Below are 72,089 nucleotides of genomic sequence, written 5' to 3' on the forward strand. Positions count from 1 at the left end.
CCCAATCAACTCTACCAGGAAGAGCACCTGTGATTCCTCCAGAGTCATCAATACTGTAATGCTTCCTTATCATCTTCTCAATCACAACAACTTCATGCCCTAATAAGAAGGAGATGATAGCAGTTGGAGTAACTGTTGCATGAGTCCAGAAATCCATCACCAAGAGGGGATAAACTGGTCCAACCAATCTTTCAAAGTAGTTTGACCACCCTTGTACTAGCATTGCAGCGTTGGTTTTGAAATCATGTTCCAACAGATTGTCAAAATCCACCATAGTTTCGCAAAGAACTTCCAGTTCCTCATTTGGAATAGAACAGGTCTTCAGGGGATGATAACCATATTTGTGTTGAACAAGATGTGCTGAAGACATTTTTTGTTGAGTACTTGAGGATGAAAGCATGAATTCACTCTGAGATTCGGTTTAGAAACTAGGGTTTATGCAACAATGAGAAGGAGAGATGAACGAAAGAGACAATGAATGAAGAAAGAGAATGTAAAGAGATGAATTGTTATGGAGATGAGTTTATATAGAGACGGATTTGAAATGAAATGCAATACGCGCTTGAATGAATATCATTACAGAAAAACATAGATTCAAATGCATTTAATGAGAAATGACGTTAGGAGAGATAACGTAATATTTGAAATGATTTGCACAGTTACCTAGGGCGGCGTCTCCTCAACTGTACGTGTGCTTGTCCCAATAGAGTGAACACATGTTCAACATCTGGAAAGCTGGTGACAGCTGTTTTGCTTTAAAAGAGATTCTCAATCAACTTAGATAATGAAACATTAGAAATAACAGAATCAGAACTTCTAATTGATCAACATCAGAACTTCTTATAAGAAGATAAAACAAAATCATTTCAGAACTAATCCATACGTCAGAACTTCTCATCTTCTCATTCTGGGCATAAGTCCATACTGATATTCTTCAGAATGAACTTAAACCTATCTTCAGCAAGGGGTTTTGTAAAGATATCAGCCCATTGATGGTCTGTATCAACAAAGTTCAAAGATAGAACACCCTTCTGAACATAGTCCCTAATGAAATGATGTTTGATCTCAATATGTTTAGCTTTGGAATGTAAGATAGGATTCTTAGATAAACATATAGTAGAAGTATTATCACAGAAGATAGGAATGTTACTCTCATAAATCTGATAATCTTCTAGCTGACTCTTCATCCAGAGCATCTGTGTGCCACAACCAGCAGCAGCAACATATTATGCTTCTGTTGTTGAGAGGGCAATGGTAGCTTGCTTTTTGCTGTACCAAGAGATCAGATGACTTCCAAGAAATTGACAACTTCCAGAAGTACTCTTTCTTTCAATTCTATCTCCAGCGTTGTCAGCATCACAGTATCCTCCTAAATTGTACTCTTTAGATCTTCTGTAGACTAAACCAACATTAGTAGTACCTTTCAGATACCTCAGAATTCTCTTAACAGTTGTTAAGTGAGATTCTCTAGGATCTGATTAGAATCTTGCACACAGACAAACACTGAATAAAATATCACGTCTAGAAGCAGTAAGATATAAAAGAGATCCAATCATACCTCTGTAGAGCTTCTGATCTACCTTCTTACATACCTCATCCTTACCTAGGACACACATTGGATGCATAGGAGTTTTGGCTTCTTTGCTTTCAGAAAGATTAAACTTCTTCAGAAGTTCTTTCACATACTTCGTTTGATGAACATATGTTCCATCAGAAGTTTGATTGATTTGAATCCCAAGAAAGTACTTGAGTTCTCCCATCATGCTCGTCTCGAACTCAGCCTGCATAGACTTAGCAAACTCCTTTCCAAGTGTAGCATTAGAGGTTCCAAAGATAATATCATCAACATAAATTTGACAAATTAAAATATCTTTCTTAAAGGTTTTACAGAAGAGAGTAGTATCCACTTGTCCTCTAGTGAAACCATTGTTTAGAAGGAAAGAACTTAATCTTTCATACCAAGCTCTAGGAGCTTGCTTCAATCCATACAATGATTTCTTTAATTTGAAAACATGTTCTGGAGACTTAGAGTCTTCAAAACCAGGAGGTTGGTGGACATATACTTCTTCTTCTATATATCCATTTAAGAAGGCACTCTTAACATCCATCTGATATAGAGTGATGTTATGTTGAGTGGCAAAAGAAATCAATAAGCGAATAGATTCTAACCTGGCCACTGGTGCAAAGGTTTCTGTATAGTCAATCCTTTCTTGCTGACTATAGTCCTGAGCAACCAGTCTGGCTTTGTTTCTTACAACTTCTCCTTTTTCGCTTAACTTGTTTCTGAAGACCCACTTGGTTCCAATGATGTTGAATCTTTTGGTCAAGGAACAAGATCCCATACACCATTCCTTGTAAACTTCTTGCATGGCAATTATCCAGTTTGCATCTTCTAGAGCTTAATCAACAGAAGTTGGCTCGATCAGAGAAACAAGACCTAATTGACCTTCTGCATTGTTCTTAAGGAATGCTCTTGTTCTGATAGGATCTTCTTTCTTTCCAAGAATGACATCTTCTGAGTGAGCAGAGGTGAGTCTGGAAGATCTTCTGATAGTTGGTTCTTCAGAAATTCAGAGATTCTCTAAAGAGGAAGCAACTTGATCTTCTGACGCCTTGCCTCAGGGTTCTCCAGCTTCTGAGTCACAGACTTCAATATCTGCAAAATTCTCAAACTGCTTTGGCTTTTCAAGACCAAGCTTATCATCAAATCTGATATTGATTGATTCTTCAACAATCAATGTTTCAGTATTGTATACTCTGTAGCCTTTAGAGCGTTCAGAATATCCAAGAAGGAAACACTTTTGTGCCTTAGAATCAAACTTACTCAGATGATCCTTAGTGTTCAGAATATAACAAATACATCCAAAAGGATGAAAATATGAAATGTTGGGCTTTCTGTTCTTCCACAATTCATAAGGAGTCTTATTAAGAATAGGTCTTATAGAGATTCTATTCTGAATGTAACATGCAATATTTATTGCTTCTTCCCAGAAGTGCTTAGCCATATTGGTCTCGTTGATCATGGTTCTGGCCATTTCTTGTAGAGTCATATTCTTTCGCTCTACAGCTCCGTTTTGCTGTGGAGTTCTAGGGCAAAAGAAATCATGGGCAATACCATTTTCTTTGAAATAAATCTCAAAGAATCTGTTCTCAAATTCGCCACCATGATCACTTCTGACCTTTATGATTTTACACTCTTTCTCAGATTGAATCTGAGTGCAGAAGTCAAAGAACACGGAATGAGACTCATCCTTGTGTTTCGAGAACTTTACCCATGTCCAGCGACTATAATCATCTACGATGACTAATCCATATTTCTTCCCTCTGACATAAGTTGTTTTGACTGGGCCAAACATATCAATATGCAGAAGTTCTAGCGGCCTAGAGGAAGAAACAACTTTCTTAGACTTGAATGCAGGTTTGGAGAACTTTCCCTTCTGACATGCTTCGCAAAGAGCATCTGATTTATATTTCAGATTTGGGAGACCTCTGACCAGATTTAGTTTGTTAATCTGAGAAATCTTTCTCAAACTAGCATGGCCTAATCTTCTGTGCCAGACCCATTGCTCTTCGCTAACAGACATAAGACAAGTTACCTTCTGATTCTTAAGATCTTGAAGATCAATCTTGTAAATGTTGTTCTTTCTCTTGCCTGTAAATAGGATTGAGCCATCCTTCTGACTTACAACCTTGCAAGACTTTTGATTGAAGATTATGTCATAACCATTGTCACTTAATTGACTTATGGACAATAAGTTATGAGCTAATCCTTCTACAAGAAGTACATTAGATATGGAAGGAGAGTTACCAGTACTTATGGTTCCAGAGTCGATAATCTTGCCCTTCTGATCTCCTCCAAACTTTACTTCTCCAGCGGACTTAAGCACCAGGTCTTGGAACATAGACCTTCTTCCCGTCATGGGCCGCGAGCACCCAGAGTGCAGGTACCATGACATGCTTTGCTTTTTCTTCTTTGCTGCCAAGGATATCTGCAACAGAAATTATCTTCTCCTTAGGTACCACAACTTCTTGGGTCCTTTCTTGTTAGTTCTCCTCAAGTTCTGATTGAACTTGGGTTTCACATGATAAACAACAGGAGGTACAGCATGATAATCCTTAGGTTTAGCAACATGATATTTTCTAGGTTGTGTCACATGCTTCTTAGTGTGTGTAACATGAAAGCTTTTGGCATGTGAGGTAAGCCTGATATCATGGGAGTGGCCATACTTGAACTGATCATACAATGGCTTGTATGTGATTTTCATATCATGTACAAGTTCAAGTTTGTATGGGGTATCGCCCTCATAACCAATGCCAACTCTCTTGTTTCCAGAAACAGCATATATCATAAAAGCAAGATGACTTTTACCAATACTTCTAGATAAGAATTTCCTGAAACTCAAGTCATATTGTTTAAGAATATTGTTCAAGCTTGGAATAGATTCTTCTGAACCAGAAGATGACTCGGCATCTTTGGATAGTTTTAAAACTTTTTCTTTAAGTTCAGAATTTTCTAATACAAGCTTCTCAGTTTCAGATACAAAGAGCTTTCTCAGCTTCTTGTATTTGATACTAAGTTTAACCTTGATTTCAAGAATTTCTGCTAAACTGGAATCTAGCTCTTCTCTAGATAGATTAGAAAATACCTCTTCAGAGTCAGATTCTGATTCTGATGTAGATTCTGCTTCATCATCCATAGTAGCCATCAGCGCAATGTTAGCCTGCTCGCCTTCATAGTCTGATTCTGATGAATCTGAATCATCCCAAGTTGCAATAAGACCTTTCTTCTTATGAAACTTCTTCTTGGGCTTCTCCTTCTGAAGCTTTGGACACTCACTCTTGTAGTGACCTGGCTCATTGCACTCGAAGCAAGTGACATTCTTCTTGTCAGATCTTCTGCTTCCAGAAGATTCTCCTCTTTCAGGCTTCTTAGAAATTCTGAAGTTCTTGAACTTCCTTTGTTTGCTCTTCCAGAGTTGGTTTATCCTTCTGGAGATCATGGACAGCTCATCTTCTTCTTCTTCTGATTCGGATTCTTTAGAATCTTCTTCTTCTTCTGATTCTGATTCTTCAGAATCTTCTTCTTCAGCCTGAAATGCGTTAGTACATTTTTATAATTAGATTTTAACACAATAGACTTACCTTTCTTTTGAGGTTCATTAGCATCTAGCTCAATTTCATGACTCCTCAGAGCACTGATCAACTCTTCAAGAGAGACATCATTCAGGTTCTTGGCAATTTTGAATGCAGTCACCATAGGACCCCATCTTTTTGGCAAGCTTCTGATGATCTTCTTGACGTGATCAGCCTTTGTGTATCCCTTGTCAAGAACTCTTAATCCAGCAGTTAGAGTTTGAAATCTTGAGAACATTGTTTCAATGTTTTCATCATCCTCCATCTTGAAGGCTTCATATTTCTGGATTAAAGCAAGAGCCTTGGTCTCCTTGACTTGGGCATTTCCTTCATGAGTCATTTTCAATGATTCATATATGTCATAGGCAGATTCTCTGTTTGATATCTTCTCATATTCAGCATGAGAAATAGCATTCAGCAGAATAGTCCTACACTTGTGATGATTTTTGAATTCTTTCTTTTGATCATCACTCATTTCTTGTCTTGTCAGCTTTACTCCTCTAGCTTTCACTAGATGTTTGTAACCATCCACCAGAAGATCCCATTAGTCACCATCTAAACCAAGAAAGTAACTTTCGAGTCTATCTTTCCAATATTCAAAGTTTTCACCATCGAATACTGGTGGTCTAGTGTAGCCATTGTTTCCATTTCCATTATGTTGCTCAGTAGATCCAGATGTAGTAGGAGTAGGAGTACCATCAGCCATATTGACTTAGCGTTTTTCTCTTCCTGAATCTTTTCTAAACACGGTTAAGTGCTTGCACCTTAGAACCGGCGCTCTGATGCCAATTGAAGGATTGAAAAACACTTAGAAAGGGGGGGTTTGAATAAGTGTAGCTTTAAAACTCTTAAGATAAAAACAATTGCACAATGATTTTTATCCTTGTTCGTTGTTAACGAAACTACTCCAGTCCACCCCCTTAGAGTGATTTACCTAACCTGAGGATTTAATCCACTAATCAACCTTGATTACAATGGTTTTCCACTTAGATACCTTCTAAGTCTTCTAGAGTATTCTGATCACAACTTAATCACTCTAGGAAATCAATGCTTATATACATTCTAAGACTTCTAGAGAATCCGATCACAACTTGATCTTCTCTAGTTCCTTTACAAATGAATGTAAACAAATTCTTACAAGAGTTTTACAATGCTTCTTAATAAGCTATAATCACAACTGTGATATTTCTCTTAAGTTCTAAGCTTAAATCTCAATAAGATATTACAACAGTAATGAAGTGAGGTTGAAAATGAAGTTTGAGAGCTTTTGAATTTGAAAGCGTTTCTGTATTTTGCGTGAAAGTGTTGTATTCAGCTTCTCATCAGAACTTCTATTTATAGGCGTTTTGAGAAGATGACTGTTGGGAGCATTTAATGCGTTGCGTGATCCGTACAGCATTGCATTTAATGTTTCACTCTTTTGTCAACTACCTCGAGCCTTGCTTTTCCTGCTTTAACTGACTTTGCCTTTAATAGCTTCTAGCGTTCCTTTTGTCAGTCAGCGTAGCCTGCCATCTTGTACTTGCTTCTGATATGATCTTTGTAGATACAACGTTTGAATTAATCAGAGTCAAATAGCTTGGTGTAGAGCATCTTCTTGTCTTCGGACTTTGAAGTGCTTCTAGCGTGATACCATAAGAACTTCAGTGTTTCTGCTTCTGATCTCAAGTTCTTCTGATGCTTCAATAGACCATGTTCTGATTCTGCTTGACCATCTTCTGATGTCTTGCGAGAGCATGTTCTGATGTTGCATACTGAACCTTCTGAGTCAGTGCTTCTTAGCGCTGAATTGTGCATACTCATCATATATTTCTTGAAATGGAAAATGCATAGGATTAGAGTACCACATTGTCTTATACAAAATTCATATACATTGTTATCATCAAAACTAAGAATATTGATCAGAACAATTCTTGTTCTAACACTATTCTTGGTTGAGTTGGCCTAGGAGTTACCAGCGAATTCTGAACCAACACAGGATACAACTCAGTATAAGTCATAGGAATAGGATCAAAGTGGCGAGGCCTCTTTTGTTTCTTCCTTAGTGTTTTGTTCAGATTCTTGCTTTGCCACTGATTTCCTTGATTTTGTCGAGGGATAGACAAAGGTTGTTGATCAGGAAGTTTTGAGAAGGATGGTTGAGATAGATCCTTGGGAGACGGGCCATAGGCTTCCACTTGAGCAACCACTGGATGATACGGCCTTTGGGCTATAGGAGCATGCACTTCTGGTGCAATGATTGGTGGAGAGATTTTTTCGTTTCTCAGTAAGGCTTCAAGAATTCCCATAATCCGACTCATTTGCTCCCTTAACTGGCTAACTTCCACTCTCAACAACTTTTGGTCTTGTTGAAGTTCTTCCACTGTCTTCGGATACATGTTTCTATTTCAATGTGTCAAGGAATCAGCTTGACGAATGATTGCGATTGAAGGAAAGAGACAGGTGGAATGAGGTACTTTGACAGCATGGATGTATGCATGGTGCAAATGATATGCAATGTTGGATGCAAAACATGGTAACATGACAACCTATCGAAGAAGGCTCCTTAAGTTAGGACAGTTCTAAGTTCTTTACCCAAGAATCCCCTCACAAGGTTAGCTCTAAAGTTTTTGGATATAATGGTTCCTAGAGGCGTCCGAGCATGATAAGAATTTCATCATGCGAGAGGTGAACCATCTTATGACAAATTTCATGAATACGCAACCTCTAGGCGAGGTTATCGTACCAATCATACAAGGCGTGCACCTTGGGGATCGATACATAACTTCCATAGATGGAACGGGTTCTAAAGGTCCTTGGAGTTAACGATAAAATCAGATTTCTGTTATGCGATGGGTTAACCATCTTATGACAAATCTCATGAATAAGTCTCCTCCAAGTGGGGTTTTCGTATTAGCCATTCAAGGTGTTCACCTTGGGGACTAACACTACACAACCACCTCCTAACTTATGTTTTTTCTCTTGTTTTTCAAAAGCTCGGGTTGAGAGCTTCACTCAAATATCATTCCCATACCCACAATTGAGTATATACAGAAATAAAATAAAAGCGATAAAGCAAGAGTAAAGAAACATAAACAACACAATAGTAAACATACAGAATATAAGAATAAGCATAAAATAAAAAAACAAAAGCAAACAATCAAACATAAAACAAACTAAACTAGGGTTGACTCTCTTAGGATAGTCCCCAGCAGAGTCGCCACTTTCTGTAGCGGTAAAAAAATACTCGACGTGCTCACGCGCTCAAAATACAACAGAGTCGCCACCAAATTTTATTTATTCCAAAAGGAAAGGGAAAATATCGATAAAACCCACAAATAAAAAGAAAATGGATAAGATGGTTATCGCAACCAAATTAGGGTTCGGGAGTCGGTTAAGCAAGGGGAAGGTATTAGCACCCCTCACCTCCATCGTACTCGATGGGACCCATTTAGTTAGTTTCGTATTTGAGTGTTAGTGTGATGTTTGCGTTCTTTAGCTTATTAATCGAAAAAAGATAAAAGAAAAGGTTTTTATTATTGTGAAGAAAATGATTTTTTATCAGTATGCTCGCCAAGACGTTTGTATCTTGTGCCTACGTATTCCCTTGTGCAATGGGAAAGTCAGAGCAATCGTAGTTCGGGCAAAGAACCACGAAAGTTTGTTGGTTGATTTTAGCGAGAGGTACTCGATCGCTTTCAAATGGAGACAATACTATGCGCACATGGATATGGGATCACTACAAGAATGGATGACTAAATCAAGAGTAAGACGAGATTTTGGCCATCATCGCATTCAAGTGGAAGATATTTGATCTTCATATGTGGAAGTACGTTAGCATTAGTTTATGAAAAGAGGTTTAACAAAAAAGGGCCATAAGGAAAAGTTTGAATGAAATTGAGATTGTTGTTTTTTTTAAGGGATGTTTAGTGAACCCTTTGAGCATAGGTGTGCACCTAGCGCGTTGTTCACCCAAGGTATCCAAGTTGGTAAGGAGATATTTGTGGACGTTTAGCAAAGGATTGAGCATAGGTGTTCACCTAGCGCGTCTTTACCCAAGGTATTCAACAGGAGCGAGCCCCATTGTCACTTGTTGTCCTTGTTAATAAAAGAGGATGTTTGCGGACGTTTAGCAAAGGATTGAGCATAGGTGTTCACCTAACGCGTCTTTACCCAAGGTATTCAACAGGAACGAGCCCCATTGTCACTTGTTGTCCTTGTTAATTAATTTGTTTTGATTCAAAGGATCAAGGTTGTCATACCCCAAAATTTGCCCATACTATTTCTCCTATTCAAATTCAAAGTCAAAGCACATGGCTCTAAGACAGCCCTCCTAAACAAGGATCAAGGAACTAGAGTTTTGATGTTCTGAGGAAAAATCAATGGATCAAAAGCTCCAAGGCATCTCATATGGTCTATGATATTCTAAACTACTTCCATGACCAAGTTCAGGGCTCAATTCAAAAGATTGATCACTCAATTGCTCAGAAAGTCAACAGTCGATTGATTTGACCTAAAAGTCAACTGTGGTCAAAGTACAGTCAAAACTCCCGATTTTTTGTCAACATCCTTATTATAATGTATCATTCACCATTTGATCAAGAGTTGATCATGGTTCATCAAGGAAAGATCAAAAATCAACAATTCCAAAAGTTTCTAAATTAGGGTTTTCATAGGAGAAAGTCAACTAAACTTTGACCAGCCATAACTCCTACATGGAACATCAGAAATTTTCCATCCAAAGCTCATTTTGAAGGAAATTGAATTCTTCACAAATTTGTCTCTCACATGCCAAGTCTAAAAATGCTTCATTTGGGAGATATGTCCCAAAACATTATAGGTCCTTTTCAAAACTCAATAAAAAGTCATTTTTTTCAAAAGGACACACAAGGAGCATGGAAAATTATTTTGACATGAGACCTAAAACATTGGTTAGAGGACTCTTCAAGGTTTCTAAAAAGTACTAGAACTCCTCCATAACTCAAAAATTGAGGGAGATATGCCTTGTCAAAGTTGGACAAATTTGAGAGGGAAAATGTGAAGTAAAAGGCCTCAAATTGATTTCTTTTGCAAAAGGAGCCCAAGTTTTATGGCCCAATCTTGTTCCCCATGTCATCAAGGACCTTCAATCTTAAAGCCACGAAAATATGATTAAAATTTGATTTTTATTGAATTTTATTTCATTAAAAAAATCATATATTTAATCAATATTTGAAAGAGAGTGAAAAGATTTGATTTTGTCTCAATTTCAATCACCTTTAATCATCATTTAACACATATATTTGATTCAATTTCGTGGAATAAGGATTGGCAAGAGATTGGATCAATTTGGATATATTTAGAAACTTTAAAAAATCATATTCAATCAAATTTCCAACTAATTGATTGAATGAGATTTTTCTATTTTGATTCACCCTAATACAACCTCTATAAGTACACAAACAAATCCTAAAGCAGATGTTCACGAAAATTTGGCTGCAAAGAACCCTAACCAAGTCCAAGAAAACTCAAAGAATTCTGAAAATTGTTTTGGGGGTAGCAGCTTAATTCAAAGAATTCTGAAGGTTCAAACCCGCTCCTAAGGATCCTCTGAAGTTGTGCCAATCATTACCAGGTCCCTAACCACGAGAATATACGTTCAAAAGGCCGAGGTTTGTTCAAATCTAAACTTGAATCGATTACGTTAATTCATTCATCCATATTCAAAACTAGTTGCTTATTTATGTTTGTGATGGTGTGTTGATCATTCCTGGAACTTTAATCGCGTTTCTATGCGTATCTGAGGAAACTACCATTGTTAGGGTTTTTGTTTCCGTTTTAGGGCTTTCTGCTGTAGGTATTTGTTGGCCAAATTAAGGCCATAGGGGACGCGCGAGAGTCATACGAACTCAATGGCACCATCGCGCCAAATTTCTATAGCCATTTGCACGTATTCGTTATTCGCAGTTGTAATAGCTCCGATCTTTTTATAGCACACTGGTGATATGCGCTGTAAAAAGTCCCACTTCATATTTCCCACGAAGAAGATGATGAGGTGTCGCAGCGCTATTGGCCAGTTTTCAAAAGAAAAGCGCGCGCTCTGCTTTTGTCTCAGATGGATTCGGTACATCATGATTCACGTGGATATGGTAAGCCTCCGTCCATCCAGCCATACGATCTCCTCCTCTCTCAATCCAACGCACGCGAACACGCAAGTGCATCCTGCACCCTCCTCGCCTGTCACAAAGGATCAAAAGTTAAGTTTTTTAATTTCTAATTTTATTATTTTAATCTCTTATTTATTTAATTTATTATTAATATATATATATATATATATATATATATATATATATATATATATTATATGAAAAAATTTCCTTTTTCTATAAAATTGTCAAAACCTTTTTTTTTTATCTTAAACTTTATTTTATTTTTATTTTCGATTATCGATTATACGACTTAATTTTTATTTGTTTTAAAAGAGTTTAAAAATTGTTTAAATTGTTTTAAATTAATAAATTAATTTTGAATAATCAATTAAAGTTATATTTTGACATTCTAAAATCTATATTTTATTTTTTTTCATCGATTTAATTAATTAGGTTGAAAAACCAATAATTAATTAAATCGATCATTTATTTTTATTTTTAATTTACGCCCGAATCAGGGTTTGCGAGAATTTGCCATACACTGAAAAAACATTTCTTTGTGTATTTTCTTTTCAGGGTTATTATTCGACGACTCCCGATCACACGCCACGCCTTTTACGAAGCTAAGTCCCGACTCTATTTTCTTTTATTTTATTATTTATTCCTTATTTGCATTATAAAATTGTTATTAGGGCTAAAACCTCGAAAGTCAATGGACTCTTTTGCACTCACGTATTTTGCCTATTTTTGTCCATTTTCCAGGGTTAACCTCGAGGCTACCTCCGACTACCAACCATATCAGATCAAAGCTAAGTCTTTTTCATACTTATTTTAATTTCCTTTTTCCTTTTTTTATTAAATTAGGGTTAACGTCATTTGGCAAACGAACTGTTCATACACTCACCCCTTTATTTTTGTTTTCTCTTTTTCCCACTTTTTCAGGGTTAGCCAACCGCCAAAGCTCAATAGTCGGTAACCCTAAATCTTAACCTCATTTATTTTCTGTCTTAATTATTATTTATGTCAAACCTATTGCACTGCTGGTCCGCTGGTTTCTTTTTCCCCTTCCCCATATTATTGTGTGGTTAGTAATCCTAGGGAGTGGTAACCTTGAATTGAACTTAGAATAACTAATTATAAGATAATTGTTGAATTAATCACGTGATTGTTGCACCCACACACCTTTTATGGTACCCCTCTTGTTGCCTGTTGCCTGTTTCCTTGTGTTTTTTTGCAGAATAGCCTTGTCCCTCGAATACGAGGATACCTCAACAATGTTGCCCTCAATTCATTCTCAAGGTCATAAGTCCCTAATGATGCTGCCTTCGATTCGCCAAATATGACCTCGCCCCTCGAAGTTGCCTACGAAGTGCTGAGGTATCCTCTGGTTGCCTAACGAAGAAGGATATTCTGATCCTTCCCTTAGACTACCTGCCCCTCTATGGCATGGACAGTCTTATGGCGAACGATAACTCGATGACCCGTTAACATCCAAACGAAAGGCTTCCCGCCCTCTTATGGTGTGGATAGACTCTTTCACCCTGAAAGGCTAAAGAACATTTTTCATCTAACCAGGTAATTGCTCCTAATTGCCTTGCTCTAAAAAATCTTTTTCTACACTTTTTTTCATAAACCTTCAATATGGCTACGCTCACTTACGAGCTAAAGTCCGTATTCTCTTCTTCTACATTTCTTTCAAAGAGCAAAGCAATTAAGAGCCCATGGATAACCATGGATGCAAAGGGTGCCTTACACCTTCCCTTTGCATAAATTACCCCCGAACTCAGTTTTATTTAAAAGATTTTTCCTGTACTTTTAGCCTTTCTGATAATTTGGATAAAATAAAAGTCGGTGGCGACTCTTGCTTACCGCGACATTTCGATAAAAAGTCAGTTCACCGTATTACAAAGGTATTCAAGAGGTGTTCACTTCTTGTCACTTGATCACTTTGATTTGATTAATATACTTTAATTCAAAAGATCAAGGTATTCAAGAGGTGTTCACTTCTTGTCACTTGATCACTTTGATTTAATTAATGTATTTTAATTCAAAAGATCAAGGTATTCAAGAGGTTTTCACTTCTTGTCACCTGATCACTTTGATTTGATTAATGTATTTTAATTCAAAAAATCAAGGTATTCAAGAGGTGTTCACTTCTTGTCACTTGATCGCTTTGATTTGATTAAGAAAAAAAAAAGGTGTTAATCCAAAAGAATCGAGGTATTCAAGAGGTGTACACTTGTTGTCACTCGATCTTTCGGTATGGTTTAAAGAGATTTTTGTGAAGAAGAGACTCGACGTTGAATCGAGAAATTTATTGTGACGACTTGGCGTTGGACCAAGGTTTATTGATTTTTGGATTGAGATTAATCTAATATTTTTGGTGTTTTTAATAATAAAAGAGATAATAAGAGTCTATTTAAAACATTTTTTGGGGGGTTTTATATTTTATTTCATAAAGACACAAGAAGAAATTTTAATATTAAAACTTAATTATTTTTAATTTCAAAAACAAACTAAACTTTATGAGAAAACAAGAAAATAAGTAAAACAAACATGGGCCTGGGGGTGTTAAAACCGGAGGGGTGTAGAGGCCCAAGATAGTTGGTTAAAAAAAATAAATGATGGACCTGGGCCGGGTCAGGTTGACCCAGGATCCATCCTCCTTCTAAACATTAAGCGGGTTAAAAGAACCCTAAAGAGCCAAAATGGCTCTCTCTTCTGAGAAAAAGGAAACGCGCGCCCTTCCTCTCAATTCTCCTTCTATCTCGCGATGGTTCTCACTCATCTCTCTTAATCTCTCAGATTCTAGCATCTACTCTCTTTGTTCTCTCAGTTTCTAATCCGAACATGAATACCAGCAAGTAATCAAGTGAAATAGATTGATACCACAAAGCCAACAAATCAACAATAAATTACAAGGCTACTGATTAAAAATGGAGAAAATAAAGAGTACCGACTCCGAGTGTTCTCGGAGATGACGAGTCCCGAGTTGAAATCGATTCCTCTTCTGCTTCTTCGCCTGGGTGTGAGTTGATGCGTGTGGTTGTTGTGTTGGTTTTGAGTGATGTGAGGGTAGAATGTTGATGGTGAATGCTACGGTTTAGAGGTAGACGTGAGGACTGATTTGGTTGGAGTGTGTTGCTTGAAGGGGAGATTTACAGTGAGGTTTTGGATCTGCTGCGTGAGAGCTGAGCTATAGGAATTGGTATGTGAGTGTAAAAGGTGAGGAGGGGAATGATGAATGTTGTTTAGGTTTGTTTTCTGAGTGTGGTCGTATGAGTGAATCTGTTTGAAGATTTGTGAGGTCGAGTTTCTGCAGGTTATTGCGATGAAGATGAGGTTTTAGTGGTTTAATGAAGGTTTCAAGTTGGATGTGTGTTTAAGGTTTCTGGGCCGAGTCTTTTTTTGTTCGTGGCTCCCCCATTGACGAAGAAGTTAGGTCCTTTTATAAGTGAACTGGTGAGGAATTGGGGGGGAAATTTTGAATTAAACCCTTGCTTGCTAAGTCTCTTTGTACCAATTTGATGAACTGTTTTTTATACCTTCATGGATGCAGGTTGTGTTATGAACACTTTGGTGTAAGATTTGGATGTATTGTCACAGCAACTTTGGACTGTTATGCACAGGTTGGGCAGCAGAGGTGCAGCAACTTTGGACCATTTGCTTGAAAAAAGAAAACGTGAACATGGCAATGTGGGACCACCAAAAATGGATTCTCAAACAAAAAATATCTTGGGCTTAATAAAGATAAATGGGCCTCACACAAAAAAAAATAATAAACTCTATTTCTATTCTATTTGTATAAAAATTATAATTAAAATAATTAAAAAAAAGAAAGAAGATAATAATAAAACTAATGAATGAACCAGCAATTAAACTAAATTATTAAAACCTAATTTTTTTGATACTTTTTAAAATGATAATAATAAAAAAAAAATAAACAAATGGTAACTTGAATAAAAAAAATGTGTAAAGATGGGAAATGCAAGTTAATGTTTGAACGATGAATGCACGTAGAAAAATAAAATTCTACAAGTCAAAAAATGAATGAAATGTGTGGGGCAAAAATTGGGGTGCGACAGCGACCAAATCAAGGTGGAATACGAGGGAGACAGCAACAGGTTATGATGTTGGGTCGACAACAGGATGCTGATCAATTTGTTGAGCAATATCAGCATGAAGAGGTGGCCATGGAGAATAACCTTACTACAATGATCGAAAGGATTATGGCTAGAAACAGAATGAACACTCCACTACAAAGGCCGACATATTCTTCCCCGTTAGTTGAATACATTGTACAGACAGAGAATCCTAGGGGCTGGAAAATACCTAAGTACACCAAGTTCGGAGGAGAAACTTGAGAATCGACAGTCGAGCATATTGCCAGATATTTGACTGAATCAGGAGACATGGCGAATAACGAAAGTCTCAGAGTTAAGCATTTCCCATCATCTCTTACAAAGGCAGCGTTAACCTGGTTCACCATATTACCCCCAAACTCGGTCGACTCATGGCCAAAATTGGAAAAACTTTTTCATGAGCAGTTTTATGAGGGCCATTCGAAAATCAGTCTGGTCGAATTGTCGAGCATCAAAAGGAGGTTCGTAGAGACCATCGACGACTATCTAAATAGGTTTATGTCACTTAAAGCAAAATGTTTCACGCAGGTACCCAAACATGAACTGGTTCAGATGGCTGCAGGAGGTTTAGATTATTCTATTAGGAAGAAAATAGACCCAACTTTTGTCAAAAGTATGTCACAGTTAGCTGATAGGGTTCGACACCTTGAACGTTTACGACTAGAAAAAGTCAGGCATACCAAGGCAAAAGCTAAGAAGGAAAAAGTAGCCTACGTTGATTACGATGATACAAACCCTATATACAAAGCTGACTACATCTCACCGACGGAGGCGAAGATTGATCTGGCCGAAATGAAACCAGAGCCAGCATACGAATGTAAATCGTTGTTTCCGTCGAAAGGAAAAATGTCTCTATTGATAATAATTCGAAATTCCCTGCTAAAACTTACACTTTTGATATTAGTAAATGCGAGGAAATTTTCGATGTATTAGTTAAAGATGGTCAGATTTTAGTACACCCGGATGCTAAATTACCACGATTAGAGCAGCGACAAAAAAGAGGTTTTTGAAAGTATCATAATTATCTTAGGCATTCAACTTCTCAATGTTTTCTTTTCAGGGATCTGGTCCAGAAGTCACTTCAAGAAGGTCGACTAAAATTTGCTGCCAGGAGGATGAAAATCGACGCTGACCCACTCAAACAAGAAGAGGCTTTGTTTGCTGACGCTGTCGATATCAACATGGTGGAACTGACTGAGATACCTAATGACATGCTGGAAGAAAGTACCGGTGCAACTCCCCAAGTTCGACTTGCTGATGTGTACCCCAGGCTAGACGAGGATTTGCATGATTTCTTGTTTCGATGCAAGAATCAGGATTCCCAAGTGGGATTGTGCCCCAGGTGCAGTGCTTTGACTGACAGAGTTGCTGCAGAAAATTTCCAAAAGCTGCAGTTGGAACGAGGCAGAGCCCAATGGGAAAGGAGGGACCCTAGGAAAGCGTCTCAAAATAGACCAAGAAGTTATGTGCCTCCAACTGCTGCACTCGGGGGTTTATTGGCCCTCGATGTTAAAAGATTGCATAGAGTTTGCGAAAGGATGTCAAGATGGACATAAAATGAAGTGGACTCTAATGTGCTCGGGGGTTTATTGGCCCTCGATGTCAAAAGATTGCATCGAGTTTGCGAAAGGATGTCAAGAGTGCCAGATGCATGGGGGCATCCAGCACGTCCCTGCAAGTGAATTGCATGCCATTGTGAAACCTTGGCCATTCAGAGGATGGGCTTTAGACGTAATTGGGGAAATAAAACCAGCATCGTCGAAACAGCAGAGGTATATTTTGGTCGGTATCAATTATTTTACAAAGTGGGTCGAAGCGGTAGCTTTGAGAAACGTCGATCAAGAAACTGTGATAGATTTCATACAAGATCACATTATATGTCGATTTGGAATACCGGAGACTATCACAATCGACCAAGGAACAGTGTTCACTGGGAAGAAAATGCAGGAGTTCGCCCAGGAGGTTGGCATAAAATTGTTAACGTCGACACCATACTATGCCCAAGCAAACGGTTAACTCGAAGCTGCCAACAAGGTAATAATCAGCCTGATAAAAAAGCATGTAGGAAAAAAGCCAAAAACATGGCATCAATCTTTTAGTCAAGCCCTGTGGGCATGTCGAACATCTCCCAAAGAGGCGACTGGCACTACACCATTTAGATTGACATATGGACACGACGCCGTGTTACCAGTCAAAGTATACGTTCAATCAGTAAGGATACAAAAACAACATGAGATACCATCCGAAGACTATTGGAGCATGATGATAGATGAGCTCGTCGGTTTAGATGAAGAAAGAATGTTGGATTTAGATTCGTTCAGAAGACGAAAAGAAAAAGTAGCCAGAGCTTACAACAAGAAAGTAAGAAATAAGGTGTTCGCTATTAACTATTTGGTTTGGAAAGTAATATTGCCTATGGACAGAAACGATAGGTTCCAAGGGAAATGGTCACCAAACTGGGAAGGACCGTTTAAGGTAATCCAAGTCTTTACCAACAACGCTTACGAGTTAGAAGAGTTAGCTCCAAATCGACGGATCATCAGGGTAAATGGCAAATACTTAAAGGAACACAAACCTACTCTTCAGGAGCTCACTATTTCTACAACGTAGGATAAAAATTAGAAATAGAGCTGGTTGAATAAATTAAAGACCAGTAAGTAAAATGAAAATATGGCATTAAAAGGTTGGTCCGGAGACCAATTGTCGAAGAGTTACAAAAGAAATAATAAAAAAATATTACATCAAAACTAAGCCATACGCAGATGGTCTCGACAAGATTACAAACGGCCATAAAAATTTTGAAATTTGCACAATGAGATTTGAAGGTCTGAGGCCCGGTTCTCCAGGGTGTCGGATTCCTCCTTAAGTATCTTAATCTCTGTTTCAATCTGTTCCGTTGCTTTGCTGACGGCAACAGCATCAACAGTCATCCTCAACATATGCTCTTGCTTAGGGGCAATCTCCTTAGAGAACTCCTCTTCCTCTTTGTTGATGAGGTCTAATTCCTTGTTTAAATCAGACATCTCCTTCGATAGCTCTTCAAGCCTTTGGCGAATTGCTACGGACCTCTCAGCCTTGGGAAGATGCTCTTGACGCTTTTGGCTAAGCTGATTCTTTATTTATTCAATCACCTGCTTCGCCTTGATCATAGTGTCGACATTGGTCTTCACAGTTGCTTGCTTAGCGTCAATTAGATCTTCACAGTTGCTTGCTTAGCGTCAATTAGATCTCTAACCCCTGCTGTTGAGTACAAGTTTCCTGAAGCTCTTGACCGAGGCTAGGGTCATCACGCAGTGAGTCGACCAATTCGTGACTAAAGGCATGAAGTTTGAGCTTTTCAGTCAAGGCTTTGACCTTGGTAGCTTCAGGCCCCACCTTGTCAGTGTACTCCCTAGACTGATCCGAATCAGAAAGAAAAGAGTATTGGCTTACAAAGCTGTTCAGCCTCGCTAATGCAGAGTCGACATCAATATCCATGGGGGAAAGCGAAGCGTTGTCTTCTACAGACTCCGTTGAAGCCAAGTTTTTCTTTGTTGACTGGTCAACATTACCATAAATAGTCGGTGGAGGCGAAGGAGCCTTCTCGGTAGTTGGCAAGACAACCGTAGGTTTATCGGCATGAGGAGTTTTAGCAGATGTCAAAAGAGTAGACTCGGCAGCCGGAAGATTGATCGCGACTTTACGTGTCTATTAATCTGATGACTGCAAGTGCACAGTCGTGTCGTGTAGTTTTAAAAGATATCGAATCCACAGGGACTATGAATCGATCTACCGTTATCTAAGGTTACTATGTAAAGCTAAGGCTATTGATATTTTGATTGTTCCTAAGGGAAAGTGATTGTGAATATTAAGAAATATAATAATAGACGGATATCAGTATGTATTTCGTTTAACTTAAGGTGATCCGAAAGTCCATTGGCTAATGCATAATTCGATTAAAAATCTTTATTAATTCAATTGATTAAAAATCCTCCTCTCAAACTTTCGCTCTGTTGATTTAGATTACTATCCTAACTCGTAATGTACGCTTTCGCCATCCCATTAGATATTAGAAAAGCTTTTTGGAAACAACGTAATCAATAAAATGCTTGTTTTATGAAGTCGTTATCTATTTAAATCCCCTGATCTCAAACTTTCGCTCTGTTGACTCGGAACACGCTAATATCCCTAACGTACGCTTTCGCCATCCCACTCGGGTGTAAAAACATTTTTTGAAAATAAATAAGTTCTAATTAGTTTTAATACGCTTTCACCATCCTTAAAACTAATGTCCTATGTCTACTATCCAGTTAAATATCTCAAACTTTCGCTCTATTGATTTTAGCCTTTGACCGTCTTAACCCCTCAAACTTTTGCTCTATTGGTTTTAAGACTTACTAATTAAATTAGACATACAAACCAAAAACAAGTGATATTTAATAAAATATAATTAAGCCAATTTATTTCGGATCCCACAGTTAACTTACTTTACATACCGATATCTTAGTTAATTAGCCAGACATATTAATACGGTTAAGCATGCATAAATTAATTTGGCTTATAATAAAAGGCATGTTAAATGGCATATAATATATCATGCAATAATAGTATAAATAAAGGCGGTAAATAATAAACCTGAATAAAATAAACTGCAATTGAATCTTGAAGTATCGAACTTCCACCACAGGTTGGCTGGATCGTTCTTCGGAATTAAACGGAAAGAAATTAAAAACAAGGAATTAAAACGATAAATCTAACGTAAGGCTAGATTTATAAAAGGTTCACAACAATTTCCGGTGTAGAAATTGTTATGAGAAAATAAGACTGTTTAAATGAAAGCAGGAAGAAAATAGCAAATGCGGTACAATTTCGGCAGCACTTCGTTAGCAGGAAATCGGACAGTTTGAAGTGAAGTGGCTGCCTCTATTTATAGGCGAGCCTTTGCAGTTGGAATGCGTGAAAGTAGGGACTTCTCAGACTGGGACTTGGAGACGTGCGTCTCCACTTCTTTAGGGAGACTCAGCACACGACTTGAGACGTGCGTCTCAAGTGGAGAGAATCTAGGAGTGGTTGGAGACGGGCGTCTCCTCTTGGTGACGTGGCAGAAGAACGTTGGAGAAGTGCGTCTCCACTTGCTTGTGTGATTTGGGCCACGCACAATTGATCCTTCGTGGGCTGGGTCATTTGCTTTGCACATTTTGGGTCTTATTTGCACCTCCTTTTCACTTCAGCACCCATTTTTCATCTTTTAGGCACAAATAGTGGTCATTTTAGCTCCATTTCCTCTCCTTTTCATAAATTGTCTCAATAAGATGGTAAAAACCTGAAACAAAGCAAATACTCGCATAATATCATAATAAAACAATAAAATAAACGGAAAATGCTATAAATATCTACGGATTTCAAGCTAAATATACGATATAAAATCGTGTTATCAAATTCTCCCAGACTTGAACCTTTGCTTGTCCTCAAGCAAAATAATAAGATAAAGATAGGAGGAAAGCGAAATGAAATACGCTTCCACCACATCGTTCGGTCATACTCAGCTACATAGTGTTCTTGTTTTGAAAATAATGTTGCAGATCCTAGCAATAAACTTATAGTAGCGACACTAGACAATTCCCAGCGTGCATACCAATCTGAATCATGCCATTATAGCTCGACCTTGACTCGTCATCATGTTTTACCCTTTTCATTCGCGCGCAATCACATTAAGCCCATTATCTTGACACGCACATAGCAGAGTAGTCGGTTAGTGACTATGATCCTTCTCATGGAGTTCTGGCACATTTATGTGGTATACTCCTTAGCGCTCATTTGTAGATTGTGGGGAATCGGACAATAGTCCTTCCTACCAAGTTCAGTACCAGATAACTTCTGAACCAATCAACAATGAGTTTTTAAATCCTTTGTATTTGAGATTTGTGACCGTTAGGTTAAATGATCTTGTGAGGATCACCTTACTTAGTAGGCACATTTCTATTGGCGGTTAAGCATATAATTATTATTGTAAGGATCATACACTTATATTCATCGACTCTCTGCGTAGTTGGTATCTAAGACGGTGCCGACTGCTAGAATAAACTACTAAGGGTTACTTCAAAAATTAAAGTCGATGGTTTTGGTATAAAGGGTATTCAAATCGGTTACGCAGACTTGGGGATTTTAGAGTGTCGGGACAATAAGGGTATTGTCTTGAATCTTTATTGTGATTTCTATGCGTTAAGTATTTGAGTAGCTTCGTATTTCTCGAACGTGTGGGGTTATGCGTTTATCGTTTTGGAGTAAAAATTTTGTTATGGCTCAAGAAAATGGAAGAAATTGTAATAGCCACGGAATTATACATATAAGACTTGAAATTCCATAAATATGCTTTATTGAATTTGAAAAGGAACATTACAAGGAAGGGAAATACAAGGAAAGGAAATAAACTAAAAGGAAATAATAAAGCGAGTAATACGACTCCCCCAGACTTAAATGATGCAGTGTCCTCAATGCATGTGAACTACTCCTCATTGTTGCGGTTGCGGGAACTGCTTGCCCCTCTTGTACGAACACAGCGACGTCTATCAGTAGGAGAGCCAGTTACACGAATGTTAAGATCATGCAATTGTGTAGAAATTTCGGTGTATTGACCTTCGTTCCTAATAGCGTAGTCACGGTGCTCTTGTTGCATCTCTCGAATGAGCCTTAGTGTTTCGTTTTGATTTGTCTACATAGCTTGAAAGAGTTGGTCTTGGCGTTGAATAGAAGCATACATGGCATCAAGAGTAATAGGCGGAGGGTTGTTTGGAGGAGGTTGGTTGACATCAGCTTGTGCTTGGTTGAATTCTTCTTCCATTGCATCCTCGGGCTCATTATGATGTTCAGGTTGGTTATCTTGAGGATTATCATTAATAAGCCTCCAACGCTGAACATAACGGATGTTGATTTGCTCTGGGCATGGCAGGTTGACATAAGGAATTAGAACTTTGTTGATGACTAAAGTGTAGTGGCCATCATGGCGGGGTGAAACCAAGTGAGAGTCACAGCAGTAAGTGAGATCGAGGGATTGAGCAGGCATCATAAGATGAGAGAGGGAGATGAGGTCATCACCGAGACCTAAGGCACAGGCCAAGGAGGTAATAATACCGCCAAACAGGAAGGGGTTTGTAGCGGGGGCGTTGATGCAGCCTTGGATGTGTTGGAGCATAAAAGGTGCGGCATTGAAACGGATATTGTTAAGTGCACAGTATAAGAAAAATAATTCATTTTGGTTTACCTTGTGGTTGTTGGATCTTGCAAAAATAGTGTGCCCCAAAACACGTTGAAAATAACGTATAGCGGGGTTTTGAATATGAGAAGCATGTAGAGATCTCCAACCGGTAGGAATTTCGCCAGTGAGATTGAACCAAAATTCGAAAGCGAGTTCCTCCCAAGATCGACCATTGAGTTCTTGAAAGATTGTGCGGTGAACATTAGGAGCATCATTAAAATGCAAATATGTAGCGACCGTTTCTTGGTCCAGAGTAAATTCACGGTTAAACATCCGAAATTGGATGCTACTGTCATACCCCAATTTTTGACCTAAGATACCACCTCATATCATTGCATATGCATCATTTGCATCTCTAACAAATTGCATAGCTTGTGTTTGCTACTTGTGACTCAGCAGGATTTAATCAGGAAATCACTCATCAGTACAAGTAACAATCAATTAGGGTTTTGTTCTCCCTTCATCTCAAATGAATCATCTTCATCAATAATCAACATTTGGTCCTCAGAGATTCATTTCAACAAGCTCAACAGCTCTGAATCAATCAGATTAGGGTTTTGACTGAAGATAGCATACTCCTGACTTTTGTTCAGAGATTGACCTAATGACTTGGGACATGACCTCAAGACCCCAAGTACATAATTCTGACCTAATCCATTGGCTCATAACATCTCCTACACAAAGATTGATCAGACAAATCATCAGATCAGATTTTTGAACTATCAGGGACTGAAATCAGGGATCACATTTGGGAAACCCTAAAAACCCCCAGGAAGTCAATCAAAGGTTTCAATCATCCTCAAATAATCCCTATGACAACATCCAATGGAAATTACATCTCAATTCAAGACCTACAGTTATCAATTTCATCTGGTCGACAATTAGGGTTTTTGACCTAATTCACTGAACAACTGACCTTTTAATCAGGAAATGATGCTACAACTCAAACCATGGCTCAATATCCTCTAATGCCTCAATATGATCCATTCATACCATTCATATGGTGAGGATAGCCTGTTTCCTTTGAAATCTCCAGAAATGCGATTCGTCTGAAAAAGTCAACTGTACAAGATCACCATTGACTTTTGGGGAATTTTGGTCAAACATGACTTTTGAAGTTTTAAATCATCAATATATGATATGAGAAGTCATTTGATCAAGAAAAATCAAGAAAATCAATCAAGAATCAAAAAGTCAAAAGTTTGACTTTTCATACTTAGAAAAATTTCTAAGTGTTTTTCATGGTTTTTTCCAAACTTTGAAAGGGAATTTCTCAAAATTTCACCTACAAACTGAAAAAAACTTCCAACATGAAAGTTGTAGATTTTGATCCAATAAACAACTTTGACACAAATAATTTTTTTCCATAAGATCAACCATTTAAGAGATATGGAGCTTCAAAGTTGGTACTTTTTGAAAACTTCACTTAAAACTTCATTTTTCTCAAAGTTCATGGATCTTTTTCACCCATTTCCTTAAAGGTCTTGAAGAAACATTCAACTAGGGTTTTGAAGTATGCAACATGAGCTTTCCAAAATGTCCAAGAGCATGAAAAAATATGGAGTGTAGCTATGGTTTTGAATTATGCATTTAGTGATCATTTTCACTTGAATTTTCACCATTTTTCACTAAGTTTCAAGACTACATGACCTATAATCCAAGCAATGATGCAAAGAGGCAATAATTGAAGATATTTTCTCTGATTTGAGATCAGAATGGAAGAGGATAAGAGGCTTGAGTTTAACCATGGTTTGGTCACTTTAACCATTTTGCATTAAATGTAAAAGATTCCTTTTTATCTCTTAAGCCAAATCATCAAACTTTGATCAAGTTGCAAAGCTCTGAGTTCAGAAACTTTGGCCTATAAATAGAGGTTCAAATCACTCTTCAATTCACACCAAAACCTCACAATTATAGGTTTTCTCTCTTCTTTCTTGAATTGCAAGTTTCTTAAGTTTCAAAGAGGTAAAATGCTCAACCTCTAAACCTTTGAAGTTCTGAGCAAAATGATGCTTCCCACAACTCATAAACATCATTTGAAACTTGTTTGAACCACTCATACACCCCAAAAACACCTCAAGCTCAAAATCACTACCTCACTTCTCAAATATGCATAACCATGGCCTTATCATGCCAAAATCCATTCAAGATCATTTCTGTCCAAACTAACACTTCCAACACCTCATATATATCACATATGAACTATCCAAACACTCACATATGATCTGAAACATCTCCATCTTCAAATTCGATTCATACTTGAAGCAACTGCAGATCGGGTGCCATGGCCATGCTCAGATGAATTCAACTTGTTCCAGACATCCAGACACCTTCCATAATCATCATAGAAGCTATTCAGATTGATACAAAGCATCTGTAACACCTCCAGATCAAAATCCAATTCTCAGTTTGGCCGTTTTTGAGGTAAGTGCACTTGAACTTCAAACTCTACTCTCCACGCATCATAAATGAAATATGAACATACCATCTCATTTCTGCACACATGAGGATCATTAACCCTCAATCAATTGCATCATAACTTGCACATACACAATTTCAGATTGAATCATAGAATTAGGGTTCTTCGTATTCATCAGAAAATTGATAGCCTTAGAGTGAAAATAAATGCAATTAAAGACCACCATCATGATCCTTATGAAAAAACGAGTGAGTTAGACCCTTCACTTGATCAATTTGGTTCAGTTTTCAGAAAATTCAAATTCAAATTGGGATTGTGTTCTTGGCGCGTTTTTTGGTTCATAAGTTTTGAAATTCAGTTGAGTAATATATTCTACCAAGCGCGTATTACTAACAAGCCACAAGCGTGGCTCAGCTGGTTATTGTTTTGGTTGGTGACCTTAGGGTCACGAGTTCAAGTCCTCTAGGGACCAAACCATTTTTTTTAACACTTGTTTTTCTTCATTTTTTTTACAACTTTAATTAATTAATTAACACATCAAATTAATTCATTTTTCATTCATTTTTTGTACACTCTTTATTTAATACATATATTTTATGAATACCAAAAAAAATCACCAAAAAATATTTATTTAATACATTTTTAAATAGGTTTAAAATGACATGTTTTTAAGTGTTTTTTAATACTTTAAATTTTGTTTTTCATTTGATTTTTCAAACCTAATCACTTGTAAATATTTTTGTGATCAAACCCTAATTTTTTAGGTCTTAATTAAGCATTAAAATTTGATTTTTACTTAATTAAGTTGACTTTTGTCAAATTCAAATTGTTTTAAAACAAACGATCATTCTTTTCAAAACAATAAACCATTTCTTTTTGAAACTATTGATTAAATCTTTTTAATTGATCAATTGATTTTCAAAACGATGTGGGGCCTCTCGAATATTAGAGAGTATAAGACCCACTCTTCTTTCTTTTACAGTTTTTCTTTGTACAGAAAACTTTTTCAAAACAATACTTTTTCAAACTGTTTTTTAAAACAATAAATCTCACATCTTTTTTTTCAAAACCATCCACCCTGTTTTATGAAAATAAAACAGGGGCCTCTCGAATATTAGAGAGTATAAGTCCCTTTTCTTTTTCTTTGTACAGTTTTTTTTAAACAGAAAACTCTTTCAAAACAAACTTTCAAACAGTTTTTTCAAACGACGCGTCTGTAAATAAACAATCAACGATGTTTTGTAAATACCATGGGCCTCCATGTAGGTATAAGTCCCAAGCCCCTTTTGTACATACCCATTCCAGTACATGAAATTAGGTATTTCATTGTACGCCTTTTGTACATATCTTCAATCTGTTTTTTAACTTTGAAATACAAACCAAAAATGAAGGTTTCTTTAAATCTTCCCAATAATACCATGGGCCTCCATGTAGGTATAAGTCCCAAGCCCCTTTGTAAATACCTGTTTACATAGCTTTGAATAAATTCAAGTGGGCCTCTCCCCGAGTAAGAGTCCCGAGCCCTGTGTATACAAATGGATCATGCTTACAGGTATATTTCCTTCATAAACTCCATTATATACACACACTTTGTCATATATAACTGTTCATATAACTGTTCATATTTGTTCATGTACTTATGCATATTTGTTTGTACTTGTTCATACTTGTGATTGTGTTATATATGCTTGTTCAACTTAGTACAACACTAGGTTCCCCATAGCCTCCTATTGGGCTTCGTGCAAAGAATCTCCACTAGTTTAGGTTAGGACATAGAGTATGGTTTCCCGGTCAAATCGCTCTAAGAGCTCAGACCAACTATACCATGCCTCCCCTTGGGCTTTGTACAAACGAGTGACCCTCCCATAGCCTCCTCTTGGGCTTACAATGCAAGGACCCTGGATTGTCCCTCCCATAGCCTCCTCTTGGGCTTACAATGCAAGGACCCTCGGATAGCCTCCTCTTGGGCTTCGTACAAGGACCCACGGGCTTCTTATAAGCATCCCCAATATCCAAAACAAATACCCTAGGAGATTAGACATTTTTCATCTCTATGCTAGGAGTATCTCTTTTATATCATCACAAACAATCAATCAATCAATCAAACCTTTTGCCACAAGGCTGGCTAATCAATCAAACTGTTTTACCACCGTACTGGATGATTAATCAAAGTTTTTGTCACAAGGCTGACTTCATTGAAACTTTTGCCACAAGGCTGGCTGATTAATCAAAGTTTTTGTCACAAGGCTGACTTCATTGAAACTTTTTGCCACAAGGCTGGTTAAACAAAAACATCTTTATCATTCTAAGCGCCATAAGTGGCACAGCCCAGGGCTTACAATGAAAAGATTTTCAAACAAAAATTAAATAGATGTATGTGATGATATAGATTAGATACATCTAGCATTTAGACGACATTTGTCTATTTTTCTTTGCTTCCACTAGCATAAGTGGGAACTACGATTGCTCTGACTTTCTCAACATCCCTTTGAGAATACGTAGGCACAAGGTCGATCCTTGGCGAGCAAAATAAAACAAAAAAAAACAATTCAAACCTTAGCACTCGTAGACCCCGAGCTACAGATGCTCTGATTCCCTCTAAGGGATATGTATGCAGAGGATCGCGATGATCTTTGCGAGCATAATCAAACAAACACCTTAGGTCCCACCTATTTCACAACAGAACCTTCACCGTAGCATAGAATAAAAAACAATAAAGAACCCTGTAGAGTACTACAGATACGTTGGGTGCTAATACCTTCCCTTCGTATAACCAACCCTCTTACCCAAGATCTCCCCCCACTTTTAGGTTATTGCAGCTTTTTTCCTTTTCCTCCTTTGGAAATAATAAAAAGTTTGGTCGGTACAAAAGAAAAATCATTTTTTGAGCACTCGAGCCCAAAGAAGGCATCAGGTGTCCCATCCACAAAAAAGAGGAACAAAACGGTTTTTCGCCCGCGACAGAAAAATGGCGACTTCACTGGGGACCATCTTTTTATTGTTTCCAAAGGAAGGGTTATTTCTAATTATTGTTTTTATTTTAATTTTTGTTATATGTGTGATTCTTTGGTTCTGTTACTTGTGTGGTTCTGTTACAAGTGATACATTATGGACAAATCCTAACCCGGATTAAGTACACATAAGAAATTAGGTGGAGGGTATAGTCATGTGCAGGCGCACTTGAGAATCCTTCCGCTCAGTGGAGGTTCCTTGTTGGTAATATATGTTTAGCATGCTTTCGTAGCGAAGACATTATTGCCGCATTGAACTGTAGAAGCTGAGAGACCGTAGAACCCCAACCCATCCTGGCCTTATTAGGACGTGGTGCAGAAACGATCCAGGTGAAGACTTGGATAGTTGTCATGCGGAGAACCACACTCAGACGAGTTTTTCTTGAGAATATTTCTGGCTCATCAGTTTAGTTGTGAAAGCCGGTAATATCCGAAAGAAAAATGTAGACTCTGACGTATCAATAGAACATGTTGTACAGGTGATTAACTAGATCTATCCCTATTTGGTTCTCTGACCTCATGCTCGTGACGCTGGACCTTTGAACCTGTGTGTACTATGTTTGAATTACCATGTTTGTGTACCATGTTTGCGTTACCATTACCATGTCTGTTTTACCATGTTTGAATATGTGGCATTCATGCATCCACGCATTCATACATTCAAAAAAAAAACCCATTTTTTTCATAAAAACATGATTTTTCCAAAGATTTAGAGAAATTTTCTTTGCAAACATTTTAGGATTTAGTCATGGAAGAAGTAAAAAGGCATACCAAGAAATACGGTTTCAAAGCGCCTGATGTGGGAAAACTGATAGAGTTAGCATCTTCTGTACAAAATCCTTCTAATTTTAGGAAAAGTTATGGAAAACTTTTGCCTATCCTGAACACTCATGTTGATGAAGGACTTCTCAAAACTTTGGTTCAATTCTATGATCCCGTCTACCGTTGTTTCACCTTTCCATACTACCAGTTGGTACCGACCTTGGAAGAATATGCCAATCTTTTGGGTATCCCTGTGTCTGACAAAATACCCTTCAATGGTTTGGAAGCCATTCCTAAGTCACATGTCATTGCAACAAGTATCCACTTGAAGAAATCTGAAGTAGAGAGTAATTGGACTACCAAAGGAAACCTCCCGGGTTTAACTTCACACTTCCTGATAAAGAAAGCCTTTGATTTCATCGAAACTGGTAGCATGATAGCTTTTGAAGCTGTACTAGCCTTGCTCATCTATGGGTTGGTTCTGTTTCCCAATGTCGATAACTTCGTTGATATCAATGCCATAAAAATCTTTCTAATTGGAAATCCCGTTCCGACTTTGCTTGGTGACATGTATTTCTCTGTCCATCATAGGAATCGCCAAGGAGGTGGAATCATTGTATGTTGTGCACCTTTGTTGTTCAAATGGATTGTTTCACACTTACCTGAGTCTCCTATTTTCACGGAAAACCGAGAAGGCTTGCGGTGGCCTCGAAAACTTATGTCTCTTACTAATAATGATATTCATTGGTATACCTTGGCTCGCTGTGGTACAGAAACCATTGAAAGTTGTGGAGAGTTCGCCAACGTACCCCTCATTGGTACACAAGGAGGAATTAACTACAATCCGGTCCTAGCCCGACGACAACTCGGGTATGCAAATTCAATTAAACCCGTTGGTCCCGCAGTGGAAGGCTACTTCTACCGAGAAGGGGATAATCCTAAAAGGTTGAAAGCAAGAATGGTGAGAGCCTGGTACGACGTCCGATGGAAAGAAAAAGGTGAGGAAAGAAATTGCATTGCCATGGACGCCTACACCTGCTGGGTAAAGAAAAGAGCAAAGGAGTTCCAAATGCCTTATGCTTATGAAAAACCCATGTTTCCTGCCGTATCTCAACGACCCAACATTCCCACTATGGAGGAATACCAAGAAACTTTGACTAAGATGAGGACAGAAAAAGATGCTTGGGAAGAAAAGTTTCGTAGGACCGATATGGAAAACAGAAGGTTGAAGAAACAAGTGAAAGATCACGAAGAAACTCTCTACTGTCAAGATGGATGGCTCATGAGTAAAGATGAGAAGATTCGTCAGAAAGACGCTGCAATCAAGAGGTACATCAAAGGAAGCAAGAAAAAACCTGAAGGTTCAACAAGCAACGCTCCAACTCCTGACGATTGGAAGAATATTGTTGACAAGCTAAAGACCGAAAAGGCCGAATTGAAAGCTTACTATGGGAAAGAAATCATGAAGCTCAAACTGCACAATGCATTTGGTTCTTCGTCTGATGAAGATGCTTAGGATTGTTTAGCTTTTTATTTATCATTTGCTTTTATAAGGAGCTACGCTCCAATGTTGTAACATTTCCCATTATTGTAATAAAAAAAATGAATGAATAAAAGATCAGTTTGTGTACAAATGTTTTGCAAGGAAATAATCTTTAAAATATTTGGAAAAATCATAAATTTCTTTTTGCATGCATCATTCTACATATCGAGTCTGTTGTATAGAGTCTCATCTTTTGGATCTTTCTCCAATAGATCGTCAAGCTGTCGCGTCTCAAAGTTTCTCGACCGCGCTCGCAATCAGATCACAGATACAATACTCGTTCAAGCAGAAGAAGAGTAATGGAACACTCTGAACAAGAGAATATTGAGCTCCGTGGTACAGTGACCACTCTTCAGGAAAAGTTGGAAAGTCTCACTACTCTGGTTGACTCTTTAATGGCCGCACAGAATCAGCCGCCGCCACCTAACAGTCAAGCAACAGTAACATCTGAGGTCACTACTCCAGTTTCTACGGTTGCATTCGGCATTCCATCTTTCTCCATGCCAGAAGGTTGGGGCACGCCTTTCAGCTTTGGTACAGGTTTCCGCCATAATGTTTCTGGGGTTCAAACATCCACAACTGAAGCGCCTGCTGCTCAGAGTTCACAGTTCACTCCAAATCAGGGGATAACTTTTTCTCAAGTTACTATGGCACTTTCTCAACCCACTATGACGGTTCCGACTCCTATGGTTCACACTGTTCCTTACGGAGACAATGAGGTTTATCATGATCAAGGTGATAGCACAAATCAACGTAATCTTGTAGGAGATCTCCAAGAACAATTCAACAAGATTCAGCTGAAAGTTAAAGCTATTCGGGGAAAAGATTTGTTTGGAAAGAATGCCCAGGAGCTATGTTTGGTTCCCAGTGTACAAATACCAGCTAAATTCAAGGTCCCAGACTTTGAGAAGTATAAAGGTAGTTCTTGTCCGCAAAGCCATCTTGTGATGTATGCCAGGAAGATGTCTACTTATGCAGATAATCATCAGTTGCTTATCCATTACTTTCAAGACAGTTTAACTGGTGCCGCACTGAAGTGGTACACAGGTTTAGATAGCACCAATATTCGAACATTCAATGACCTAGGTGAAGGTTTCTTTAAATCTTCCCAAAAATACCATGGGCCTCCATGTAGGTATAAGTCCCAAGCCCCTTTGTAAATACCTGTTTACATAGCTTTGAATAAATTCAAGTGGGCCTCTCCCCGAGTAAGAGTCCCGAGCCCTGTGTATACAAATGGATCATGCTTACAGGTATATTTCCTTCATAAACTCCATTATATACACACACTTTGTCATATATAACTGTTCATATAACTGTTCATATTTGTTCATGTACTTGTGCATATTTGTTTGTACTTGTTCATACTTGTGATTGTGTTATATATGCTTGTTCAACTTAGTACAACACTAGGTTCCCCATATCCTCCTATTGGGCTTCGTGCAAAGAATCTCCACTAGTTTAGGTTAGGACATAGAGTATGGTTTCCCGGTGAAATCGCTCTAAGAGCTCAGACCAACTATACCATGCCTCCCCTTGGGCTTTGTACAAACGAGTGACCCTCCCATAGCCTCCTCTTGGGCTTACAATGCAAGGACCCTGGATTGTCCCTCCCATAGCCTCCTTTTGGGCTTACAATGCAAGGACCCTCGGATAGCCTCCTCTTGGGCTTCGTACAAGGACCCACAGGCTTCTTATAAGCATCCCCAATATCCAAAACAAATACCCTAGGAGATTAGACATTTTTCATCTCTATGCTAGGAGTATCTCTTTTATATCATCACAAACAATCAATCAATCAATCAATCAAACCTTTTGCCACAAGGCTGGCTAATCAATCAAACTGTTTTACCACCGTACTGGATGATTAATCAAAGTTTTTGTCACAAGGCTGACTTCATTGAAACTTTTGCCACAAGGCTGGCTGATTAATCAAATTTTTGTCACAAGGCTGACTTCATTGAAACTTTTTGCCACAAGGCTGGTTAAACAAAAACATCTTTATCATTCTAAGCGCCATAAGTGGCACAGCCCAGGGCTTACAATGAAAAGATTTTCAAACAAAAATTAAATAGATGTATGTGATGATATAGATTAGATACATCTAGCATTTAGATGACATTTGTCTATTTTTCTTTGCTTCCACTAGCATAAGTGGGAACTACGATTGCTCTGACTTTCTCAACATCCCTTTGAGAATACGTAGGCACAAGGTCGATCCTTGGCGAGCAAAATAAAACAAAAAAAAACAATTCAAACCTTAGCACTCGTAGACCCCGAGCTACAGATGCTCTGATTCCCTCTAAGGGATATGTATGCAGAGGATCGCGATGATCTTTGCGAGCATAATCAAACAAACACCTTAGGTCCCACCTATTTCACAACAGAACCTTCACCGTAGCATAGAATAAAAAACAATAAAGAACCCTGTAGAGTACTACAGATACGTTGGGTGCTAATACCTTCCCTTCGTATAACCAACCCTCTTACCCAAGATCTCCCCCCACTTTTAGGTTATTGCAGCTTTTTTCCTTTTCCTCCTTTGGAAATAATAAAAAGTTTGGTCGGTACAAAAGAAAAATCATTTTTTGAGCACTCGAGCCCAAAGAAGGCATCAGGTGTCTCATCCACAAAAAAGAGGAACAAAACAGTTTTTCGCCCGCGACAGCTACCGGTTAAAAGTGGTTGATCAGAAGGAGTGTCATAATTAAAAGAGCTCAAGAACTCTAAGACGAGCGGCTCATAAGTTGGTACGGGTTCGGTACAGAGATGATGTAGGCTAGATTTTGTGAGCAAACGGGTGACACCATCTATGAGACCCAGAGTTTCTAGACATTCGATGTTCACGAATTTCGTGGGAACAACCGAACATTCATAGAATGCGAGGTATTTTGTTCTTTGAGAATCGTTGTCTTCCTCTCGAAAGATAATATGTGAAAGGTCGGGAGGTGGCCTCTCAGGACGCACACTACGGATGATTGAACGTGGAGGCATGATGTGTTTTGAAGAAGATAGTGTGGAGAGTAGAAGAATAGAAAATGGTTTGGAGGTTGCGAAGAAAAAGAGTGGTGGTGGTGTGGTTTTATAGTGAGGTTTGAAAATGGTGGAGTTAATATAGAATTAAAATGGAGTTATGGTGGTGTTTGAAGTTTGAATGGAATGGAGAAATGGGAAATGATGTAGAGTTAAAGAGGTGAATGATGGAGGATGAATGAGGTTTATGGTGTTTAAATGGAAGGAATAATAGGGAGAATATTGAATGATGAATTTTGAAATTCAAATTCAAAATTCAAAGAGGGAGTAAAGATGCTTCTGCGTGGTCAAACAATGCAGACTGCTGCCCTTGGGAGACGCGCGTCTCAGGCAGTCAGTCTGCTGGGGGACAGGGTATGGAGACGTGCGTCTCCTGTCCTTTGCATGTTGCGTTCTGGTCCCACATAGGTGGAGACGTGCGTCTCCTAGCTTAGGGAGGTGGTCTCCATGCATGCAATGGTCAAGACAGGTTCTGAAAGATACCATTAAGTATAGAATAATAGTACATAACAGTGTCATTGTTTAATACTATTAACAGCAAAAATTAATGGTAATCAGGAATATATAGCAGTTAATAGCAATGTAGTATAACACAGTAGCAGTAATGAATAAAATAATGCATTTGGAATTAAAGCTGGTACTGAGTGTTGATAGAAACAGAATGTAAAAGTGCAGAAAATGAAATTCTAAACTAGAAATTTGAAATTGCTAAAACTAGAAATAAAATCTAATAATCTAAGCGATAACATCTAGCCACGTCTATTGTTGTGCACATTAGAATAAATGTGTTTGAAAACTTCGTCGAATTGAGCATTGACGGTGTCGATGTAATCGAAGAAGTGCATTTGCAGAGTGTGTAACTCGTTGCGCACATGTTGTACTTCTTGTTGCAGTGCATTGATGGCTTGCCCATGTGTGTTCTGATTAGGAGCAGGCTCGATCCTTGGAGGAGCATTTCTTTGGTTCACCGATTCGGTGGATGCAGCAGGTTGTTGTGGTTCGAGCTCGACATCAGTCATATCTTCAGTATATTCTTCAGTAGGAGTCTCAGGCTCATACTCAGGAATGGGTTCATCTTCAGGAAGAGGTTCATATTCAGGAATATGATCATCCTCAGGCATAGGTTCGTATTCAGGTTCAAGGTAATCTATGGGTATATTTCCATGTTCATAGTATCTAGGAGGAGTGTCAGGCTTAGATTCCGATGCTTGCATTTCTTCATCAAAATGTTCATAAGCTTGTGGGGTTTCAGGTGAGGATTCTCTCTCAGGAATCTGGCCATAGTAAAGCCAGTTAGCAGGGTTATGTACACTCGTACTTGGACTTGGTAAGGTGAACTGATCCAATACTTTGTTATCAATGAGTAAATCAAACTGATCAGTTCCAAGGTTACCAATGATACCTCGATTAAAGCAGAAGTGAATGTCCATAGAATTGTGGGAACCAAAAGGTGTCAATCTAAGTAGAGGTGTTCTCAGACCTATGGCATTTGCAATCATAATGACAAATCCGCCGATCAGAATAGGTGAAACTTCGTCTTGCGTGATGCGCTCGAAGTTTGTTAGCATGAATGCGATGGCGTTGACCGAACGATTCTGAGAGGTGCAGAACATGATGAATAACTCTTCTCTAGAAACTTCAGTAATATTATCGGGTTTACCGAAGATGTAGTGAGCGATGATCTTGTGCAAGTATCTGAAAGCAGGGTTATGGATGTTCTCAGATTGAAACTCGTTCTCTTCTGGGTTATCGTTTCCAGTGATCTTGCCCCAAAATATTTCCAACTCCCAGTATGCAAGACTGTCTTCAGCTACTGTGGTGTATGCATCTAATCCATTAGGTAGTTCTAACATTTCAGCAAAATCTCGGATGCAAAACTGATATTCCAAACCAAAGAGTCGAAAAAGGATGACTCTTTTCCTCAGCCCTTGTCCACAGTTAGGAAGATAAGTCAAAGAGCTCAAGAATTCCAGAGTGAGCTTTCGGTAGGTACTAAACTTGCGGAACAGATGAGAACCGGTCCAACCGATTTGGTTCAGCAAGTGCATGACGCTTTCTGCGATACCTAGCCTTTCCATAGTCGGGTGGTGAGGATAGCGAGTCAAATCCATTTAGCCAGCTTAGCATATCTCGCTTCTTGTCCTCTACCACGGAACACAACTTCCATATTGCCAACTTCTTGCATCTTGATGGGTTAGTAGTTAAGAAAGCCTATAAGTTGAAAATATTAAGATTAAGTTAGAACTAGGCTAGTGTTATTTAAAAAAAAAGGAAAAATAAAGAGAAAGATAAAATAAATAGTGTAACAAGTTATAATAATAAATATAATTATAAAAAGGAAAGATTTTCACGATTTAAAAATAGCGGTTATAATTATAGTAATTATTATAAAATGAAGAAAAATACAAAAATATAGAGAAATTAAAAAATTCAAAAATAGAATAGAATATAAAAATAAAAATGAAATTAAAAATAAAATAATAACTGTGGGTTGTCTCCCACCAAGCGCTTTGTTTTATGTCGTAAGCTCGACGATTTAAAAATAGAAAATTATTTTTTCGAATGAGCGGGCAGCTCGTCAAGTTTAAGAATTTGAATGTTTTCATCGTGTTCGAGATGGTGGTAATATTTAAGACGTTGCCCATTTACAACAAAAGGTTTGATGGTTTCTCCTTTGATTTCTATCGCTCCGCTCGAAAATATGTTAGTGATTTCGAAAGGACCAGACCACCTAGATCGTAACTTTCCAGGAAACAATTTTAGTCTAGAATTAAATAGAAGTACTTTATCGCATATGCTGAAATTTTTCCTAGATATACGCTTGTCATGCCATTTTTTCGTTCTCTCTTTATAGATTTTGGCGTTTTCGTAAGCGTCTTGTCTAAGTTCGTCTAATTCGTTTATGTCTAGAAGTCGTTTCTCACCAGCGGCAGTGTAGTTTAAATTTAGATTTTTAATGGCCCAATAGGCTTTATGTTCTAACTCTACCGGAAGGTGGCATGATTTTCCATAAACGAGTTTGAATGGGGTGGTTCCAATTGCAGTTTTGAAAGCTGTTCTATAAGCCCATAAAGCTTCATTTAACTTGGATGACCAATCCTTTCTAGATATAGCAACAGTTTTCTCCAATATTTGTTTTATTTCGCGGTTAATACTTCTACTTGTCCGCTTGTTTGTGGATGGTATGGTGTAGCTATTCGATGATTTACTCCATATTTTCGAAGGAGTTTTTCAAGGATTCTTGAAATGAAATGAGACCCACCATCGCTAATTACCAGTCTTGGCACACCGAACCTAGGAAAGATGACGTTTTTGAAGAGTTTGATAACTACTCGTGTATCGTTTGTAGGAGAAGCGATAGCTTCTATCCATTTCGAAACGTAATCGACAGCTACGAGTATATATTGATTTCCGAATGATGATGGAAACGGACCCATAAAGTCTATTCCCCAGACGTCAAATATTTCTACTTCTAGAATGCCCTTTTGAGGCATTTCGTCACGTCTCGTTGGCATCTATCACAGTTTAATACAGCAAAATAAACGTCTTTCCACAGGTTGGGCCAGAAGAGTCCATATTGAAGGATTTTATCGCAGGTTCTAGATGTGCTATGGTGTCCTCCACACGGTGCAGAATGACAGTGTGTTATTATGCTTCCTATTTCTTCCTCGGGTACACAACGTCTAAAGATTCCTTCGGGGCCTCTTTTGAAAAGTAGGGGGTCGTCCCAATAGTAATGTTTTAGGTCATGGAAAAATTTCTTCTTCTGTTGGTAACTTAGATCAGGAGGAAGTACACCAGCAGCTAGGTAATTTACGAAGTCTGCATACCAAGGTGTTTCAGAGCGGACTAAAGCTACTTCTGCGAAGTTATTGGTTTCAGTGATTGGATGGTATGGTTCTAATTTGTTAGCTTCTAACTGAGCGATGAGTCTTTCGTAAGGGAAATCATCTTCGATTGGAACTTGTTCGGGTTTCAGATTTTCCAGTCGAGAGAGGTGATCTGCTACGACATTTTCAGTTCCCTTTTTATCTTTAATTTCCAAGTCGAACTCTTGTAATAACAGGATCCATCTTAACAGTCTCGGTTTGGCATCCTTCTTGGTTAGGAGGTACCTAATAGCGGCGTGGTCAGTGTATATGATTATTTTGGCTCCTACCAGGTAAGAACGGAACTTATCTAACGCGAATACGACAGCTAATAATTCTTTTTCTGTCGTGGCGTAATTCATTTGAGCTTCGTCTAGGGTTCTACTCGCATAGTATATGACATGTAGTTTCTTATCTTTTCTTTGCCCTAGAACGGCTCCTACAACATAATCGCTTGCGTCGCACATTATTTCGAAAGGCTCATTCCAGTCGGGAGGTTGCATAGTCGGCGCAGAGATTAATGCTTGTTTAAGCGTACAGAATGCTTTAGTGCATTTATCGTTAAAAATAAATTCGGCGTCTTTCATCAGTAATTCGGTTAAGGGTTTGGTTATTTTAGAGAAATCCTTAATGAAACGTCGGTAAAAACCAGCGTGTCCTAGAAAACTCCTTATTTCTCTAACTGCTTTGGGAGGTTGAAGGTTTTCGATAATTTCGATTTTAGATTTATCCACTTCGATCCCTCTATCGGATACGATGTGTCCAAGTACGATTCCTTGTCGAACCATGAAATGGCATTTTTCCCAATTAAGGACTAGGTTAACGCTTACGCATCGTTTAAGTACCAATTCAAGGTTTTCTAAACATGTTTCAAAACTTCCTCCACAAACAGAGAAGTCGTCCATAAAGACCTCCATTATTCCATCCAGAAAGTCGGCAAATATTGCCATCATGCATCTCTGGAAGGTTGCGGGTGCATTGCAAAGTCCGAAAGGCATTCGTCTATAAGCGAATGTACCATAAGGACAGGTAAACGTGGTCTTATCTTGGTCGTCAGGGTGGATAAGAATTTGGAAAAATCCAGAGTATCCATCCAGATAACAGAAATGTGAGTGTTTAGCTAGGCGTTCGAGCATTTGATCGGTGAATGGTAAAGGGAAATGCTCTTTTCGGGTGGCTTTGTTTAGCTTCCTATAGTCAATGCACATTCTCCATCCAGTCTGGGTACGTTGTGCTACAGATTCGCCTTTTGCGTTAGTGATTACAGTAACTCCTCCTTTCTTTGGTACGACATGAACAGGACTAACCCATTTACTATCGGATATTGGATATATGATTCCGGCTTCTAGCAGTTTTTGGATTTCCTTTTTAACCACATCGCTCATGATAGGATTTATTCGTCTCTGATGTTCCCAGAGGTTTTACAATCTTCTTCTAGCATGATGTGGTGCATACAGAGGGAAGGACTTATTCCTTTCAGATCTGATATGTTATATCCTAAAGCGGTTGGGTATTTTCTTAGGACGGTGAGTAATTTTTCAGTCTCGGTTTGTCCTAAATTGGCGTTAACTATAACTGGTCGGTTATGTTCTTCGTCTAGGAATTCATACCTTAGGTCGGTAGGTAGTGTTTTAAGTTCTATAGCAGGTTTCTTAGGTCCAGGTATAGGATCAGAAGTCAATGCTAAACATTCACTCAGGTGGTTATCTTGATATTCCCCACGCCAGTTGTCATCTTCAAATATTGGCGGTATAGGAATTCTTAAGATCTCGGTTTCCTTATGTGGATCGGATTTTATTTCATTAACACACTCATCGATTATGTCGGCAGAGCAGCATGTGTCAATTATAGATGGTGTTTTTAGGAATTGGGAAAGAATAAATTCTATTTTCTCTTCACCTACTTCGAAGGTAAGCTTTCCTCGCTTGACGTCCATAATTGCACCAGCGGTTGCTAAGAATGGTCTTCCTAATATGATCGGGATGTTAGAATCTTCTTGGATATCCATTATGATGAAGTCAGTTGGGATGTAGAATTGGCCTACACGAACAGGGATATTTTCTAACATTCCTACAGGGTATTTAACGGAACGGTCGGCTAGTTGAAGAGACATTCTCGTTGCCTTAAGCTCACCCAGATTTAGTTTCTTACAGGTTGAAAAAGGCATTTAGCTAACACTGGCTCCTAAGTCGCACAAGGCTTTTTCTATAATAGTCTTTCCTATTACGCAGGGTATAGAAAAGCTACCAGGATCTTTCAGTTTGGGAGGCATGTTATTTTGGATGATAGCGCTACATTCAGCGGTAAGTGTTACAGTTTGTTATCCTCGAGTTTCTTTTTGTTCGATAGAATTTCTTTCAAGAATTTAGCGTACGAAGGCATTTCGGTTATGGCTTCTGTGAACGGTATGGTTATGTTTAATTGTTTCAGAAGTTCTACAAGTTTTTTAAATTGCGCTTCGGTTTTTGATTTAGCTAATCTCTGAGGGTAAGGAATTGGTGGCTTATAAGGTGGTGGTGGAACGTAAGGTTTTTCTTTTTCAGGTTCCACTTCATTGTTGTTCTCATTGGTCTTAGCAGTTTGATCATCAGTTGATGTCTTTTCGGTTTCCTTTGGCTCTTGTTGTGACATGGGTGCGTTTTGAGTTCTAGGATCGATAGGTCCATCGTAGTTCGTTCCACTTTGTAGTGTTATCGCGTTCGCATGTCCTTTAGGATTAGGTTGTGGTTGAGCAGGAAACGTGCCAGCAGGGGCACCAGTAGGTGCTTGTTGTTGGGCTACTTGTGAAATTTAAGTTTCTAACATTTTGTTATGCGTAGCTAAGGCATCTACTTTGTTCGATAATTGTTTTAGTTGCTCGCTATTGTGGATGTTTTGATTTAGGAAGTCCTTATTGGTTTGTTGTTGGGAAGCTATAAAGTTTTCCATCATGATTTCTAGATTCGACTTCCTAGGGGCGTTTTGAGCAGCTACAGGCGCTTTTTGATAGCTAGGTGGGACAGCAGGTGCTTGTCCAGGTGCGTACAATGCGTTGTTATTCTTATACGAAACGTTCGGATGGTTTTTCCATCCAGGGTTGTACGTGTTAGAATAAGGGTTTCCTTGAGCATAATTTACTTGATCAGATGGGATTTCAGTCAAGAGTTGACATTCGGCAACAGCGTGTCCAGTTAATCCACAAATCTCGCAGTTAGGTGCTATGGCAGCAGCGGTGGCTGAAGGAGTGATGGTTAAGTTTTCGATCTTTTGAGTTAAAGCGTCTACTTTAGCATTAACGCGGTCTATACCACTTATTTCGTACATTCCTCCTTTGGTTTGGGTCTTCTCTAGAGCGGCTCGTTCTCCACCCCATTGGTAATGGTTTTGTGCCATGTTCTCTATGAGGTTGTATGCTTCATCATGGGGTTTGTCCATTAGTGCTCCGCCAGCAGCGGCATCTATAGTCATTTTAGTGTTATAAAGGAGACCACCATAGAACGTATGGATGATCAGCCATGGTTCGAGTCCATGATGAGGGCATAGTCTAAGCATGTCCTTGTATCGTTCCCAAGCTTCGAAGAGTGATTCGTTATCTTTCTGGGTAAATCCGTTGATTTGACCTCTTAGCATAGCAGTTTTGCTAGGCGGAAAGTATCTCGCTAAGAATACTCTTTTTAGTTCGTCCCATGTAGTTATGGAATTAGAAGGTAGGGATTGAAGCCACGCTCTAGCTCTATCTCTCAAGGAGAAGGGAAAGAGACGTAATCGAATAGCTTCGGAACTAACGTTGTTAGCTTTGACAGTGTCGGCATATTGCACGAACACAGATAAATGGAGGTTGGGGTCGTCTGCAAGGCTTCCAGAGAATTGATTCTGTTGAACAGCTTGTACCAACGAAGGTCTCAGTTCGAAATTGTTCGCCTCAATCGCAGGTGGTGCGATACTTGAGTGCGGTTCAGCGCGTGAAGGAGCGGCATAGTCTCTAAGAGGACGAATAGCAGCCATCTCTAACTTCGGGGTAATTTGGTTTATTTGATCAGTAAAGATCAATTCCTGATTAATCGGAATTGGTGCTACTTCAGGAAGATTGCGAGCTCGACGTTTGACGTTAATGAAACGTTCGATCTCGTTAATTTGTTGTATTAAATCTCCTCCTTGTGAATGAGTATTTGGCATACAATTGTCCAGAAAGAAAAGAAAGAATTACCCTAGTCTCTACGGTGTAACAGTGAGTTACGATATCGACTTAAATAGTCCCCGGCAACGGCGCCAAAAACTTGATCGCGACTTTACGTGTCTATTAATCTGATGACTGCAAGTGCACAGTCGTGTCGTGTAGTTTTAAAAGATATCGAATCCACAGGGACTATGAATCGATCTACCGTTATCTAAGGTTACTATGTAAAGCTAAGGCTATTGATATTTTGATTGTTCCTAAGGGAAAGTGATTGTGAATATTAAGAAATATAATAATAGACTGATATCAGAATGTATTTCGTTTAACTTAAGGTGATCCGAAAGTCCATTGGCTAATGCATAATTCGATTAAAAATCTTTATTAATTCAATTGATTAAAAATCCTCCTCTCAAACTTTCGCTCTGTTGATTTAGATTACTATCCTAACTCGTAATGTACGCTTTCTCCATCCCATTAGATATTAGAAAAGCTTTTTGGAAACAACGTAATTAATAAAATGCTTGTTTTATGAAGTCGTTATCTATTTAAATCCCCTAATCTCAAACTTTCGCTCTGTTGACTCGGAACACGCCAATATCCCTAACGTACGCTTTCGCCATCCCGCTCGGGTGTAAAAACATTTTTTGAAAATAAATAAGTTCTAATTAGTTTTAATACGCTTTCTCCATCCTTAAAACTAATGTCCTATGTCTACTATCCAGTTAAAGATCTCAAACTTTCGCTCTATTGATTTTAGCCTTTGACCGTCTTAACCCCTCAAACTTTCGCTCTATTGGTTTTAAGACTTACTAATTAAATTAGACATACAAACCAAAAACAAATGATATTTAATAAAATATAATTAAGCCAATTTATTTCGGATCCCACAGTTAACTTACTTTACATACCGATATCTTAGCTAATTAGCCAGACATATTAATACGGTTAAGCATGCATAAATTAATTTGGCTTATAATAAAAGGCATGTTAAATGGCATATAATATATCATGCAATAATAGTATAAATAAAGGCGGTAAATAATAAACCTGAATAAAATAAACTGCAATTGAATCTTGAAGTATCGAACTTCCACCACAGGTTGGCTGGATCGTTCTTCGGAATTAAACGGACAGAAATTAAAAACAAGGAATTAAAACGATAAATCTAACGTAAGGCTAGATTTATAAAAGGTTCACAACAATTTCCGGTGTAGAAATTGTTATGAGAATATAAGACTGTTTAAATGAAAGCAGGAAGAAAATAGCAAATGCGGTACAATTTCGGCAGCACTTTGTTAGCAGGAAATCGGACAGTTTGAAGTGAAGTGGCTGCCTCTATTTATAGGCGAGCGTTTGCAGTTGGAATGCGTGAAAGTAGGGACTTCTCAGACTGGGACTTGGACACGTGCGTCTCCACTTCTTTAGGGAGACTCAGCACACGACTTGAGACGTGCGTCTCAAGTGGAGAGAATCTAGGAGTGGTTGGAGACGGGCGTCTCCTCTTGGTGACGTGGCAGAAGAACGTTGGAGACGTGCGTCTCCACTTGCTTGTGTGATTTGGGCCACGCACAATTGATCCTTCGTGGGCTGGATCATTTGCTTTGCACATTTTGGGTCTTATTTGCACCTCCTTTTCACTTCACCACCCATTTTTCATCTTTTAGGCACAAATAGTGGTCATTTTAGCTCCATTTCCTCTCCTTTTCACAAATAGTCTCAATAAGATGGTAAAAACCTGAAACAAAGCAAATACTCGCATAATATCATAATAAAACAATAAAATAAACAGAAAATGCTATAAATATCTACGAATTTCAAGCTAAATATACGATATAAAATCGTGTTATCAAAGATCGCCTTGCACGCCACCAGGTTGAGGAGGAGCAGTTTCGACAAGGTCAATATTGCCTTCAGCAGCCCCCAGAGCCGGTGAGCAATCTAAAAGACTAGAGTCAGAACTAGTCGAATAAAAAGCATAGCATGTAGCAGGACTAGTGACAGAGTCAGAATCACTTCGAATAGCCGTGACAGTTAAGTCGATTAACTCACCAGCGGCTGAAGCAGGTTCTTCTTAAGAAGAAGCGTCATTGGAGAGAGGAGTGTATTCAGCCACACCGGCAGCATCACCTTGTGGATTAGAGGGGTCAGCCTGAAATGAACTAGAAAAGATTTCAGAAAATTTTAATCTTGGCTAAAGTCACAAACGCGTCGTTGTTTAGTTCGCACCTGAAGTGCTGGGTCAAAGGTCCACTGAACCCCATCCCCTTTTGAAGCTGTTGTAACCATAGGGGAATCTAGTTGTGTAGTTGGAGCTTTTGGAGATGGAGTTACCGGAGCTACATATGAAACTGAAGGTTAGTACAAGACAATGTCGAAATAAAGGTATTCTGAACAAAAATCTTACTTTTTCGTTTCAGAACTAAAGACGAATGAGTGTTCTCACATATCGAGGAGCAATATGCAAAGCACCTGGATAGTTATCCAAATTGTACTTCTTCGATTCCACTCTAGCGGCCTTTTTCATATAAGCATTCTCAACATCCGACCAAGGACAATAATACCATTCCGAAATTGGTGGTCAAAATGCTAAAGCTAGAGGGCTAGTAGGTAAGGGAGGAAATTTAAGTTTTGAAAAATGAAGTGCGAAGAGATATTTGTCTTTCGCGTAACCAGGGATCTTTAAAGAAGGGATCTTGCTGGTTACCTTCTCCCTTAATACCTCAGCCGCTTGAGAGATAGTTCGACAAAGATTAGTGGGCAAATATACCACCCCAAAGTACTTCTGGAAAGCTTGAATTTGTTTGATATTGGTGGCCTTACATTGAGTGGGTTTACCCTACAAATGAGCAATAGCAGGAGTCAGTTCTGAAACCTTCTTGTCAGGGTCGCCAATAAAAGTAACAAAATAAGTTCGCCACCTGGTTTTGAACTCAAGTACAGTAGAATGATGGTTTAAAATTTGTGAAGACAAGAGAGGGCCGTTTTTTCCATATGTTGTCGTAATCCTCCTTAACATGCTCCCTTGCTTCGTCATTAAGGACGTCTAGCAACAGCTCATGAGAGGTGTATAGAGATCTGGGGACCAACTGACAGAGGCCAAATTTTCGAGCCACCAGATTGGGCTGATAAGCTGTCAAACTTGGGCTTGTGCTCGCAATGGAGTAGGACAAAAAAGTGGGGACCAAAAATCGACGCCAGGTGTTGACAGAAAGTTTTTTGTGTTCTTCCCTCACCGGAGGAAAAATGTTGGTTATCCACTTAGGGCCAGACTTGTCGTCAGCAAAAAGGGCCGTAGATGGTTGAAGATCGACCCTTTTCAGCATCAGGCCGAACATCAATTTGAAGAGTTCGAAGTTTGGGGCACCCTTATCGACGGGAGTCAACATTGACAAGCGCTCCCAAACACTACAGATCCTGTCCGGAGGACAAGTTATCTTCAAATTCCTGAAAGGTCTTAATTCTTCAGTAAAAGTGGCATTTAGCCACAGTTGTAGTAACCAGAAGGGTCCATGCACCCGAACATTTTTCTTTATTGTGGCATTGGGATTGGAGCGTCTGATTTGTCGGGCCACTTTTGTCAGAGATAAATAAAGGTTGGCCAATATCAGTTGTCCTAAAGCGACGCCCTCACCATTGTGTAGGTGACTGGCGAGATAGACAAATTGCTTTGCCACCTGCATGGACCTAGAACAGAAAACGTATCTCGAAAACCAATATGTCAAGAAGGCGGCATGTTCCTCATCACTAATGTCGGGGGTGTCTTTGTGATGATGAGTGAAAAAATTGTTGAAGGTTGGGTTTTTTGTATCGCCAACGTCGAACTTTACAGGGATCACTTCGACATCCACATGGTTAAACGTGGGACCGGTGGGTTTTAAACCTGTAATGGCGGCAACATCCAAAAGAGTGGGAGTGATCATACCACAGCCTGTATGGAAAGTGTTCGTTGAACCTTCCCAGAAGAAAAATGCAGATGTCAACATGTTGTGGGAATAAGGAATGCCTTCTTGTGACATGTTGAGGAGGGTGTCGATACCCAAATCTTCCCACAGTTTGCCCTTGCTGGGTTTCAAGCATTCCATCCAGGCAGCAAACTTAGGGCATTTCAGTGGAGGAGCCGTTCGAAAATTCCTGTCATAAAAGCGCAGAGATAGGGGTCTCAGAGAAGTTATTAAAGGCCTGGAGTCTTTGCTAGTAGGGAAGAAAGCGCCTTCATCAGTTGTATAAATTTCAGAAGGAACATCAACGGGTAATGGACCTAAGAAAGATAAGGGGGCACCTTCAAGATGAAAAGGAAAAAGTACCTGAGATTTCCAGATTTTAGCTTTTTTGTCGGCAAATGGAGGTTCAGGGACATATGGTTTTCCATCGACGAGGCGAAGCTCATAATGCTTGGGTGGAGATGTGTTTGAAGCAGAAGCCGCCATTGTTGTACAAAGAAGTTTTTGGAAGAAGAAACGGTTTGAGAAAAACAGAAGACGCAGAGAACTGAAGGCGAAACGATGAAGACGCAAAAAGGAGAGGAAGTTTTTTTGAGAAAAGACTACCTATAGCCAGCAATAAACGTCATTAGTAGGTAGAGACGTGGCGAGGAAAGGGGTACGTGGAACTAAGTTTCTGCACGCGTGGAGCCCACTGTCGCCACAAAAATAGCGCCATCACGTTGCATCAGTGAGCCTATTCCACTAGGTGAACGCAAACGTTCAAGTCGAAACGAGGGGAGTGGAAACGTTGGGTCGAATTCGAGATTTTCATAGATGCCACTTTCACGCATCATCTGCAGGGCGAAGTGACATCTATGAGAGGGCATTTTGTTACCCTAAGAAAATTATTATAGGCAAAACAAGACACGTGTCCTCATCAGAGGACTCCCTCATTCTAACAAGAAACCTGCACAAAAGAGAAACAAAGCAAATATCGACAGTAGATGATGTCAAAATTGTTAAGAGTCAAAGTAAGAACAGAAGTCGAACCTGGAGGTTCCATACTTAGTAGATTTTTAGATGAAGCGTTCAATAGTGGGACGCGGTGTCGACGGAAGACGGTTATCAGAAACAAGTGAAGCGCGAGAGTTCAAAATTCAAAGTTTGAAATATTAAGGAAGCGGTTACCAGACCAGAATCGTGTGCCAAAGGCGCCAAACACAAAGAAAGATCCTGTGAGGCGGTTGCTGATAATTTGAATCTTAGCCGTAGATTGTACTAGGTGGTTATTTCATGTAAATCCTATAAATAGGATAGAATAATGTAGAAAAGTGTGTTCACTATTACGATCAAACTACTTGCTTACACTCTGCCCATTTTCCGCCCTTCAGGAAACAAGAGTTGCTAAGAGTTCTGATGTATGTGAATCACCATCTTTATTTTCAATGCAATCCTTTTAATTTTTGATCATATACTTCAAATCTTTCATTTATATTGTGTTCTTTAACCAGTATTTATTCTATCTTTTGATCATTGCTTCAACCAAGTAAACCGAAACTGGTTGTTGTCATCAGAGAACCACCCTTGAGTCGACGCTATCTGGTGGTCACGAGTAACCCCAGAAGGTCAGGGTCGGAATAATCATAATACTACAAAATCTCCGTCGGTCACAAGTCACCTGTCCGTCGAGTCTAACCGTTAGCGTGGAAAAACGTTGTACTTGTCACCAGCCTTAGAAAACTGTTTCTTTGGCAAACACTTCGACGAGAGAGATAGAATCCTAAAGAACTTTAGCACGTGGTCTTAAGATCAACTGGTCGATCTTGCAAGTAACCCTTAGTTTCGAGGCTTTGGGAGGACCAGCGATTGTTTACCAATTTCCACAGTAAACAATAGGAAGTTATTTTCGGTTAATATTAGGCAACTCTTTGTAGGGAATATAAGCAATAATTAATTTACTGGTTTTATTGTGGCTCTAGCATTATCTATCCTGATAACTAGTATTGTGTTATCTGCAATTTTCTTGGTTTATGGCAGGTATCAAAGGAAAGCACCAACAAATAACAACAAGAAGAATCAGTGGAAGGAGATTGGGAACAAGAACGAACACGAGACTGCACAGACGTTTCCTCTGTGTCGACATCGATTTTGTTCCAGATCCATCACACATCCCGCCTCGCCAACGAACGTCCCAGCCTCCGCGATGCCGCAACCAACCATTATCGCTCCGACAAAGAGACGTAAATCCGATGGGAGCAAAACGGAAATACTACTTCTGGTGATTGTGTTCGGCTAATTTCCTCTCTTTCCAATTTCATGTTAATGATTTGTTTTGCTTGAATTCTGGGATCTATATAAGTTTTGTTGCTATTCTTGAAAGAAGAGGAGAAGAACTTGTGAGGTTTGAATATGCAGAGAGAAAACGTGAAAAGAGAGAATTGTGAGAGATAAGTAGATTGAGAGTGTGTTGGAGAAGTGAAGGAGGAGGAAGCCGCCGCGGAGAATGGCCGTTACCGCTGCGATTGGAGGAGGGAGTCACCATGGCTGGCAATTTGGGTTTTCTGAGAAAGATGAACGTGACACTTCTGAACCCTTTTCCTTTTTTTTTTTAATTTCTATTTTAATTCTTTTTTTGTTTTATTAATTAAATTGATGTTAATTAGATTCATTCTATTTTTTTTAAAATTTCCTCTTATTTGGTTGGATCAATATAATTGGGCCTTTACACAACAACTTGTATTTTGCACCACCCATTAGCCCAACACACCCCCTTTGTTCAGCTTGTTACTAATAAAGTTTTGTTGGGACAGAATCTATGTGGGCTCTGCGAATTACTGTTCTTACACTCCTGTTTCAATTTTTACACTCTTGCCTGGCTGATGGTTTAAAAGTTGTTGGGCCTAATCTCTATTGCCCAATGCTCTCTTTCACTATGCACCTCCTATTATGTTTTTTTAATCCAATTTATGTGTTTAGTTTTAATATTTTTATTGTTGTTTATAAATATCAATATATATATATATATATATATATATATATATATATATATATATATTAGACTTAGATTAACTAGATTTTGTTGCTTCTATTAAAAATATCAAAAGTATTTTAATTAATTATTTTCTTTAAAGTATTATGTTTAGTTTTAGATTTCTCTTTGTTAATTGTAAATAATATTTGCTAGCATCCTTATTATTTTTCAATTGTTATATATATATATATATATATATATATATATATATATATATATATATATATATATATATATATATATATATATATATATATATATATATATATATATATATTCGTACTAACATTTTCTTGTTTTGTGAGGTATTACACTTTGAGACATTAGGCTATCGCATGGACGTTTACAAGTCTTTTCTTTAAATTTTTTATATCATTTCCGCTTTAAGTTTCATTTTGGGTTTGTAATAGTTTTAACTATGGCATTTATTTTCTACACTCTCCAATTTTTAATATGTACTCCCCTCCCCGAATCCCTGTAATAGTTAGGTTTTTATTTTCGCTTTTATTTTCCGCATGTAAATATATCAACTGTTAGTAATTAGATGTGTATGGCAAGATAATGAAATCAAATGCTAGTTAACCTAATTCAAGATAACATACTCGAATCTAACTCACTCGCATACACTCACATCTAGGGTACGCCCCTCTATATATATCCTGACATTGTTTGTCACTTGATGCTAGCTTGCACGCAATCTCTAGGTTTCTTACTGTTTATCTGCTTTTATTTACGGATTACAATCTATTTGGTAACAGTTCTTGTTTCCCTCTTATTCTTTTTTCCGCATCATCTATTGACATGAGAAGTAGGGTAGACATTCATCTTTTTCATTTCAAATTCCGTAAGAAGTAGGACCGGGAGACCTTGCCACTTGGCAGACATACTAGAAGTCCTCATGAGGAGGCCATGTATTTGTGTGTTTATTTTTGTGCTTGCAGGAAGTCAATGGATCAATAAGACCTCAAGTAGGAAGCACTGTTAAGTGCTCTTTGGTAGGCAAGCGGAGAGGGTCCGTAATCGACCCCGTCTAGTTTCATCGAGTCGTTTACTTAACGTGCATTACACGGCGTTGCTTTTGAACCGTCCCTCCAATATTGTTTCGAGTCACAAGTGGAAAAGGATCTTGCAATCGGATCCCCATGTTTTTTCAAGCTCGAATCGACCAAACTCTAATGCTATGCATACGCACGCGCAGTTTGTCGAGTCTCCCCTTTCTTCCCATGCTAGCTCGTCCGCCTTGGTTGTTACGACCTGTTGGCTGAGCTCCCCCCTTTTCCAATGCTTGTTTACCTCGCTTGATCTGATCCCGTTGGCTAAAGCATCCCACTTCCCAAGTCACTACCTCGGTGCCTAGACCGTGGTTAGTTGTTTATTTATCAAGCGACGCTCGATTATATGCTTTTGCTTTTGTTTTAGTTCTTCCCGTAGGATCGCTATAGTTCCCTCTTGTATGCTAACATTAGGTAGATTTCGCTTCGCATTAGGATTTCTTTTTCATGTATTCGAAAACACAAACCAAACTCTTTCTTTTTCTTTTGTCTCACGGCGCTTAAGAGCACGTTATTTCCTCCTTACCTCCCTGGCATAAGTCTCCAAAGGTCGAGCTTCCATAGGATGCGAATGTAACTGTTCACCTAGAAAAACACAAAACAAACAGAATTGCATGCATTAGGATTGCTACATTTTAGTTCTTAGCTTTATGCGTAGACTCTTACACCCATAGATTAGACAACAAGCATGGATTCCTTCGAGTACGATGGACGCGAGGAGTGCTAACACCTTCCCCTCACATAACCGACTCCCTTACCTGTTTCTCTGGTTCGCGATGACCTTGTTTATCCTTCCCCCGGGTTTACTCTGTGTTTCCTTTCCCTCTCTTGAGATAAATATACATGGATGGCGACTCTTTTCTGCGCCACTTTTGCGTTTGTACTTGGATGAAAATCCCGGGAGCGACAACACCCCCTAAATAAAATACTTCTTAGAAAATACTAGTCTTTCTAGTTAAACCACTCAAACCAGCACGCTTTAAAATTTAATTTTATTCGATTAATTCGAAGGGTAATGCATCCGTTTTTTTTTTGCTAAAGAAGGTAATGCATCACTTTTCTAGACAAATGTATAACAATTAGAGAAAACGAACCTCAATCAATTAGAAACAATCAATAAGGTGTGTGTGTGTGTGTGTGTGTGTGTGTGTGTGAGAGAGAGAGAGAGAGAGAGAGAGAGAGAGAATATTAAATTTATTTTTTAATTGAAATCATGAGATGATTATGATAATAGACGAGAGTGAAAATTATATTATTCTTTTTTAATTAATAAAAAAATTATAATTGATTGTATGTAAAAATACGTGTTGTGTTATGTTTTGTCTACCTCAAAAATTTCCTAACAATTAAATATATATTGATTTCTTATTAGAAAATATTAATGATGAAAAAGAATAAATATTTATTCTTATTATGTGTGACTTTAGAATTTGCTGACTTTCTTTCTATCTCTCTAAGTCAATACTTTATTTTATCATTGATTGATTCATCTATTAGTTATATTAAAGTCATCAAATCACCTGATCCTTCCTATCAATTTCGTATTTAGAAAATTATTTATTAATATTATACAAAATATATTATTTTTGATCGAATATTTTATATAGTCATATATAAAAGAGATAACAGCCTATTCGTTTTAACTTTAAAAAATAGATTTTTTTTATATTTGTAAAAAAAAATTATATATATATATATATATATATATATATATATATATATATATATATATATATATATATATATATATATTTAAAAATAATATAATTTTTTTTATAAATTGAAAGATTAATTTTGACATTCTTTAATCTAAAAATACATGATTGAAGATCAAAACTTAGTTGAAATCACAATTTTATCGAAAAGTTTTATAAAATACATGATTTTTTTTAATAAATTAATAAAATATATAAAATACAATTTTAAGAATAGCTATTTAAAGTAAATTTTCATTAAAAACTAATTTTCTTTTGAGAAACTCTTATTACACCCCTTGAGGTTCCTAGGCACCATGTGTGCTTCCAAAATTACCCCTATACTTTCGGAGGTGTATCCTCAGAAACACCTTTTTTTACTTAGCGTGAAAACATTCTATAGATGCAGCTATGAAATATGTCTATATGTATATCTACGGAATAAATCAGATACTGAAAACCAGAAAACAACATTTGCAACGATAAAAACAACATTTATAGATTAAAATCGGCATTACATTGATGATTTCAATAGAAAATTAAATATTACATTTCAATAGCCCGATGGACGCTAGCACATCTCTAAAATTTGCTCGACCGTTCTTTGCACCGCCGCTACGAACTCGAGCGAGGTTTTCTCTTTGAAGTCGTAATATGTTTGCCACATCGCCAAAATATCCTCTCGGTTCTTGAACTCAAAGTTGCTGTAAACGACGTTCCCTCCGTTGTCAACTGAATGTGAACGATACTCGAGCTTCACAATATTTTGTTTGTCTCTGTAAGGTAGGCGATAGCGGATTTCGTCAATGATATCGTCGAGTAAGGTGTAATCGTTGAGTTTGAACGTCCATCCAAGTGTTCTGCCGTCAGAGTAAGAGACACTTGCGACGTACCAACGGATGTTGATACCATATTGAGACTTTTTTGTGTTTGTTTGAAAAACAACATAAGAAACCCAAATTTATAGAAAACCTAGGTGAATATGTACCACCCATTTTCTGTCACAGAATGTTCCGTAGGTATCCATGAAAGAACCTAGATTTTTTTTCGTAGGCATATCTACGGAAAAAACCCAGAATTTGCAAATTAAGAGCCTTCCGTAGATACAATACAGAACTTTCCCTTCTAGTGTTTTTAGCAGAACAGAATAATATTGCATAACAATATAGTATAGTTTTGGAGCTATTTAACCTTCCATTAGAATTATTAATAGACAAAAAATGATTATATTGCAATGCTAAATAGTACTTATATTACACTTTCAAAATTCAAAACAAATCAAAAGAACTCTTGTAACACCCGTAATGCGATTTAATATTTAATTTGGTAATTTTAGTATTTATCGTGTTTTAGCGCGTTTTGAGTTGTCGAGTCGGTTATTTTAACGGTATAGTCGGTCGAGTTTTAATAGTGATTTTTAGTATTTTTAGTATTAAAAATATTAATAGTATAATTATTGGTGTTTAGGAAAAGAAAGAATTCAAGAATCATCATAAGTCAAGGACTATATTGCTAAATGCTATCTCTCGTGCTGAGTATGAGAAGATAACAAACAGGGATACTGCTCATGACATCTTTGAATCTCTGAAGATGACTCATGAAGGAAATGCTCAAGTCAAGGAGACAAAGGCTCTGGCTCTAATCCAGAAATATGAAGCACTCAGAATGGAAGATGATGAAAGCATTGAAGCAATGTTGTCTAGATTCCAAACTCTAACTGCTGGATTGAGAGTTCTTGACAAGGGATACACAAAGGCTGATCATGTAAAGAAGATAATCAGAAGTCTTCCCAGAAGATGGGGACCAATGTTTACAGCATTCAAGATTTCCAAGAATCTGAATGAAGTATCTCTTGAAGAGCTGATAAGTTCCTTGAGGAGTCCTGAGATTGAGCTGGATGCAAACGAGCCTCAAAAGAAAGGCAAGTCTATTGCATTAAAATCTATTAATAAAAAATGCACTAACGCTTTTCAGGCAGAAGAAGAAGAATCTGACGAGTCAGAGTCAGAAGAAGAAGATGATGAACTATCTCTCTTATCCAGAAGAGTAAATCAACTCTGGAAAAGCAAGCAGAGAAGATTCAAGAACTTCAAGTGGCCTGAAAAGGTAGAATCTTTTGGACATAGAAGATCTGACACGAAGAAAGTGACGTCTTATGAATGCAAGGAACCTGGACACTACAAGAATGAATGTCCAAAGCTTCGGAGGAAAAAGTCCAAGAAAAGATTTGAAAAGAAGAAAGGTCTTATGGCTACTTGGGATGACTCGGACTCTTCTGATCAAGAGTCAGACTCTGAAGATGAGCAGACAAACATAGCACTTATGGCAACAGTTGAAGCTGGTGAAGAGTGTACTTCTGATTCAGACTCTGATAAGGTATTTTCTGAAATTACTAGAGATGATCTAGTTTCCAGCTTATATGAACTTCTGGAAGTCAATAGTCACCTTAGTATCAAATACAAAAAGCTTAAAAGCTCTTTGAATCTGAGACTAAGAGACTTGAAATAGGAAATTTTGAACTTAAGGAAAAAGTTTTAAAATTAACTAAAGATGTTGAATCATCTTCAAGTTCAGAAAAATCTATTCCAAGCACTAAAAATATTCTGAAACAATATGACTTGAGCTTCAGAAAGTTTCTATTTAGAGGTATAGGCAGAAGTCAGCTAGACTCTATGATATATGGTGTAAGTGGAAACAAGAGAATAGGCATAGGCTTTGAGGGTGAAACCCCATATAAACTTGAACCTGTTGATGAGATGATTATCACATACAAACCTTTGTATGAACAGTTCAAGTATGGCCATTCTCATGATATCAAACACACATCAAACTCTCAGAGTTTCCACATAACACACACAAAGAAAAATGTTGTTGCACACTATAGAAAATCTTATGTTAAACCTCATGCTAAATCGCAGTTCAATCAGAACTTGAGAAGGACTAACCCCAAAGGACCCAAAAGAATGTGGGTACCTAAGGATAAGATAATTCCTGTTGCAGATCTCCTTCAAAGCTCAAAATACAAACATGTCATGGTACCTGGACTCTGGGTGCTCACGACACATGACAGGAAGAAGGTCTATGTTTCAAGATCTGGAACTTAAATCTGTTGGAGAAGTAAAGTTTAAAGGGAACCAGAAGGGAAAAATCATTGCCTCTGGAACCATATGTATTGGTAACTCTCCCTCTATAACTAATGTTCTTTTAGTAGATGGATTAGCTCATAACTTATTGTCCATAAGTCAATTAAGTGACAATGGTTATGACATAATCTTTAATCAAAAGTCTTGTAAAGCTATTAGTCAGAAGGATGGCTCAATCCTATTTACAGGCAAGAGAAAGAACAACATTTATAAGATTGATCTCTCAGATCTTAAGAATCAAAAGGTTACTTGCCTTATGTCTGTTAGTGAAGAGCAGTGGGTCTGGCACAGAAGATTGGGTCATGCTAGTTTGAGAAAGATTTCTAAGATTAACAAACTTAATCTGGTCAGAGGACTCCCTAATCTGAAATATAAATCAGATGCTCTTTGCGAAGCATGTCAGATGGTCATTGTAGACGACTATAGCAGATGGATGTGGGTAAAGTTCTTAAAACACAAGGATGAGTCATATTCTGTGTTCTTTGACTTTTGTAATCAGATCCAATCTGAAAAGGAATGCAAAATCTTAAAAGTCAGAAGTGATCATGGTGGTGAATTTGAGAACAGATTACTTGAAATTTATTTCAAATAAAATGGTATTGCCCATGATTTCTCTTGTCCTAGAACTCCAAATCAAAATGGAGTTGTAGAACGAAAGAATAGGACTCTACAAGAAATGGCCAGAACCATGATCAATGAGACTAATATGGCTAAGCATTTCTGGGCAGAAGCAATTAACATAGCTTGTTATATTCAGAATAGAATCTCTATAAGACCTATTCTTAATAAGACTCCTTATGAATTATGGAAGAACAGAAAGCCCAACATTTCATATTTCCATCCATTTGGATGTGTATGCTATATTCTGAATACTAAAGATCATCTGCATAAGTTTGATTCTAAAGCTCAGAAGTGTTTTCTACTTGGATATTCTGAACGCTCAAAAGGCTATAGAGTATACAATACTGAAACTCTGGTAGTTGAGGAATCAATCAATATCAGATTTAATGATAAGCTTGGTCTTGAAAAGCCAAAGCAGTTTGAGAATTTTGCAGATATATATATATATATATATATATATATATATATATATATATATATCTCTAACTCAGATCATGAAGAACCCAAGAGTAAAGAAGTATCAGAAGATCAAGTTGCAGCGTCTTTAGAGAATCTCAGAATTTCTGAAGAGCCAACACTCAGAAGATCTTCTAGACTCAACTCTGCTCATCCAGAAGATGTTATCATTGGAAAGAAAGATGATCCCATCAGAACAAGAGCATTCCTTAAGAACAATGCAGAATGTCAATTTGGTCTAGTGTCTTTGATTGAGCCAACTTCTGTTAATCAAGCTCTGGAAGATACTGACTGGATAATTGCCATGCAAGAAGAGTTAAATCAGTTTACAAGGAATGATGTTTGGGATCTGGTTCCAATACCTAAAGGATTTAACATCATTGGAACAAAGTGGGTCTTCAGAAACAAGCTGAGTGAGAAAGGTGAAGTCATCAGAAACAAAGCCAGACTGGTTGCTCAGGGCTATAGTTAGCAAGAAGGTATTGACTATACAGAAACCTTTGCACCAGTGGCCAGGTTAGAGTCTATTTGTTTATTAATTTCATTTGCAACTCAGAATAACATCACTCTGTATTAGATGGATGTTAAGAGTGCCTTTTTAAATGGTTATATAGATGAAGAAGTTTATGTCCACCAACCTCCTGGTTTTGAAGACTCTAAGTCTCCAGAACATGTTTTTAAGTTAAAGAAATCATTATACGAATTGAAGCAAGCTCCTAGAGCTTGGTATGAAATATTAAGTTCTTTCCTTATGGATAATGGTTTCACAAGAGGAAAAGTAGACACAACTCTCTTTTGTAAAACCTTTAAAAGGATATTTTGATTTGCCAAATTTATGTTGATGATATTATATTTGGAACATCTAATGCTACACTTGGAAAGGAGTTTGCTAAGTCTATGCTGGCAGAATTTGAGATGAGCATGATGGGAGAACTCAAGTACTTCCTAGGCATTCAGATCAATCAAACTTCTGAAGGAACTTATGTTCATCAGACCAAGTATGTGAAAGAGCTTCTGAAGAAGTTCAATCTGTCTGAAAGCAAAGAAGCAAAGACTCCAATGCATCCAACGTGTGTATTAGGTAAGGATGAGGTAAGCAAGAAGGTAGATCAGAAGATCTACAGAGGGATGATAGGATGTCTTCTATATCTTAATGCTTCAAGGCCTGATATTTTATTCAGCGTATGCTTGTGTGCTAGATTCCAATCACATCCTAGAGAATCTCACTTGACTGCTGTTAAGAGAATTCTTAGGTATTTGAAAGGTACTACTAATGTTGGTTTAGTCTACAGAAGATCTGAAGAATACAACTTAGTAGGATTTTGTGATGCTGATTACGCTGGAGATAGAGTTGAAAGAAAAAGTACTTCTGGAAGCTGTCAGTTAATGGGTAGTCACCTGATCTCCTGGTACAGCAAGAAGCAAGCTACCATTGCACTTTCAACTACAGAAGCAAAATATGTTGTTGCTGCTGGATGTAGTACACATATGCTCTGGATGAAAAGTCAGCTAGAAGACTATCATATATATGAGAGTAACATTCCTATATTCTGTGATAATACTTCTGCTATTTGTTTATCTAAGAATCCTATCTTACATTCTAATGCTAAACATATTGAGATTAAACATCAGTTCATTAGGGACTATGTTCAGAAGGGTGTTCTTTCTTTAAACTTTGTGGATACAGAACATCAGTGGGCTGATATCTTTACAAAACCCCTTGCTGAAGATAGGTTTAAGTTCATTCTAAAGAACATCAGTATGGATTTATGCCCAGAATGAAGGTGTTGAGAAGATCTGATATATGGATTAGATTTGAAATGCTTTTTATTTTCTGATCAGATGTTCTGATTATGTTTGATCATTGAGATACTCTTATTTTGTTATTGCTAACGTTTCATATGTCTAAGTATGATCCAGAACTTCTGTTAGATCAAAACAGCTGTCACCCGCTATTCGAGATGAGGCCGAGGTTTGTTCAAATCTAAACTTGAATCGATTTCGTTAATTCATTCATCCATATTCAAAACTAGTTGCATATTTATGTTTGTGATGGTGTGTTGATCATTCCTGGAACTTTAATCGCGTTTCTGTGCGTATATGAGGAAACTACCATGGTTAGGGTTTTTGTTTCCGTTTTAGGGCTTTCTGCTGCAGGTATTTGTTGGCCAAATTAAGGCCATAGGGGGACGCGCGAGAGTCATACGAACTCAATGGCACCATCGCGCCAAATTTCTATAGCCATTTGCATGTATTCGTTATTCGCAGGTGTAATAGCTCCGGGCTTTTTATAGCACACTGGTGATATGCGCTGTAAAAAGTCCCACTTCATATTTCCCACGAAGAAGATGATGAGGTGTCGCAGCGCTATTGGCCAGTTTTCAAAAGAAAAGCGCGCGCTCTGTTTTTGTCTCAGATGGATTCGGTACATCATGATTCACGTGGATATGGTAAGCCTTCGTCCATCCAGCCATACGATCTCCTCCTCTCTCAATCCAACGCACGTAAACATGAAGTGCATCATGCACCCTCCTCGCCTGTCACACAGGATCAAAAGTTAAGTTTTTTAATTTTTAATTTTATTATTTTTAATCTCTTATTTATTTAATTTATTATTATATATATATATATATATATATATATATATATATATATATATATATATATATATATATATATATATATATATATTATATGAAAAAATTTCCTTTTTCTATAAAATTGTCAAAACCTGTTCTTTATCTTAAACTTTATTTTATTTTTATTTTCGATTATCGATTATTCGATTTAATTTTTATTTGTTTTAAAATAGTTTTAAAATTGTTTAAATTGTTTTAAATTAATAAATTAATTTTGAATAATCAATTAAAGTTATATTTTGACATTCTAAAATCTATATTTTATTTTTTTTCATCGATTTAATTAATTAGGTTGAAAAACCAATAATTAATTAAATTGATCATTTATTTTTATTTTTAATTTACGCCCGAATCAGGGTTTGCGAGAGTTTGCCATACACTGAAAAAACATTTCGTTGTGTATTTTCTTTTCAGGGTTATTATTCGACGACTCCCGATCACACGCCACGCCTTTTACGAAGCTATGTCCCGACTCGATTTTCTTTTATTTTATTATTTATTCCTTATTTGCATTATAAAATTGTTATTAGGGCTAAAACCTCGAAAGTCAATGGACTCTTTTGCACTCACGTATTTTGCCTATTTTTGTCCATTTTCCAGGGTTAACCTCGAGGCTACCTCTGACTACCAACCATATCAGATCAAAGCTAAGTCTTTTTCATACTTATTTTAATTTCCTTTTTCCTTTTTTTATTAAATTAGGGTTAATGTCATTTGGCAAACGAACTGTTCATACACTCACCCCTTTATTTTTGTTTTCTCTTTTTCCCACTTTTTCAGGGTTAGCCAACCGCCAAAGCTCAATAGTCGGTAACCCTAAATCTTAACCTCATTTATTTTCTGTCTTAATTATTATTTATGTCAAACCTATTGCACTGCTGGTCCGCTGGTTTCTTTTTCCCCTTCCCCATATTATTGTGTGGTTAGTAATCCTAGGGAGTGGTAACCTTGAATTGAACTTAGAATAACTAATTATAAGATAATTGTTGAATTAATCACGTGATTGTTGCACCCACGCACCTTTTATGGTACCCCTCTTGTTGCCTGTTGCCTGTTGCCTTGTGTTTTTTTGCAGAATAGCCTTGTCCCTCAAATACGAGGATACCTCAGCAATGTTGCCCTCAATTCATTCTCAAGGTCATAAGTTCCTAATGATGCTGCCTTCGATTCGCCAAATATGACCTCGCCCCTCGAAGTTGCCTACGAAGTGCTGAGGTATCCTCTGGTTGCCTAACGAAGAAGGATATTCTGATCCTTCCCTTAGACTACCTGCCCCTCTATGGCATGGGACAGTCTTATGGCGAACAATAACTCGATGACCCGTTAACATCCAAACGAAAGGCTTCCCGCCCTCTTATGGTGTGGATAGACTTTTTCACCCTGAAAGGCTAAAGAATATTTTTCATCTAACCAGGTAATTGCTCCTAATTGCCTTGCTTTAAAGAATCTTTTTCTACACTTTTTTTCATAAACCTTCAATATGGCTACGCTCACTTACGATCTAAAGTCCGTATTCTCTTCTTCTACATTTCTTTCAAAGAGCAAAGCAATTAAGAGCCCATGGATAACCATGGATGCAAAGGGTGTCTTACACCTTCCCTTTGCATAAATTACCCCCCGAACTCAGTTTTATTTAAGAGATTTTTCCTGTTCTTTTAGCCTTTCTGATAATTTGGATAAAATAAATGTCGGTGGCGACTCTTGCTTACCGCGACATTTCGATAAAAAGTCAGTTCACCGTATTACAAAGGTATTCAAGAGGTGTTCATTTCTTGTCACTTGATCACTTTGATTTGATTAATATACTTTAATTCAAAAGATCATGGTATTCAAGAGGTGTTCACTTCTTGTCACTTGATCACTTTGATTTAATTAATGTATTTTAATTCAAAAGATCAAGGTATTCAAGAGGTGTTCACTTCTTGTCACTTGATTGCTTTGATTTGATTAAAAAAAAAGGTGTTAATCCAAAAGAATCGAGGTATTCAAGAGGTGTACACTTCTTGTCACTCGATCTTTTGGTATGGTTTAAAGATATTTTTGTGAAGAAGAGAATCGACGTTGAATCGAGAAATTTATTGTGATGACTTGGCGTTGGACCAAGGTTTATTGATTTTTGGATTGAGATTAATCTAATATTTTTGGTGTTTTTAATAATAAAAGAGATAATAAGAGTCTATTTAAAACATTTTTTTGGGGGGTTTTATATTTTATTTCATAAAGACACAAGAAGAAATTTTAATATTAAAACTTAATTATTTTTAATTTCAAAAACAAACTAAACTTTATGAGAAAACAAGAAAATAAGTAAAACAAACATGGGCCTGGGAGTGTTAAAACAGGAGGGGTGTAGAGGCCCAAGATAGTTGGTTAAAAAAATAAATGATGGACCTGGGCCGGGTCAGGTTGACCCAGGATCCATCCTCCTTCTAAACATTCAGCGGCTTAAAAGAACCCTAAAGACCCAAAATGGCTCTCTCTTCTGAGAAAAAGGAAACGCGCGCCCTTCCTCTCAATTCTCCTTCTATCTCGCGATGGTTCTCACTCATCTCTCTCAATCTATCAGATTCTAGCATCTACTCTCTCTGTTCTCTCAGTTTCTAATCCGAACATGAATACCAGCAAGCAATCAAGTGAAATAGATTGATACCACAAAGCCAACAAATCAACAATAAATTACAAGGCTACTGATTAAAAATGGAGAAAATAAAGAGTACCGACTCCGAGTGTTCTCGGAGATGACGAGTCCCGAGTTGAAATCGATTCCTCTTCTGCTTCTTCGCCTGGGTGTGAGTTGATGCGTGTGGTTGTTGTGTTGGTTTTGAGTGATGTGAGGGTAGAATGTTGATGGTGAATGCTACGGTTTAGAGGTAGACGTGAGGACTGATTTGGTTGGAGTGTGGTTCTTGAAGGGGAGATTTACGGTGAGGTTTTGGATCTGCTGCGTGAGAGCTGAGCTGTTTGAAGATTTGTGAGGTCGAGTTTTTGCAGGTTATTGCGATGAAGATGAGGTTTCAGTGGTTTAATGAAGGTTTCAAGTTGGATGTGTGTTTAAGGTTTCTGGGCCGAGTCTTTTTTCGTTCGTGGCCCCCCGTTGACGAAGAAGTTAGGTCCTTTTATAAGTGAGCCGGTGAGGAATTGGGGGGAAAATTTTGAATTAAACCCTTGCTTGCTAAGTCTCTTTGTACCAATTTGATGAACTGTTTTTTATACCTTCTTGGATGCAGGTTGTGTTATGAACACTTTGGTGTAAGATTTGGATGTATTGTCACAACAACTTTGGACTGTTATGCACAGGTTGGGCAGCAGAGGTGCAGCAACTTTGGACCATTTGCTTGAAAAAAGAAAACGTGAACATGGCAATGTGGGACCACCAAAAATGGCTTCTCAAACAAAAAATATCTCGGGCTTAATAAAGATAAATGGGCCTCACACAAAAAAAAATAATAAACTCTGTTTCTATTCTATTTGTATAAAAATTAGAATAAAAATAATTAAAAAAAAGAAAGAAGATAATAATAAAACTAATGAATGAACCAACAATTAAACTAAATTATTAAAACCTAATTTTTTTGATACTTTTTAAAATGATAATAATAAAAAAAAATAAACAAATGGTAACTTGAATAAAAAAAATGTGTAAAGATGGGAAATGCAAGTTAATGTTTGAACGATGAATGCACGTAGAAAAATAAAATTCTACAAGTCAAAAAATGAATGAAATGTGTGGGGCAAAAATTGGGGTGCGACAGCGACCAAATCAAGGTGGAATACGAGGGAGACAGCAACAGGTTATGATGTTGGGTCGACAACGGGATGCTGATCAATTTGTTGAGCAATATCAGCAGGAAGAGGTGGCCATGGAGAATAACCTTACTAAAATGATCGAAAGGATTATGGCTAGAAACAGAATGAACACTCCACTACAAAGGCCGACATATTCTTCCCCGTTAGTTGAATACATTGTACAGACAGAGAATACTAGGGGCTGGAAAATACCTAAGTACACCAAGTTCGGAGGAGAAACTGGAGAATCGACAGTCGAGCATATTGCCAGATTTCTGACTGTATCAGGAGACTTGGCGAATAACGAAAGTCATAGAGTTAAGCATTTCCCATCATCTCTTACAAAGGCAGCGTTAACCTGGTTCACCACATTACCCCCAAACTCGGTCGACTCATGGCCAAAATTGGAAAAACTTTTTCATGAGCAGATTTATGAGGGCCATTCGAAAATCATTCTGGTCGAATTGTCGAGCATCAAAAGGAGGTTCGTAGGGACCATCGACGACTATCTAAATAGGTTTAGGTCACTTAAAGCAAAATGTTTCACGCAGGTACCCGAACATGAACTGGTTCAGATGGCTGCAGGAGGTTTAGATTATTCTATTAGGAAGAAAATAGACCCAACTTTTGTCAAAAGTATGTCACAGTTAGCTGATAGGGTTCGACACCTTGAACGTTTACGATAGAAAAAGTCAGGCATACCAAGGCAAAAGCTAAGAAGGAAAAAGTAGCCTACGTCGATTACGATGATACGAACCCTATATACGAAGCTGACTACATCTCACCGATGGAGGCGGAGATTGATCTGGCCGAAATGAAACCAGGGCCAGCATACGAATGTAAATCGTTGTTTCCGTCGAAAGGAAAAATGTCTCTGTTGATAACAATTCGAAATTCCCTGCTAAAACTTACACTTTTGATATTAGTAAATGCGAGGAAATTTTCGATGTATTAGTTAAAGATGGTCAGATTTTAGTACCCCCGAATGCTAAATTACCACCATTAGAACAGCGACAAAAAAGAGGTTTTTGAAAGTATCATAATTATCTTAGGCATTCAACCTCTCAATGTTTTCTTTTCAGGGATCTGGTCCAGAAGTCACTTCAAGAAGGTCGACTAAAATTTGCTGCCAGGAGGATGAAAATCGACGCTGACCCACTCAAACAAGAAGAGGCTTTGTTTGCTGACGCTGTCGATATCAACATGGTGGAACTGACTGAGATACCTAATGACATGCTGGAAGAAAGTACCGGTGAAACTCCCCAAGTTCGACTTGCTGATGTGTACCCCAGGCTAGACGAGGATTTGCATGATTTCTTGTTTCGATGCAAGAATCAGGATTCCCAAGTGGGATTGTGCCCCAGGTGCAGTGCTTTGACTGACAGAGTTGCTGCAGAAAATTTCCAAAAGCTGCAGTTGGAACGAGGCAGAGCCCAATGGGAAAGGAGGGACCCTAGGAAAGCGTCTCAAAATAGACCAAGAAGTTATGTGCCTCTAGCTGCTGCACCCAAGGGTACTTGGATCAAGCCTCAAATGTCGACGGAAAGACCTGAGTTCGTCGAAGCTGAGAGAGATAGGAGAGGAAAAGCTCTAATGAGCTATCATTTGGAGATTCCCTCCGAGAGAAAGAGCCACATATCTCAGAACTATATGGGCAAAAATCCCATGAGTCGAACTCAGTGGAAGCATTTCCAAAGAAGGAAGCAAGCTGAGAGGCAAGCTGCTGTTGCTGCCAGACAGGCTGCAAATGATCAAGTTTACAAAAAGAAGCAATATAAGGTGAAGGTCGACTCAGCTGTCAAGCAACAAATCAAGGAATTTGTAGGTAAACCTGCAACCAAGGAACCAGATGAGGCAACAGACGACTTTGCTTCTGACTCAGGAGAAAGCCTCGACATCCTGGTCAATGTGGTGTTGATTTTGCCCCAAGAATTCAATTCCCGACCGAAGCTGAAGATGTTGACGAAACTGCTGCTGTAGAAATGGCCTTACATAGGCCCACATGTTATTTTGTGATGAACAATGGCTCCATAGAGAACCAAAATGCGTTCTTCGAGCGCCCTGGCATGGCAATGAGAGGCCATTTGAAACCTTTGCTGATAAGAGCTAAAGTGGAGGAAGTGGATGTGAACAGAGTGTTGGTCGACTGTGGTGCGACAGTAAACATTATACCACATCATACTCTGAAGAAAATTGGGATGTTTGATACTGACATCACATCCCACAATGTTGTCCTCTCAGACTATGAAGGAAACACCAAGAATACACTCGACCAACCATCTTCATGTTCATTAAAGGAAAGCCCAGTTACAACCTGCTGGTTGGCAGAGAGTGGTTACATGGTGTAGGAGTTGTACCTTCCTCTATGCACCAACGGTTAATCATCTGGAGGGAAGATGGTATTGTCGAAAATATTGAGTCAGACAAGAGCTATTTCATGGTTGATGTTAACAATGTTGGTCAAAAACAGTTCGACATGAAGTTGGCCAACATAGCCCCTTGCCAGCCAACTGAAGATGTTCCCCCAAATCTTAGTGAAGCATTTATCTCCTTAAAGTTTCATGAGACTCATGGCTTTGTCTGGGATGTGGGCCCTTTAGAGGATCCATACGTGTCGGACCCTGCGCCATCAGGGTGGGGAAACACAAGTGATGATGTCTGAGTTAGAAGCTCTGAAAAGGATTTCGGCATATATTGCTGAAAACAAGATCAATTCGGCTTTAGAAGCTGAAACCGACATGGTTGACGAAGCAAATAAAATTCAATCCACCAAAGATAGTTCGACCACAAAAACAGAAACATCAAAAGGAAACACTTTAGAAGACGTATATATGACGACGAACCTTTGGGTTTCGAAAGAGACCCTATGGTGCCAGAAAAAAAATGCAACCACGAGATCCTTTAGAAGAAATCGATCTTGGCGAAGAAGGAGATAAAAGATCCACATTCATCAGCGCCAACATAGACCAAGAACTCAGATCGAAGGTAATTTTATTATTAAAAGAGTTCAAAGATTGCTTTGCATGGGACTATAATGAAATGCCTGGTTTGAGCAGGGAATTGGTCGAATTAAGATTTCCAATACAAGCTAGAAAGACACCAGTAAAACAAACACCTTGACGCTTTGCTCCAGTAGTAATGTCGAAGATAAAGGAAGAGGTCGAACGACTTCTTAAGAGCAAGTTCATAAGAACTGCAAGGTACGTTGAATGGTTGGCGAATATAGTGCCAGTTATGAAAAAGAATGAGAAGCTAAGGGTATGCATTGATTTTAGAGATCTAAATGCTGCTACCCCAAAAGACGAATATGCCATGCTGATAGCCGAAATGTTAATCGACTCGGCAGCAAGTTTTGAATATTTAAGTACGTTAGATGGTTATGCTGGTTATAACCAAGTTTTTATTGCAGAAGAAGGTATGCCGAAGACGGCATTTCGATGCCCGGGGGCATTAGGAACATATGAATGGGTGGTTATGCCATTCGGCCTGAAGAATGTCGGAGCCACGTACCAAAGGGTAATGAATTCTACGGACCTCTCAGCCTTGGGAAGATGCTCTTGACGCTTTTGGCTAAGCTGATTCTTTATTTATTCAATCACCTGCTTCGCCTTGATCACAGTGTCGACATTGGTCTTCACAGTTGCTTGCTTAGCGTCAATTAGATCTTCATTTTTCTTCGTCAGCTCTATATTCTCGAGGAGTGAAGGAAGGAGTTTGGAAAAAGTTTCCACTGCGAGCCTGCAGAAGTCAGAAATCTCTAACCCCTACAGTTGAGTACAAGTTTCCTGAAGCTCTTGACCGAGGCTAGGGTCATCACGCAGTGAGTCGACCAATTCGTGACTAAAGGCATGAAGTTTGAGCTTTTCAGTCAAGGCTTTGACCTTGGTAGCTTCAGGTCCCACCTTGTCAGTGTACTCCCTAGACTGATCCGAATCAGAAAGAAAAGAGTATTGGCTTACGAAGCTGTTCAGCCTCGCTAATGCAGAGTCGACATCAATATCCATGGGGGAAAGCGAAGCGTTGTCTTCTACAGACGCCGTCGAAGCCAAGTTTTTCTTTGTTGACTGGTCAACATTACCATAAACAGTCGGTGGAGGCGAAGGAGCCTTCTCCATAGTTGGCAAGACAACCATAGGTTTATCGGCATGAGGAGTTTTAGCAGATGTCAAAAGAGTAGACTCGGCAGCCGGAAGATCACCTTGCACGCCACCAGGTTGAGGAGGAGCAGTTTCGACAAGGTCAATATTGCCTTCAGCAGCCCCCAGAGCCGGTGAGCGATCTAAAAGACTAGAGTCAGAACTAGTCGAATAAAAAGCATAGCATGTAGCAGGACTAGTAACAAAGTCAGAATCACTTCGAATAGCCGTGAAAGTTAAGTCGATTAACTCACCAACGGCTGAAGCAGGTTCCTCTTAAGAAGAAGCGTCATTGGAGAGAGGAGTGTATTCAGCCACACCGGCAGCATCACCTTGTGGATTAGAGGGGTCAGCCTGAAATGAACTAGAAAAGATTTCAGAAAATTTTAATCTTGGCTAAAGTCACAAACGCGTCGTTGTTTAGTTCGCACCTGAAGTGCTGGGTCGAAGGTCCACTGAACCCCATCCCCTTTTGAAGCTGTTGTAACCATAGGGGAATCTAGTTGTGTAGTTGGAGCTTTTGGAGATGGAGTTACCGGAGCTACATATGAAACTGAAGGTTAGTACAAGACAAAGTCGAAATAAAGGTATTCTGAACAAAAATCTTACTTTTTCGTTTCATAACTAAAGACGAATGATTTTTTTCTTATTCCACACCCGATTCGACAAGAAGCGCGGCTCCCTGAGACTCGGGGGCCTTGGGTTTTGTTTTTGTTTTTTGACCGCCCCACCTTCAGCAGAAGATTCCTGTTTTCTTTTATGCGTGGAACGGGGTGATTGGTGAAGGGTCTTAGCATCCTGAGATGGATGGAAAAAGATTGTTATGTAAAGTCAAAATTATGATTCGACACATAGAGTCAGGTTAGAGAAAATTACCTTCGGCCCTTCAGAAGCATGCATTTTGTCCTTCTTGGACGATTTGGATTGGGGAGACAGAGCGGTCGAAGCCACAGAATGTTTTCGACTCTGGAACAAAGACAGGCAATCAGAATCAGATGCAGAAAATAAAAACCAAATACATAGCCAGACATGAAACAAACCACAAATCGAACCTTTATAGCAGTCGAGATGGGTTCATCATAAGAACTGAGGGTGTCGGGTTTTGGCTGCAAAAGAAGTGTCAGAACAAGGCAAAACATGAAGACAGAAATCTGCAAGGTCGAAGGCATACCTTTGCTTTGGAAGTAGCAACTTTATCAGACTTGGGGGCAGGATTGTCCTTGACAGCTGCAAGAGGAACAGCTAAAAGAAAGGGCTAAGTTAGTACCAAAAAGAGTCGAAGAAAATGAAAAGAGTTTTCCAAGAAGTTGTTACTATTGGGGATGGCAGTGAGTGTTCTCACATATCGAGGAGCAATATGCAAAGTACCTGGATAGTTATCCAAATTGTACTTCGTCGATTCCACTCTAGCGGCCTTTTTCATATAAGCATTCTCAACATCCGACCAAGGACAATAATACCAATCCAGAATTGGTGGTCAAAATGCTAAAGCTAGAGGGCTAGTAGGTAAGGGAGGAAATTTAAGTTTTGAAAAATAAAGTGCGAAGAGATATTTGTCTTTCGCGTAACCAGGGATCTTTAAAGAAGGGATCTTGCTGGTTACCTTCTCCCTTAATACCTCAGCCGTTTGAGAGATAGTTCGACAAAGGTTAGTGGGCAAATATACCACCCCAAAGTACTTCTGGAAAGCTTGAATTTGTTTGATATTGGTGGCCTTACATTGAGTGGGTTTACCCTACAAATGAGCAATAGCAGGAGTCAGTTCTGAAACCTTCTTGTCAGGGTCGCCAATAAAAGTAACAAAATAAGTTCGCCACCTGGTTTTGAACTCAAGTACAGTAGAATGATGGTTTAAAATTTGTGAAGACAAGAGAGGGCCGTTTTTCCATATGTTGTCGTAATCCTCCTTAACATGCTCCCTTGCTTCGTCATTAAGGACGTCCAGCAACAGCTCATGAGAGGTGTATAGAGATCTGGGGACCAACTAACAGAGGCCAAATTTTCGAGCCACCAGATTGGGCTGATAGGCTGTCAAACTTGGGCTTGTGCTTGCAATGGAGTAGGACAAAAAAGTGGGGACCAAAAATCGACGCCAGGTGTTGACAGAAAGTTTTTTGTGTTCTTCCCTCACCGGAGGAAAAATGTTGGTTATCCACTTAGGGCCAGACTTGTCGTCAGCAAAAAGGGACGTAGATGGTTGAAGATCGACCCTTTTCAGCATCAGGCCGAACATCAATTTGAAGAGTTCGAAGTTTGGGGCACCCTTATCGACGGGAGTCAACATTGACAAGCGCTCCCAAACACTACAGATCTTGTCCGGAGGACAAGTTATCTTAAAATTCCTGAAAGGTCTTAATTCTTCAGTAAAAGTGGCATTTAGCCACAGTTGTAGTAACCAGAAGGGTCCATGCACCCGAACATTTTTCTTTTTTGTGGCATTGGGATTGTAGCGTCTGATTTGTCGGGCCACTTCTGTCATAGATAAATAAAGGTTGGCCAATATCAGTTGTCCTAAAGCGACGCCCTCACCATTGTGTAGGTGACTGGCGAGATAGACAAATTGCTTCGCCACCTGCATGGACCTAGAACAGAAAACGTATCTCGACAACCAATATGTCAAGACGGCGGCATGTTCCTCATCACTAATGTCGGGGGTGTCTTTGTGATGATGAGTGAGAAAATTGTTGAAGGTTGGGTTTTTTGTTTCGCCAACGTCGAACTTTACAGGGTACACTTCGACATCCACATGGTTAAACGTGGGACCGGTGGGTTTTAAACCTGTAATGGCAGCAACATCCAAAAGAGTGGGAGTGATCATACCACAGCCTGTATGGAAAGTGTTTGTTGAACCTTCCCAGAAGAAAAGTGCAGATGTCAACATGCTGTGGGAATAAGGAATGCCTTCTTGTGACGTGTTGAGGAGGGTGTCGATACCCAAATCTTCCCACAGTTTGCCCTTGCTGGGTTTCAAGCGTGCCATTCAGGCAGCAAACTTAGGGCATTTCAGTGGAGGAGCCGTTCGAAAATTCCTGTCATAAAAGCGCAGAGATAGGGGTCTCGGAGAAGTTATTAAAAGCCTGGAGTCTTTGCTAGTAGGGAAGAAAGCGCCTTCATCAGTTGTATAAATTTCAGAAGGAACATCGACGGGTAATGGACCTAAGAAAGATAAGGGGGCACCTTCAAGATGAAAAGGAATAAGTACCTGAGATTTCCAGATTTTAGCTTTTTTGTCGGTAAATGGAGGTTCAGGGACATAGGGTTTGCCATCGACGAGGCGAAGCTCATAATGCTTGGGTGGAGATGTGTTTGAAGCAGAAGCCGCCATTGTTGTACAAAGAAGCTTTTGGAAGAAGAAACGGTTTGAGAAAAACAGAAGACGCAGAGAACTGAAGGCGAAACGATGAAGACGCAAAAAGGAGAGGAAGTTTTTTTGAGAAAAGACTACCTATAGCCAGCAATAAACGTCATTAGTAGGTAGAGACGTGGCGAGGAAAAGGGTACGTGGAACTAAGTTTCTGCACGCGTGGAGCCCACTGTCGCCACAAAAATAGCGCCATCACGTTGCATCAGTGAGCCTATTCCACTAGGTGAACGCAAACGTTCAAGTTGAAACGAGGGGAGTGGAAACTTTGGGTCGAATTCGAGATTTTCATAGATGCCACTTTCACGCATCATCTGTAGGTCGAAGTGACATCTATGAGAGGGCATTTTGTTACCCTAAGAAAATTATTATAGGCAAAACAAGACACGTGTCCTCATCAGAGGACTCCCTCATTCTAACAAGAAACCTACACAAAAGAGAAACAAAGCAAATATCGACAGTAGATGATGTCGAAATTGTTAAGAGTCAAAGTAAGAACAGAAGTCGAACCTGGAGGTTCCATACTTAGCAGATTTTTAGATGAAGCGTTCAATAGTGGGACGCGGTGTCGACGGAAGACGGTTATCAGAAACAAGTGAAGCGCGAGAGTTCAAAATTCAAAGTTTGAAATATTAAGGAAGCGGTTACCAGACCAGAATCGTGTGCCAAAGGCGCCAAACACAAAGAAAGATCCTGTGAGGCGGTTGCTGATAATTTGAATCTTAGCCGTAGATTGTACTTGGTGGTTATTTCATGTAAATCCTATAAATAGGATAGAATAATGTAGAAAAATGTGTTCACTATTACGATCAAACTACTTGCTTACACTCTGCCCATTTTCCGCCCTTCAGGAAACAAGAGTTGCTAAGAGTTCTGATGTATGTGAATCACCATCTTTATTTTCAATGCAATCCTTTTAATTTTTGATCATATACTTCGAAGCTTTCATTTATATTGTGTTCTTTAACCAGTATTTATTCTATCTTTTGATCATTGCTTCAACCAAGTAAACCGAAACTGGTTGTTGTCATCAGAGAACCACCCTTGAGTCGACGCTATCTGGTGGTCACGAGTAACCCCAGAAGGTCAGGGTCGGAATAATCATAATACTACAAAATCTCCGTCGGTCACGAGTCACTTGTCCGTCGAGTATAACCGTTAGCGTGCAAAAACGTTGTAGTTGTCACCAGCCTTAGAAAACCGTTTCTTAGGCAAACACTTCGACGAGACAGATACAATCCTAAAGAACTTTAGCACGTGGTCTTAAGATAAACTGGTCGATCTTGCAAGTAACCCTTAGTTTCGAGGCTTTGGGAGGACCAGCGATTGTTTACCAATTTCCACAGTAAACAATAGGAAGCTATTTTCGGTTAATATTAGGCAACTCTTTGTAGGGAATAGAAGCAATAATTAATTTACTGGTTTTATTGTTGCTCTAGCATTATCTATCATGATAACTAGTATTGTGTTATCTGCAATTTTCTTGGTTTATGGCAGGTATCAAAGGAAAGCACCAACAAATAACAACAAGAAGAATCAGTGGAAGGAGATTGGGAACAAGAACGAACACGGGACTGCACAGAGGTTTCCTCTGTGTCGACATCGATTTTGTTCCAGATCCATCACACATCCCGCCTCGCCAACAAACGTCCCAGCCTCCGCGATGCCGCAACCAACCATTATCGCTCTGACAAAGAGACATAAAGCCGATGGGAGCAAAACAGAAATACTACTTCTGGTGATTGTGTTTGGCTAATTTCCTCTCTTTCCAATTTCATGTTAATGATTTGTTTTGCTTGAATTCTGGGATCTATATAAGTTTTGTTGCTATTCTTGAAAGAAGAGGAGAAGAACTTGTGAGGTTTGAATATGCAGAGAGAAAACATGAAAAGAGAGAATTGTGAGAGAGAAGTAGATTGAGAGTGTGTTGGAGAAGTGAAGGAGGAGGAAGTCGCCGCGGAGTATGGCCGTTACCGCTGCGATTGGAGGAGGGAGTCACCATGGCTGGCAATTTGGGTTTTCTGAGAAAGATGAACGTGACACTTCTGAACCCTTTTCCTTTTTTTTAATTTCTATTTTAATTCTTTTTTGTTTTATTAATTAAATTGATGTTAATTAGATTCATTCTATTTTTTTTTTTTTAAATTTCCTCTTATTTGGTTGGATCAATATAATTGGGCCTTTACACAACAACTTGTATTTCGCACCACCCATTAGCCCAACACACCCCCTTTGTTCAGCTTGTTACTAATAAAGTTTTGTTGGGACAGAATCTATGTGGGCTCTGCGAATTACTGTTCTTACACTCCTGTTTCAATTTTTACACTCTTGCCTGGCTGATGGTTTAAAAGTTGTTGGGCCTAATCTCTATTGCCCAACGCTCTCTTTCACTATGCACCTCCTATTATGTTTTTTTTAATCCAATTTATGTGTTTAGTTTTAATATTTTTATTGTTGTTTATATATATATATATATATATATATATATATATATATATATATATATATATATATATATATTAGAATTAGATTAACTAGATTTTCTTGCTTCTATTAAAAATATCAAAAATATTTTAATTAATTATTTTCTTTAAAGTATTATGTTTAGTTTTAGATTTCTCTTTGTTAATTGTAAATAATATTTGCTAGCATCCTTATTATTTTTCAATTGTTATATATATATATATATATATATATATATATATATATATATATATATATATATATATATATATATATATATTCGTACTAACATTTTCTTGTTTTGTGAGGTATTACACTTTGAGACAGTAGGCTATCGCATGGATGTTTACAAGTCTTTTCTTTAAATTTTGTATA

At 38.4% G+C, this 72,089-nt stretch overlaps 3 protein-coding genes and 1 non-coding gene across 4 annotated transcripts; 3 read left to right on the top strand and 1 right to left on the bottom strand.

The window, feature by feature from the left end:
* Nucleotides 1-16,981: 16,981 nt before the first annotated feature.
* LOC131641523 (uncharacterized) lies at nucleotides 16,982-17,992 on the top strand. Its single transcript, XM_058911831.1, has 2 exons — nucleotides 16,982-17,393; nucleotides 17,448-17,992. The coding sequence occupies exons 1-2, from the start codon at nucleotides 16,982-16,984 to the stop codon at nucleotides 17,990-17,992; spliced, it is 957 nt and encodes a 318-aa protein (XP_058767814.1).
* A 612-nt stretch (nucleotides 17,993-18,604) lies between these two features.
* On the bottom strand, nucleotides 18,605-34,598 carry LOC131641524 (uncharacterized). The gene is made up of 2 exons (XM_058911832.1): nucleotides 34,266-34,598; nucleotides 18,605-19,069 (listed from the first exon to the last, which is right to left on the bottom strand). The coding sequence occupies exons 1-2, from the start codon at nucleotides 34,596-34,598 to the stop codon at nucleotides 18,605-18,607; spliced, it is 798 nt and encodes a 265-aa protein (XP_058767815.1).
* A 6,157-nt stretch (nucleotides 34,599-40,755) lies between these two features.
* Nucleotides 40,756-40,862, top strand: LOC131641526 (small nucleolar RNA R71). The gene has a single exon (XR_009295564.1). It is a non-coding gene; the product is annotated as a small nucleolar RNA R71 (small nucleolar RNA).
* Nucleotides 40,863-61,765: 20,903 nt separating this feature from the next.
* Nucleotides 61,766-62,440, top strand: LOC131641525 (uncharacterized). The gene has a single exon (XM_058911833.1). It carries the CDS (start codon nucleotides 61,766-61,768, stop codon nucleotides 62,438-62,440), a length of 675 nt encoding a protein of 224 aa, XP_058767816.1.
* Nucleotides 62,441-72,089: the final 9,649 nt, after the last annotated feature.

This window comes from Vicia villosa, unplaced genomic scaffold (genome assembly GCF_029867415.1).
Source record: "Vicia villosa cultivar HV-30 ecotype Madison, WI unplaced genomic scaffold, Vvil1.0 ctg.003805F_1_1, whole genome shotgun sequence".
Lineage (NCBI taxonomy): Eukaryota > Viridiplantae > Streptophyta > Magnoliopsida > Fabales > Fabaceae > Vicia > Vicia villosa.

Excerpts from the sequence above, each read along its gene's own strand:
- LOC131641524 (XM_058911832.1), bottom strand. The coding sequence starts at position 34,598 with ATGCAAGCATCGGAATCTAAGCCTGACACTCCTCCTAGATACTATGAA. Across the intron at positions 19,070-34,265 it reads TCAATGCACTGCAACAAGAA|ACACGTAAAGTCGCGATCAA; the intron begins GTACAACATGTG and ends TCAGATTAATAG.
- LOC131641523 (XM_058911831.1), top strand. The coding sequence starts at position 16,982 with ATGTCAAAAGATTGCATCGAGTTTGCGAAAGGATGTCAAGAGTGCCAG. Across the intron at positions 17,394-17,447 it reads ATACTATGCCCAAGCAAACG|GAAAAAAGCCAAAAACATGG; the intron begins GTTAACTCGAAG and ends AAAAGCATGTAG.
- LOC131641525 (XM_058911833.1), top strand. The coding sequence starts at position 61,766 with ATGTTGGGTCGACAACGGGATGCTGATCAATTTGTTGAGCAATATCAG.